The sequence below is a fragment of the Saccostrea cucullata genome, unplaced genomic scaffold (genome assembly GCF_032062105.1).
Source record: "Saccostrea cucullata isolate Sc308-1 unplaced genomic scaffold, CSIRO_AGI_Scuc_v1 ctg9063, whole genome shotgun sequence".
Classification (NCBI taxonomy): Eukaryota; Metazoa; Mollusca; class Bivalvia; order Ostreida; family Ostreidae; genus Saccostrea; species Saccostrea cuccullata.
The window spans coordinates 1-53,064 of record NW_026932490.1 but is presented as its reverse complement, the minus strand read 5'-3'; the positions used below and the strand labels follow the sequence as shown (position 1 = coordinate 53,064).

General features: G+C 33.6%; 4 protein-coding genes across 4 annotated transcripts; 3 read left to right on the top strand and 1 right to left on the bottom strand.

The window, feature by feature from the left end:
- Positions 1-230: 230 nt before the first annotated feature.
- LOC134235250 (uncharacterized) lies at positions 231-784 on the bottom strand (the record flags this gene model as incomplete). Its single annotated transcript, XM_062717381.1, has 2 exons — positions 698-784; positions 231-516 (listed from the first exon to the last, which is right to left on the bottom strand). Coding segments are annotated over exons 1-2 (373 nt in total), but the record flags the coding sequence as incomplete, so codon positions are not given.
- A 3,360-nt stretch (positions 785-4,144) lies between these two features.
- On the top strand, positions 4,145-12,754 carry LOC134235248 (nose resistant to fluoxetine protein 6-like). The gene is made up of 8 exons (XM_062717380.1): positions 4,145-4,516; positions 4,649-4,808; positions 5,061-5,233; positions 5,598-5,682; positions 6,421-6,529; positions 6,852-7,063; positions 9,115-9,256; positions 12,574-12,754. Exons 1-8 carry the CDS (start codon positions 4,334-4,336, stop codon positions 12,752-12,754), a joined length of 1,245 nt encoding a protein of 414 aa, XP_062573364.1. The 5' UTR covers positions 4,145-4,333.
- A 7,488-nt stretch (positions 12,755-20,242) lies between these two features.
- LOC134235247 (nose resistant to fluoxetine protein 6-like) lies at positions 20,243-43,679 on the top strand. The gene is given in 19 exon segments (XM_062717379.1): positions 20,243-20,401; positions 21,399-21,638; positions 25,132-25,333; positions 25,455-25,527; positions 25,596-25,682; positions 26,697-26,869; positions 27,235-27,319; positions 29,175-29,283; positions 29,665-29,876; positions 30,735-30,905; positions 34,744-34,840; positions 35,175-35,267; positions 36,368-36,533; positions 38,659-38,738; positions 38,837-38,944; positions 39,397-39,517; positions 40,549-40,735; positions 41,267-41,409; positions 43,064-43,679. Coding segments are annotated over 17 exon segments (2,202 nt in total). The 5' UTR covers positions 20,243-20,401; positions 21,399-21,638; positions 25,132-25,150; the 3' UTR covers positions 43,178-43,679.
- A 5,322-nt stretch (positions 43,680-49,001) lies between these two features.
- LOC134235251 (uncharacterized) lies at positions 49,002-51,763 on the top strand. Its single transcript, XM_062717382.1, has 5 exons — positions 49,002-49,147; positions 49,297-49,422; positions 50,794-50,993; positions 51,125-51,284; positions 51,552-51,763. The coding sequence occupies exons 3-5, from the start codon at positions 50,811-50,813 to the stop codon at positions 51,761-51,763; spliced, it is 555 nt and encodes a 184-aa protein (XP_062573366.1). The 5' UTR covers positions 49,002-49,147; positions 49,297-49,422; positions 50,794-50,810.
- Positions 51,764-53,064: the final 1,301 nt, after the last annotated feature.

Below are 53,064 nucleotides of genomic sequence, written 5' to 3'. Positions count from 1 at the left end.
CTGCTGACTGATTAAGCATTACACTTATCAGGATGGAATTTCTTTTTCGACATCCTTTTACCTAAACCCAAATGCCCAGTTTATCTAGGTCTGCCTGGAGTACCCAGTTCTGATGTAACAGTAAGATACACAAAAGTGTAATCAGCAAAAATCTTACTGTAGCATTGAGACCTACTGGCATGTCAATAATGTAGTCTAAGAATAGGACTAAGCATGACTCAAGGACTGACCCTTGTGCACTCCAGAGTCAACACTTACATAATTTGACATCTCTCCATCAACAACTGCGGCTTGTGTTCTCTTGGTAAGGAAGCTAGCAATCCAGTTGTTCACGTTTCCCTGGATCCAATAATGTCGGAGCTTATGGATGAGGAGAATATGACTAACTTTGTCAAAAGCCTCAGTAAAATCAATGATCAATGCATCTGTCTGCTTTCCGGCAGCCATGTAGGTGGTTATGTCATCTATAAACTCAATGAGTTGGGATTCACAGGATCTTTTGCTACGAAAACCATGCTGAAGTGGGTATATTATGTTGTTAAGATCACCATGTTGCATGATATGGCTTAACAATGTGTTCCATGAACATGCAGCAGATACATGTAAAGGAGATGTGTCGATAGTTCTCAGCCTTTAATATATCTATCACCTTTTTGAAGATCGAAATGACATGCACTTTACGCCACTCCGATAGTACCTCTCCACTTTGTAAAGATTTTATAAAGATCATGGGGAGGATAGGGGTCAAGCTTTCAGCCAACTCCTTCAGTTCTCTTGGTTTCATCCCGTCTGGGCCTGCTGCTTTATATGAATTCAGATTTTTTAATAGTCTTAGAATTCCATTATGAGTAATGTGCAGTACTTGTGCAACTGGGTATTTTCCACTCATAGGACAGTCACGAATAAATTCTTCAGTACTGGTACATGTATGTGTCTTCTCTGACAATACGGACTGGAACTGTTTAATCAGCACACCTGCCTGGTCAGTCGAAAGGCATGTAGCACTCCTTCACTGCGGATTAGTAAGATTCCATTGTTGTTCGTTCTCTTATGCTTTTTATAAGTCAAGAAACGCTTTCAGCCGCTTTAATTTATGGGTCGTCCTCAACTGTAGGTGTTACTATTCCCTCGATGAAGTTCCAGTAGGCTCTTCTTAACTCTCTTTAATTTGTACTTTCCCTTAATTTCTTTGTTCTTTATCTCCAGATTTCTTCTTTTTGTATTGTCTGTTTCTCTTATGGATGAGTTTCTTGAGTTCTGGTGTTATCCATGGTAAGCCATCTTTGGATCTGGCATCTTTGTGTGGTGTATTTTGCTTTATGCTGGTTTCCAGCTTAACTTTAAAGCAGTCCAACATTTTATCTACACTATGATTATCAACAACTGAACTGGTAAGTTCACATAGTTTTTATTAATTAACAGCAATGAACACCCATCCTCCAGTAGAGACACGGTCTTTACGGTACAATTTATACTCGGTTTGAAAAATTTGGTTGTCTGTAATTAATGGATCTTTCCAAGTCTCCAAGGTACCACTGATTGTAGGTTTCGCACATAATACCCTTTAATATCGTCCCAAGTAACTGGAAGATCACAAGTTCCACATGGGTAGGAAGAATCAGCAGGTCCGGGGTTACTTTCAACTTCATTTGATCTTGCAATAAGGATGTGAATAAGGAACACTTACAAGAACTTTGTGTTCTCTTGGTCATTTAATATGCTCTTTTTACTCACTTGTCTGAGGATGGTAAAATTTAAAGTATGCACTTTCACTGTTAAGTCATGATTTTGATTAGACAGAGGAAATTCGGATTGTGAATGGAATAGATATCACAAATAAGATGGATAGAGGGAACATTATTTTTGGTACAGATACATACAGTTATCACGGTCAGTCGAAGATTGAATGGCTGAATCTGTCGGTGCAGGGTCTTTTAGGTTCGGGGGTATTTTTTGACTTTCTTTGTATTGAATGTATATATCTTGTTAAAAGTTTTAGTTCTTTAAACTCGAAAATGTTTTGACGGTTTGTCGATTGTGATACAATTTCTTTCTGAGGCAACGTAATTTTTTAATATTCCTCATTAATAGATTGAATGCAATGGCAATTTTATATGCAAAGAATTCTGAATTACTGCGATTCACTTTGAAAAAAAAATAGAAATAATTTGAACAGTGCATTTCCTAACATAAAGAAAACTCTTCATTTACTCATGTCAATCAATGATCCATCCTTTATTTTTTTTATTATATACATGTATATATAGATTATTTTACAGATCAAACAAGCTTTTTTGTACGTTTAACTTTTTTTACTGCATAATTCTGAAGATATTTTTGCTTGTTTATACTATAGTTTGCTATGGCAAACGCGGTAAAAGTTTTACGCCAAATTCTTTGTGACGTCAGCAAACCCGCGATCTACCTTAAATCTGGCAATAGTAGGACATAGAATAGGCCTAGATCTATTGAAAGATTTCATTATCAGGTAAAAAAAGGTCTTCCGTATACCTAATCACGCTATTATGAACTGATGATGTAACATGGTTACACATATTTATAGATTAAGGTTAATACGTTGAACCCACTTTGACATGTGCAATGGATATTTTTGTCACCTGAAAAAGTGATAATGAGATTAGCAGTTAAACTACTAGTTGATCCACGGTTTCAGTCTAGCAGCCAGAGAGTTCTTTTAATAACAAAATTGTGTTAAGGCAATTTCACCCTAACAATTCCTATGGATCAAAGTACAAAACTACATTTATTTTCATTTAATATACTTGAAATTTTCTAATTATTACAATAAATGTATAGGTCACCAAATCTTTAATGATGGAAAATATAAATAAGCAGAAGTATAGGTCAACAACAAAAAATTGCACATTTTTTGTAAACAGTACCGTGAAAAATATGTAAGAACTGGTTAAAATGCATATTCTGATGCTGAATGTTCATAAATACTTCCTACTTATAAGATACTTTTGAATTGTGAATATCAAGGAAACTATTTTATATTAGAACTACAAAACAGCAAATGCCTGAATGAAGATACCTCAGAAGGAGTTATGGCCATTGTAAACATTTTAAAGATTGAATAATTAGATAAATAAAAAAAATATGCATTTTTTTAAAATTCTTTTATTTACAATGTAACAATATTTATAAGTACACCTATTGTAAAGTATTTCTCCAAAAAATATTGTTCCATTAGGTATGAATTTAAACTAAAACAGTTTTTGCAAAAACCTGTGACATCATAGGAGGGTGGAATAACCTTAACATATGCATTTTTACAATATATTTTTATTACCCCTAATAAATTTCTGTCTGATAAAAATGTATGAAAATAGTACAAATTACACACCGAACTGTGAATTGCTGAGTCAATTTGCATCAATTAATTATCACGTGATGTGTGCCCCCCCCCCCCCCCACTGCATAATGATGCTATTTTATATCCATAAGTGGTATTATCAAATTCACTGCAAATGACCATGTTCAGATTGCAGGAGATTTGAAGGTAATTAATGTCATATAATACATAAATTAAAATTTAAAAGGTTACTACATTAAGTCTGACCAAGGCAATTTTTGTGATTTTATGGCATAGCCTTTGTTTCAAGTTAAAACTACAGTAGTTTTTAAACATTTTTATCGGCTATATGTTTATCAAACATATTGATATACTGACAAAAAAATCTCAACCCCCTTTTCTGTTTGAATTTCATTGCCAATGCATCAAATTCTTTTGATATTATATATTTAGAGATTTAGACAGAAAATGATTTATACCGGTAATAATTTTGATTTACTTGAGCGGAAGAAATGCATGAAATCTGCAGAACACCATAACAAACAGATAAAAGTTACACTCGCAAATACTTTCTATGCAAAATTAATTTAAAATTTAAAATAAAAAAAATTCCTTAAACAAGCAAATTTCAAATCAACACAAGGCCAATGATCTTATACATGTATGACAACATAACTTTCCTGACAGATTTTTCTGAATGGTACATAGACAAGATTGTATATCGTATGCAGAAGAAGAAATGATTATATTTTTTCACTGTAATCATTGTCAAAGCTAAGTGTGAAAGTTACATAATGTAGGTATTAAACATGAAGGCAAGATATTAATAGAATTTGAATTAATGGGAGGGGAGAAAGATTATTTCAGGATGAGACAGTGAGTGTGGCAAAGATAGGGGAAATATAAATCTTGCTTTGTAATCCTTTTAATTGTTTTATTTTCGTAGTCTTTATATTAAAAACTGTATTTAGAATAAAACCAAGTATGTCTTTTAACAGATGTGCTAAATCCATTTGAATGGCTCTCCAGAAAACTGTATTGCTGAGCTCTGTTCTCCTCTCAGTGTGTTGGGGTGCCCTACAGGGCCAGAGGAACGTTCCTCAGTACCATGAGCTGATGAGACAGGGTCATGTCAAGCTAAATCAGGGGGAGTCTGAACCCGATTTTATCCACAGATTCAATGGTACCACTATGCTTCAGGTATGACAAATTTATAAATCAAAATCATTTTTTTAATTGGATTAAACGTTATATCTAAAACTCTGTTGCTCTCTATACAGATGCTTTCTCTTTTATGAAATTTCCAAAACTGAGAGGTTTTTAATTTTGTAGAAAATGCTATCACTGGACTCAATGTATGACCAGTTTTTGCTCCTTAAGAAGGAATTTATGACTGATCTCGGGTCTCCGATCAAAATGTCGGGGGGTTGTAGTGTTGGACTTCAGCTATTACTTGATGGTTTGAAGGAAAGAAGTCTCTGGTCTCTAAAAAGTAAAAACATGCTTATCTTTTTCCATATTTATAAACAGCAGTATCTCAGTATTTGAATAAATTTCATTTACTTTAAGAATATTTCAATGGAAAACAACAAACATTGACAAAAAATGTGTACTGCAAATTTTGCAGAAACATTTCTTAGACTAAAGAGAAGAAATATTGCCCTTCATTGCAGAATTATTTGGATTTAAAATTTCATACTCACTAACTGACTGATGTGCTCAAGTAACAGATTTTGTATTTCAGTGCTTGATGCCATAGGAAAAGTTCCCAGTGGTATATTTGACGGTGATTTCATATGGCCCGGTCAGTATGATGGGTGTAACGCAATAAGTCAGGCATTCACAGATAGAATCACTTTCAATGAGACTTTCCTGGTTCGAGGGAAATATTTTGTTGCAGGATTGTTGAATCCTTTGGTAAGATTTTACATGTTTTTTGAAATTGTAAAAAATAAGACAGATGATTCAGTGTTCCAAGAGGGTGGTAACGTCAGTTCAATTTTTTTCATGTTACTCCTCAAAATTTAAGATTATTTGAAACATGTTAAATAGATTAGGAAAAGGTTAGGATTTGTATGGTATCTTCCAAATATATAATTTATTTATTAATATTTATGCATTAAAGCTTAAATCAATGCTTAGACATTTCACATCTCAGATTTAATTGGTAGTGCATTCGACTGCGGGAGTGATATCTAGTTAATTGTAGACAAAAATGCTATGGTAAGAGATTTGTAAAATAAAAACAATTAAATGACCATACATTCTATCTGTTTCACAGGGGTATAACACCACTGATCTTATGATTGGGGTCTGCCTGCCTGATGCATGTACTGCTACTGATGTTAAAGAAGTGTTGGAATTAGGTCTGAACTTAAAATTTAATTAAGACTGGTTAAACTAAATGTCTACCTGTTTTGACTTCAAGGAGAAGTTTGTGACAGTTCTTATAGTGTATCATTACATGTGTCCATCTTTCTGATATTTGTTGTTCAAGTCCAGGTCTGGGGGCCATAAAACTTAGACGAGCTCACTTTTGATCTCAGTCTAACTTTTCACTATATATTCCTTTGGTTAAAGTGAGACTGGGATCAAAAGTGATCTCGTCTAAGTTTTATGACCCTCAGCCCTGGTCTAGGAAAACAGACAGATGCAGATCTTTGGAAGGATGATTAAGACATATTTTGTGTCCTACATAATAAAATGTGGAAATGTTTTCAGTCTGTCTTTCAGCTATTTATCGTATTTATTCTTTATTGTGCCAACAACTCCATACCAATTGACTAAGCTAAATTTTGAATGCGTCAATTTAATATGTACACGTACAGTATTAATGTGAACTATGGTTTCAACAAGAGAAACAACCATTAAATTACTGCAGATTTCATTTGGCTGTTTCCCAACTTTAAAAAGGGCTCTTTGTGTCAAGATTTTTAATGGGAACACATACATAGACATCTTTTTTTCCAAAGATATACTAATAATTTCAAGATAAAGTTCAGACTGACTCTCTTCAACAATTTTTAAGGCTGGGTGAACCTTGCGATTTTTTTTGTTTCAGATGAAAATAATAAAATTAAATCGATCTTTTTTTTCTTCTACAGCATTTTTAGAGCTGTATCAATATACAAACAAAACAATCAAGCTTTCTCTGAAATATGTGTATCATCAAGAAGTAAAATACAAGAGCTCTCCAGAGTTTATTGCTGCCAGGTAATCTGTTATAAAACAAATATTACCGTATTACTTGTGCAGTATATATAGGTAAATTCATAAAATTGGTAGATTAGGTTAGGAGCAATTATGAATGTTTAATGTTAGAACTACAGAATATATTTTCTTCTTTGAGAATATGTAGTCCACTGTACATCTTTAACATCATTTCTTAAAAACTGAAATGTAATTGTATTTTATGTATTTGAAGAGAATAACATCCATAAATACAGTTGAATACACTAACAATCAGCTTCATTGTAATTGTGTTTTTTGGCTTATGAACATGACAAACATGTACAATGTTTAATATATTTTTCAGTGTGATCTGTTCCATCATTGGCTTTCTATTATTGCTGGGCACTCTTTACGACATGTTTATAAATCAAGGTGTCGACTCCTCGGAAATCGGAGATGTGAGGATTGATAAACAGGACAGCAACGCACAGTCCCTTAATTCGGACACTACACATCTGATCTCGGATGGAACTCTAATATCTGTCCTGTCATTCAGAAACAAGGTCTTACACAACAGTAAGTTTTCCTTTTTGTAATACCTTTCCAAATTCGGTCCTCATAAATTTGTACCTAAAAAGTCTAATAGTTCTAATGATTTGCTGAGCCGTAGAAAATAAACTGATGTTTAAACTGCTTATGTCACAAAATGGACTGAATCAGCCACTGTAAACCAACTATTTTTTGTGCCATCTTTTATTATCCATTCGTCACTTTGAAATCAACCTACGAAATTAATTTTCAGGACTGAATAAATATTTCTCTACAAATATAACCAAAATGATTGGTTCTCGATTAATGTTTGTGAGTTAAAGTTGGGCATGGAACCTGTGGATATTTATCAAACACAAATAATAGTTGGTTTACAGTAAATCTCTGTTGTATTTCTTTGGTTTACAGTAAATCTCTGTTGTGTTTGTTTGTGTTCAACAGTGATTTGAATTGACCAGTTAAAACTCTGGTATAGGAAGATATCACTGAAGCCACTACAAAATATATTTTTCTTTAATAAATATGGTATTACAATTAAACATTTGTTGACTGCGATCGCAGACAATATATGTTATTTCAAATTCTCAAATCAAGTAATTTGACTCGTTGATGTGATATATATAGATGCATATTGCTTTTAAACCCAGTCAACAATATGTAAATATAATTATATAATGATCAATATTCAATGGGGAATGCATATGTATCTTTAATAACTGGCATTATGATTAATTTTCATTGCTGCAAAATATGGAGAAAGATAGATTTGGTAAAAGATATCTATCTTTGCTAGATAAGGGTTTTGGTCCATTCTGCTGCTACCAATACATGTACCGCAACCTGATACAGCAGAAAGCATTCTTTCCTACAGAGAATGAATACATTTTCAGACTGTATTTATGCATTATACATATACTGTATGTATATTTTTTAGGTAAATTAAGGAAGTTTTTACTGACTTTTTCAATCAGCACTAATGGCAGTAAGGTTTTCAACACTGATGCGCTCCCTCCTACCTCGGTGCCCGCTCTCAATGGGGTGAGGGTCCTCAGTATGGGCTGGGTCATACTGGGCCACACCTATTACTTCACACAGGGCTTTGCAAGTACGACTGTATTTAACATGTTTAAGGTTATTTGTTTGCTTTTGCTGTCATTTCACATTCTTGCATTAATAGCAAGGCATTGTGTGTATACGTAATTCTATTTCGTCATAATAACCCCCGGAATGATGTGAGATATAGTAGTATGCATGTAAAAGTAACGATGCTACCAAAAAGAACTCTTACGTCGAGATTCAGGGAACAAAGACCAGCAAACATGGTAGTTCTGTTGGTAATACGGTAAGCGTTACAGGTAGAAGGTCCAGCGGAACGAAAAAACCTGTGAACTTTGTGGCCGATGTCCATAACAGCGGTAGTACACAAAACGATAATCAAATATTTACATTTGCAAATGTTTTTCTTTACATAACACTACTGAAAGCAAGTGTTTTTATAACTGTATAAATACAGGTACGGGGTCAAGAAGTCATAGATGTGCGTTTGGATAAACGTTCGACGTAATCTCTGAATGACGTCATAAAGGGTCGACGCGCGTTTAGTGGATTACATACATGCCGTTGGGTTTGAAAAATAACGCATTTCGCACGTTAAAAGTAACAATCAGGCAAATTTAAAGTATGAATAAGTCACAAATGTAAATATAAGTAATAAGGTATCATTTTTTTTAGTTTTATTGAGATGTAAAACGGGTTGGCACATGATCAAATCTTCCATAAAGCCCTTCGGGCTTTATTGGGTTTGATCACTTGACCAACCCGTTTTATATCTCAATAAAACTCAAAAAAATGATACCTTATTTCTTAAATAATGTGTATAACTGAATAAAATTCTTAAAAACCAGAAAAAAAAACAAGATAAACAAATTGCTACATTGAACAATAAGATCAAAATAGAAAACAAATTGCAAGAATCTGACGATTATAAAAGTTACGATGATGATCAAGCATGCGACGAGAGTTGTAGTAATGTTCAGCGTATTGATAATAATGTTGAAAATTTTTACTGATTTTCTCAGTCAGCACAAATGGCAGTAAGGTTCTGAACACCGATGCCCTCCCCCCTACCGCGTTGCTCGCTCTCAATGGGGTTAGGGTACTCAGTATGGGCTGGGTCATTCTAAGCCATTCTTATTCCTTCACACAGAGTATTGCAAGTACGTTTGTACCATATATTAATTTTTGCTTGTGTTGTCATTTTACATTCTTGCATAAATCCTGTCTATAGCCAGGCATTGGGTGCTATTTTTTGGGCGAGGTATTTAAGTACAAGTACTGCTAATTTGTATAGAGTACATCAGGTCAGCTGCATAGTGAACCATTTGTTGAATTGTCATATGGTTTGTTTCATGAAACTGAGGACACACATTGATGTTTTGAGTGTTCCTTTAAAAGATTTTATTTAGAGTGTACTCTATCCCTCAACAGATGTGAAAGCTTGGAGAATTTTAGATGTTTTAACACTTTGTTGAATTACTCTCTTTATTAATATTTTTCTCTCAAGGAATATTGTACCTATTGTACCTAAATGGTCCCACAGATGGACTTTCCAGATCGTGATCAATTTCAATTATGCCGTGGATTCATTCTTTTTGCTCAGGTATGTAAAAAGCAATGTTTTTTATCGTGTCTTGTACGATTTTTCAATCTTTATACCCCCTGCTTGAAAAAGTGGGAGGGTATATAGTAATCGGTATGTCCGTCCGTCCGTCTGTTACGCTTTGGGGTACCCATCTCTTATCCAAAACTCCTCTCATACCACTGAAGGAAATTTAATGAAACTTTTACAGAAGGATATGAAGATAATGAACAGTATTCAATCTCAAAGTCCATAAAACAATACAAATTAATAGCAGAGCAAACACGGACCCCCGAAACATCAGAGGTGGGATCAGGTGCCATGGGGGAGTGAGCATCCCCTGTCGACCGGTCACACCCGCTGTGTGCTCCTTGTCATGATCAGGAATAACGGAAAAATTCGTCTTCAATTCAGTGTATAAATAATGGACTAACAATTGGTCGTCAGTCAGCATTTGACTCAATGATAACCTGTATTTGCTGACAAGGTTATTGTATCTTTATTATTTCATTACATATTGCCATTGTGCACCTCCTATTTTACTTTTTGATCTGACATATATTTTGGAGTTTCCAGAATAAAACATGAATACTGCCATGCTATTCATATGGGAGGCGGCGGGGGTATTATTTAGTGAGCTCATTGCTCACAGTACCTCTAGTTTTATATCTGTCACTAGAATGATAATTTCGATAAAAGAAAATAAGTAATGCACTACAAGAATGTATAATTAGGGCTTATGCATATGCTAGCCTTTTAAGGAGCAGACTGTACCCCAAAATTGTGTTAAGATAGAAGGTCTGCAGTTACACTGATAAATGACTAACTCCACCTGTTTTATACACAACTATACATGTATATCAAAGTACGTCGTAATTAATATCGATATAATACATGTAGATGTCCATGATTTCATTGATTTGATTGAAATAATTCTATTTTCAGTGGTTTTTTATTGAGTTATTTGACTCTTAAAGAATTACAGAAAAGAGACGGAAAGTTGAACTGGTTACTATTCTACTTCCATAGATACTGGAGGTGAGGATAGTCATATTTATAATGACATACTGGTATATATTTAACCCCCGCTTGAAAAGTGGGAGGGTATATAGTAATTGGTATGTCCGTCCGTCTATACGTCCGTCCGTCCGTCTGTTACGCTTTGGGGGTATCCATCTCTTATCTGCAACTCCTCTCACACCACTGAAGCAAATTTAATGAAACTTTCATGGAACCTTTATTACATACGAGGGTTGTCCAAAAAGTTCGTGGACAATGACGATTTAGTGAAAATTAATGGTTCTGTATAAATCTTTTGTATATCAAAATATTTCTTATGAAAAAACAAATCAGAATGATTTAATTTTTATTGATGGAAAGTAATATTTTTGTAAAAATCGGGGTCTTTAAAGGTCGCGGATAGTGCGCACGGACCAAGATTAAAATGACATAATCTCTGATATAAAGTGTTTGGATTAAAATGATTATTTTCTATATAAGACAAGTCCAAAATTAATAAAAATTTTATGTAACACAAATAAAGAGGCTATAATCATTTTATGATATCTTAAGTATCGCATACTATACAGACAGTACAAATACTAAACGAAAACCCTCACAAATATATGTCAAAACTCGACAAAAAAAAGCGACGTCAGCCGTCCGCACGGGGCAGCGTCCGATCAAAAAATAAGTTTTTATGCGGTTGAAATGACTTAAGAGACAAAATATTTGTTAAAATAATTTAAAACTATTGAAATATATTTAGTGTATCAATTTCAGATTGGTATATACGATTTTTCAACTGTGTGTACAAATTTGAAGACACTACAAGAATTTAAAAACACATGTAATTTACTGAAAATGGAGATTTCTGTTTATGACGTTGTTATAAATCTAGCGCAGCGTCGGACTGGGCTGTGTAGTTTGTTTATACAATCTGTTTATTTAGATGACGCTCGTAAATTTTTATGCATTGTTTTGAATCTTAAAAATTAAATAAATTATAATCTATACTTAAAGATTATTGCTAGCTCTAGAAAGTGCGTTGCGCCATAAAAAAAGAAATGAAGTGTGTGTCCATGAACATGTGTTAAGTCAAAATCCAAATGTTTGACGTTATAATGAAATTAGCTTAACGTCAGACTGGTCCGTGCGCGCTATGCGCGACCTTTAAAGACCCCGATTTTTACAAAAATATTACTTTCCATCAATAAGAATTAAATCATTCTGATTTGTTTTTTCATAAGAAATATTTTGATATACAAAAGATTTATATAGAACCATTAATTTTCACAAAAACGTTATTGTCCACGAACTTTTTGGACAACCCTCGTATTGCCATTGTGCACCTCCTATTTTACTTTTCGATCTGACATACATTTTGGATTTTCCAGAGCAAAACATGGATACTGCCATTATATTCGTATGTGAGGCGGGGGTATTATTTAGTGAGCTCATTGCTCACCGTACCTCTAGTTCTATTTCAACTATGTAATATCTATCTAGCTGCATTTACAAAACGATTGATTACTTCAAAAACAGTTGTGTACTGTATAGTATTGGAGAAGAATAGACTTCTCAGCAAACTAGAGTAAATATGATGAAGTGCATAATTATCGGAATATGCCAGATCGATAATTATGTGTTTCAGACATTAAGTACTTGTGCCTGATCTCGTAAGAAGCTGCTTTCGATCAAAGGTGCAAAAAAAACCAGCAATCCATGTAATATATTTATTTTATATTGAATGTGTATTCTTTGTTTATAAAACTTATGAATTAAATATAACTGATTTTATCTTAGCAATCTTAGCAGCTTTTAACAAAAAAATATTATATTACATTGATATCCTGAAAACAAAATTTGCATAAAGAAGAAAACAAGTCCTGTTATTTAGGTTGACCCCTACCTTTATGCTGTTTATCCTGGTGTACACGGCCTACTTCCAGTATAGGGGGTCGGGACCTCTCTGGACCCTGACGTCCCCCGACTACCAGAAGTGTAAGGATTACTGGTGGAGGAATATTCTGTATATCCAGAACTTCTTTACCGTCAGTGAAGAGGTAAACTTGATTTAAGACATCTGATTAGAATTCTCCTAACTGGGGCACAATTTGTGATCTGTTGCTGGCATAGGCACTTGGGGGTATGACCCCCCCCTTTCCATTTTTTTCTTTGTTATCCTTTGGTTCGAGTCACCTTTCGTCCAAGATGGTGCAAATGAACAAAATTTATCCTAGATGGGGGTGATTTCATCGAAATATTTACAAATCGGGGGCACATAAAAATTAAAACGAAATAGGAAAAGGAAGTGGAATGATTTTAATAAGAAATTTATTATTGTATGTATACCCCATCTCTTATTCTGATTTAGATAAATAATCGAGCGAAGTTAAAGCGAGGTGAGGTGGATGACGAGAAAAGAGTTACAAGCCTTCTCTCTTTATATGTACATGTTTCAGTCGAAAACAATATATTTAAAACCAATTTGTAGAGACAAAAGAGTTTCATTTTTGATAAAATATACTGCATATTAGAATTAAAAAATAGGACCCCAAGTGCTTATGGTTGCTAGATGGTATACAGTATAATGTTGATATACATACTAATTGTTAGTCCATTATTTGCCCTGAATTGACGAAGGATTTTTCCGTTATTTACCGATCATGACAAGGAACACATGGCGGGTGTGACCGGTCAGCAGGGGATGCTCACTCTTTCATGGCATCTGATCCCATCTCTGATGTTTCGGAGGTCCATGTTTGCTCTGCTCCTATTTTGTATTGTTTTATAGACTTCGATATTGAATACTGTTCGTTATCTCCATATCCTTCTTCATGTCATTTCTATGATATTTATACCCCCCCCCCCGCTTGAAAAGTAGGAGAGTATACTGTAATCGGTATGTCCGTCCTTCTTTACATCTAGCTGTCTGTACGTCCGTCCGTCAGTCCGTCTGTTACGCTTTGGGGTACCTATCTGTTATCCGCAACTCCTCTTATACCACTCAGTGAAATTTAATGAAACTTTTCACAGAATCTTTTTTACATATTGCCATTGTGCACCTTCTATTTGACTTTTTGATCCGACACATAAATTGGGTTTCCCAGCCACAGCAAAACATAGACTTTTCCATTATAACCATATGGGAGGCGGGGTATGATTTAGTAAGGTTATTGCTCACAGTACCTCTAGTTTGGACCAAATTCGGAATTCATTACACAGTTGTTTAACTTCATGTTGTCCATCTGCTCTACAGCATAACTCGTTTAGTACGGACATGGACATTGCGAATTTACAGAATCTGATATAACGAAGTCATATTGGATCACCAGTTATATAAATATAACGAATCCTTTATATGGATATATCGAATTCCGGATATAGCGAAGTAATTTCACATGTTCTGTGACCTCGTTATAACTGATTTTCACTGTATATTATTATTGTGAAAATTGATAAAAGTCTATTCCATTTTCTAATACATATATAGAATTAATATTTTGTACGAGGGTTGATCCAAAAGTAATGTCACAGTGTCCATATTTTTTATATTTGGTGTCATATTATCAAATACAATATACCAAAAGATGCACAAATACAAATCTAATAAACATTAAAATTTTAATTTAATAATGTTAATTTGAATTTATTTTATAGATGTTTAAAACATAAAGCAGAGGGGGTGTCGCCGCGTCGCAAATGAACATCACATTTTAAAGTGTATTTTTTCTTAGAATGAAAAATACAAACATTGAAAAGATTCTAAAAAAGCACCAAATCTCTCATTTTTTTTTCAAAAAGACACAATTCAAGTCATTTTCTTGTCTTTAATTGAAAATAAAATGACGTCATTGGCACTTGTGATCATAAACATTGTTGTTTTACTCTTGAATTGAACAAAGGGATTGTCGATATGTGGAAAAAACGGCTTGGTGAGTTGTCATGCAATTTTGCTTCAAAATATGGGAATCATCACTAGCGACAGTTACGTTAATTAATTAGACTTAAAGAATAAAGAATGTAAACAAGAGACTTCTATAAAGATGGTTTCAGTAATTTTGAGCGGATGATGGGTCATTGAATGATCAGCAGAGGGCAAAAAGACCGAAAGATAGGAGATCGGACGTAAACGTTAAATGGTGTCTGACATTGTCAAAAAACATCAGACGGATAGAGCGACATTTGAATTTGTAAGTTTGCCTTATGCTACTGTTAAAAAAAATTGACAGAGGGCTTAACTATGAAAAGAGTGAGTGTATAATGGTACTAAGAATTCGTAAAAAGTGAAGTTGGTGAAAGTGTTTGCGAATCACAAATATTTTTTAATGAAACGAAGGGGAAACGCTTCAAAGTATGATGGAGCGTATCCATCATATGACGTTCTATTTAGGTGCGGCGAGTACCATAAACACAAATTGTTTAAAATCCGATATTTTGGAAAGTAAACATCACATTCTTTTGAATTTTCCAGATCTGATTTGAAATAAGTAAAGCTTTCATCAAGTATAATGTTGTTTTACGTCGATTTATAGCAATTTTATCAAAGTTGTGACATTACTTTTGGATCAACCCTCGTATATTCTTTTTACTGTACATAAACAATAAATTTTCTGCAATAATTGCTTTAACAAAATATGACCCCATGCATATATGTTGCTATCTTAATTTTTAGTGCATTGGTTGGGGTTGGTACCTTGCAACTGACATGCCTTTTTTTTGTAATTTCACCATTTATAATATACCCTTTGTACAGGTAAGTGTTGTACTGTTATTTTTCTCGTGAACCTTAGCAGAAAAAACATGTTTATAGCAAAGATGCTTATAATGAATTAATCTACGCTTATTAAGAAATGATTTTTATACCCCATGACTCAATTTAAATTAATATATACATGAATTGTATAATTTTTTGTAGTATAATTGAATATACATAGGATCTCCCATAATTTGTAGTTAGTTTTGATTTTTATCCAACGAGTTGTGTGTTGTTTATAAAAACACAAAACAAATTGGATAAAAATCATATCCAACTACAAATCATGGGATATTCTTATTATCTCAGGTTTGATACTTATTATACCCCCCGCTTGAAAAGCGGGAGGGTATATAGTGATCGGGATTTCCGTCCGTCCAGCTGTCCGTCCGTCCGTCTGTTACGCTTTGGGGTACCCATCTCTTATCCGCAACTCCTCTCATACCACTGAAGGAAATTTAATGAAACTTTCACAGAGTCTTTATTACACATTGCCATTATGCACCTCCTATTTTACTTTTTGATCTGACATATATTTTGGATTTTTCAGAGCAAAACATGGACACTGCCATTATTTTCATATGGGAGGCGGGGTATCATTTAGTGAGCTCATTGCTCACAGTACCTCTAGTTTGATTAGATTTTTCTATGTACTGGTATATAGAAACTAAAAATATACTTGATAAAGAAGACTTTTAATATCAGGAGCCAACATCGTTAAAAAAATGACATTTTTTGTGTATTAACGAAAAATAATAAAACTATTATCCAGAAAAGTCAGATTAGAAATGCGAGAACAAAGCCAACACATCAGTTTTGTCAGTCCGTGCTCAGTGGTGTGTGCAGAGTTTAACAATAGAACACACCCAGTGAAACGTAAAACAACTAGAGGTGCTGTGAGCAATAAGCTCACTAAATGATACCCACCGCCTCCCATATGAATAAAACGGCAGTGTCCATGTTTTGCTCTGAAAAATCCTAAATATATGTCAGATCAAAAAGTAAAATAGGAGGTGCACAATGGCAATATGTAATAAAGATTCTGTGAAAGTTTCATCAAATTTCCTTTAGTGGTATGAGAGGAGTTGCGGATAAGAGATGGGTACCCCAAAGCTTAACAGACGGACGGACGGACGGAATTAACGATTACTATATACCCTCCCGCTTTTCAAGCGGGGGGTATAATAACTAGAGGTACCGTGAGCAATGAGCTCACTAAATGATACCCCCCGCCTCCCATAATGTCGATGTTTTGCTTTATATTGTTTTACGGTAATGTGTAAAGAAGAATAAATCGTCCTATCAAATGTTATCCAGAAGCTTTTATTATGTGACGTCATAGGTAAACAAAAAATGGCAATGTCCATGGTTTGCTCTGGGAAACCTAAAATACGTTTGCTCTCACACTATACCACTCTGAATTTTTATGCCCCCGTAAAGGAAGTTTCGGGGGTATATAGTTTTTGTCGTGTCCATCTGTCTCTCTGTCTGTTTGTCCGCAAAAACTTTAACCTTGTCCATAACTTTTGATTTAGTAGAGCTGTGACTTTCATATTTTACATGTGTATTCCTTGTGACAAGACCTTTCTTTGGTTACCACCAAATTTGACCTTATGATCTTGAACTTGGAATTTGACCCACTTTTACACAAAAAATTCAAATTTTTACTTTGACCATAACTTTTGAACAGTAGATACCAGGACATTCATACTTCACATATGTATTTTCTGTGGCAAGATCTTTTACTTGATACCACCAACCTGGACCTTTTGACCTTGACCTTGGAGAATTACGTAATATCGAAAAAACTTTAACCTTGGAAATAACTTTTGAACGATAAGGGCTAGAGCTTTCATACTTCACATATGTAATCCTTGTAAGAAACGCTTCATTGGATACTAAGAGCGTAGACCTTTGACCTTGAAGTTTGACCTACTTTTAAAAAATAAACTTTGATCATATCTTTTAAAGGGTAAGAGCTAGTGCTTTCATACTTTACATATTTAATCCTTGTGACAAAACCTCTCATTTGATATCAAGATTTTTGACCCTTTGACCTTGTCCTTACAGTTTGACCTACTTTTAAAAAATCTTAACCTTGGCCATAACTGTTGAACGGTTAGGGCTAGAGCTTCCATACTTCACATATATATTCTTTGGAGCAAGAGCATTTATTGGATACCAATAATCTTGACCTTTTGACCTTGACCTTGGAGATTTCCGTATTTATGAAAAAACATTAACATTGGCAATAATTTTTAAAGAGTAAGGGCTAGGGCTTTCATACTTCATATATGTAATTCTTGTGATAAGGCCTTTCATTCAATACCAAAAACCTTGACCTTCTGACCTTGATCTTGGAGACATGGGATTTAGACAAACCCTTCAGAAGATTATAAAGTTGGGCCATCTATTTCCCTGTATGACCAAATTTGCTGCTATTGGACTTGTGCTACCTGTTTCTACAGCAGACTGTAAGAGATGTTTTTCCTGCTTGAAAAGACTTAAGACTCCATTAAGAAACAGAATGGGACAGAAAGTGTTGAACTGCTTAGTGAACATTTCATGTGAAGGATAGCCTCTTGAAAAGTTTGATTTTGAGAAAAGTGCAGTAATTTTTGCCAAAGGAAAGAACAGAAAAATTTCTGTATAAATACTAGTCATAATTAAAATGTACTTAGACTCTCTTGTGGTGTATTTTATGAGAATGCATGCATTATATAGTATAAAATGGTTAAAGTATTATAACACGCGGCGCGCATGCCTCGTCCGGGGATGCGTTTCGCTGCACCGCGCTCTGATTCAGGCAAACTTCCCCCCATGCATAAAAAAAATTTCTGGGGAAAACACTGGAAGTATAACGTACTAGTATAATCTTTTTAACCTTGACCATAACTTTTGAATGGTTAGGGCTAGGGTTTCCATACTTCAGACATGTGATCTTTTTGTCCTTAGATACCAATAACCTTGACCTTCTGACCTTGATCTTTAAGATTTCTGTACATATGAAAAAACTTTAGCCTTGCCATAACTTGGGAAAAGATGGTGATAGGGCTTTCATGTTTTACAATTGTATTTCCAGTTAGGAGACTCTACTTTGGGTACCAATATATTACATTTGCATCTAAGAAAAGTTCCATCTTCACAATGTTGCCATACGGGGGCATCAGTGTTTCACAAACACATATTGTTTTCATTAATACACAAAAGAATTGCCATTTCTTTTTAGCTATTAAGGATAAAGTTAAATTAAGGGACAAGGTGACGAGATAAAAATATAAAGTAAATAGAAAAGTCTTGTCACGAGCAACACACATGCAAGTTTAATATGAAAACCCCATCTCTTTCTATTCAAAAGTCATGACCAGGGTTAATATTTTTAAAAAGTAAGTCAAATTTCAAGTTCAAGGTCACAAGGTAAAATAAAATAGTGTATTTAGAAAAGTCTTGTCACATGTAATATACACATGTTTAGTATGAAAGCTCTATCTCTTCTCACTCAAAAGTTACAGCCAATTTAAAGAAGTGTTTTAATTTTTCTAAGAGTAGGTGAAATGTCAAGGTCAAGATCACGGGGTAAAAGATTATTGTGTATTTAGAAACCTCTTGTCATAGGCAATACACAGCTTAGATATGAAAGCTCCACCTCCTCTCATTGAAAAGTAAGTACAGAGTTCATTTAAGTTATTGAAAAGTAGGTCAAACTTCAAAATCAATGTCACAAGGTTAAAAATCGTAGTGTATTTAAAACAATCTTGTCTCATTTAATACACATACACAATATGATAGCCTTAGCTCTTCTCATTCCAAAATTATGACCCGTGCAAAGTAATGTTTAAATTTTGAAAGTAGGTCAAACCTTAAGGTCAAGGTCAGGGGGTGAAAAAATCATAATGTATTTAGAAAGGTTTTGCCGTAGGCAATAAACATGTAATATGACAGCCCTATCTCTTCTTATTCAAAAGATATGACCAAGGTTAAATTTTTATGATGGACGGACAAAAATGCATCTCTCCCAACATACGAATGAGATTTAAATGTCCCCCTCGCTTTCGCGAAAGCGTGGGACAGTTCATCAATTCAGCAAAAACACATGGTTCAAATGTCTTCCTCGCTGTTTTATTATGCTAGGTACCGTGCTAGCTCATCAATCTTTTTTTTAAAGATAAGCTTGTACAGTTGTAATGGTCAACGACACTACTCGCCCTCAAATTTTAAGCATTCTGAGTAGGGTGCACAGCTGGGTAAAAGATATAAAAAGTAGAGAAAAATGAATTTCATTGCGGTGAAAAGGGACTAGTTTTAAGTTATAAATGAAGATAAAAGTTGAGAAAAACAGTATTCACAGTTAAAAGATGTAAAAACACCATTATATAATTAAGGTCTAGGGTGATTCAGTTTGCTAACTCCAGTTTGAAATGTTTAACATCTGGAAGTCAGAAAACACTGCCATCAATCTTTTCCACTGCACTATTGTAAGAGGGTAAAAAGAGTACTGTAAACAAACTTTGATTCGCGAAGACTTCATTTTGCAATTTTCCCGGGGGTTAAACTAGTTCGCAACGATTGCAAGGCTCTCGCGAACTTCGCGAAAATTTCTCGCACGCACATAAAAGTTGATCTACAGTATTTATAAACATTTTTTAGTTTATATATGTCGACAGGTGAGGGAATGAGATGTACGAGTAGTCCTACTGGGGGAAATGAAATGAAGTGAGGGGATTCAGACCATGTATGATCTTGTACATACATTGTTAGTACAAGCCTTGCATCCGTCCTCCTTTGTTGTAATCTTCGCCAACCTAAGGTGTCACTGTTTAATAAACAGGATACACTTGATGTTCCTAAATGTACACCAGGATCCGTGTTTATAGCATCAATGACAAGTCTTACGTGTTTATATTGTAAACATCGTCAAATTTTTTGAAAGAAATTGCATGGACTCATGAATAGAAATTTAAAGTAGAAGGTAAATTGTGGTATTGTACGGCACATTATTTAATTTTATTGCATTTTTTCTTTAACGACGATCGCCGGTTTACCGTCTGCCTGAAAACATACTCTGAAAGTAAAGTAGAAGGTAAATTGTGGTATTGTACGGCACATTATTTAATTTTATTGCATTTTTTCTTTAACGACGATACATGTAGCCGGTTTACCGTCTGTCTGAGAACATACTATGAAAATTTGTCAGCTAAATCCTCTCGTTTCGAATTGTTCTTTCTGCATTTTTTTCAGATTCGTCTGCATGCGTGGTTATATTGTAATTATATTTCAAGTGCACTGATGTTTATGAGAACAGGTGACGCTATTTCAATGAAATATATAATAAAATCCCCCCCCCCAGGTACGCCGTTCACACCAGCATTCGCATTTCAAAATCACGCTTGTAAAATTAAAATGAAGCAGACAAATTATATACCGTATATCCGTTTTTTTCAGGTGTTTGAAATTTTGCGAATAAGGGGTAGATTAGCACAGTTTTTATTCTGCGGAAGTTATTTTTCACGATTAATAATTTTTTTGTTTCAAATGGTAATGTTTTTCTGTCACATTATAGCTGACATAATTTCTGCGTGTTTTAAATTTTGCGAATTAAAATGATCGCAAAAAATGCGAAAAATTGATAAACGCAAAAAAACCCTCAACACAATGAAAATGAAGAAAATTTAGAATCGATCTATAAAGAAAAAATATGTGTTCTCTCTCAATTTCTTGCAAAAATATTGAAAAATTTGCAATCTTCATACAAAAAGAAACATTTTCAATAATGACGTTATACATGTATATATCGTTAGTCTAGGCGATCACTTGGTAACGGCAACTTCGTCATGAACAATTTTATAAAATAGGAAGAGTCTGGAGATTCGCCAACACTCTTCCAGTGCATGTCTGCCAATGTAGATGTTGAATCATGCAGTCCACACTTAATTTGTTACCTTCCCTGTTGCTTACGTATCGTACAGCACGTCGTTGGACCATTTCAAGATTACGGATGTCTTCTTGTATGTGGGGGTCCCAGACAAGCGCTGCATACTCCATTTGAGGTCTGACTAGTAATGATTTGTGTGCACTCTCGTTTATGGAAGTTGAGCTGATGTTAAAGTTTCGGCGGAGAAATCCCAAGGTCTTGTTACCGTTTCAGCGGATGTTACTACTGTGGTCCCTCCATTTCAAGACTGATGTTATGAGACAGCTCACTTGAGGTATTTTGCTCTCTCTACATGTTCAAGAATATGGTCATGTAATGTATATTGTTGATTTATTGGGTTGGACTTCCTGCCGACCAATAATACATTACACTTATCAGGAAAGAATTCCATTTTCCACATTTATTCACCTAAACTCAAATGCCCAGTTTATCTAGGTCTGCCTGGATTGTCTGAGTATCCAGTTCTGATGTAACAGTAAGAAACACAATAATGTCTTTAGCAAAAAGTCTTTCTGTAGCATTGAGACCTTCTGGCATGTCATTTATGTAGTCTACGAATAGGACTAAGCATGGCCCAAGATCTGACCCTTGTGCACTTCAGAGTCAACACTTACATTACTGGACATTCCTCCATCAACAGCTACAGCTTGTGTTCTGTTGGCCAGGAAGCTAGCAATCGAGTTGTTCACATTCTCCTGGATCCAATAATGTTGGAGCTTATGGATGAGGAGACTATGGCTAACTTTGTCAAAAGCCTCAGTAAAATCAATGATCAATACATCTGTCTGCTTTCCGGCAGCCATGTAGGAGGTTATGTCATCTATAAACTCAATGAGTTTGGATTCACAGGATCTTTTGCTACGAAAACCATGCTGAAGTGGGTATAGTATGTTGTTAAGATTAGCATGTAGCATAACATGGCTGGTGACAAAATGTTCCATAAGCTTGCAGCAGATACACGTGTCGATAGTTCTCAGTTTTTTAAGATATCTATCACCGGTACCTTTTTTGAAGATAGGGCTGACATGCTCTTTACACCACTCCGATGATATCTCTCCACTTTGTAAAGAGTATAGGGGTCGCGCTGTCAGCCAACTCCTTCAGCACTCTTGGTTTAATCCCGTCTGGGCCTGCTGCTTTATATGGATTCAGATTTTTCATTAGTCTTAGAATTCCATTATGGGTGATGTGCAGTTCTAGTGCAACTGGGTATTTTCTACTCATAGGACAGTTACATTTTAATTCTGCAGTACTGATATTGAGTGTGTGTTTTCTCTGAGAATACTGACTGGGATGTTTGATCAGCACGTCTGCCTGGTCAGTCGGATTGGCATGTAACACTCCTTTACTGTGGATTAGTGAGGTTCCTTTGTTCTCGATTCTTTTTTGTTTTATATAAGTCCAGAAGCGCTTTCGGCCGCTTTATTGACCGTCTTCTACTTTAGGTGTTACTATTCCCTCGATGTAGTTCCAGTATGCCCTTCTATACTCTCTTTCTACTTTCCACTTATTTTCTTTGAAATGTTCTTTTTCTCTGTTGTCTCTAAATTTCTTCTTCTTTTTACATAGTCTGTTTTTCATCTTTGTTTGGTATATTTTGCTTTATGCTCTTTTCCATGTTGGTTGTTAAGCACTCCCACATCTCATCTACACTATGATTATCAACGTCCATCTTTGATATTGTGTTTAGGGTTGATGTCATATTTTCTTTCATTGTATCCCAGCTGGCTTTGCAATATAAGAGGATTCTTCTAGGGGTTTAATGTTTCTTTAGGCTTTTGGTGTTTATTTCTGAAAAAACCATGTCATGATCTGAGATGCCTATAATAGTTTCTACTCTGATAAATTCTGATGGGCTGTTGGTCAGTATCAAATCCAGGGTATTTTAACCTCTTGTTGGGCATTCCACTAGCTGAACTAAGCCATTGTCATCCAGGATGTCTACAAATTTGTATTGGTTACCTGACCAGAGGGTATTTGGCTTTAGTGTCTTATTTGCCTAGTTCCATCCCAGTGGGTTGAAATCACCCGCAACAATTACACTTGCATTTCTTACCTGGTATACACGATTTAAGCTTTCATGTAGTGCATCTATCTAAAGATTCCCAATTAGCTGGTTTAGGGTTATAATATGTTGGAATGTATAGATCTTCCGTCCAACTAGACTGATCTTCGTCCAGAGCTAGTACGCACTTTCACAGTTAAGTAACGATTTTGATTAGACAAAGACAATTCTGGATGTAAATGGAAAATTTCTGGAGGTATCATATCATAAATAAGATGGGTAGAAGGAACATTAATGTTTGGTACAGATACATACATACAGTTATGATGGAATGCATATTCACATTTTCAATGTTTTCAACAATTTTCAATAAATCAATACCCAACAAGATTGCCATTTTTCCTAAGTATTAAGAATAAAATTAAAATTTGCAAGAGTGCAAGGATGTGTCAATCAACCCCATAAAATTTGAAGTTTTAATAACTTTAAGATGAAAAAAAGAAATTTAATATATTTTAGTGTGAAATGCTAATGCTATTAAAATATATAAGTTGTGATATTATACAGAAAATATTAACTTCACACATGTTTCTATGCACCTTTAAACATGAAAACAAGATATGATGGGTTTTCCACTCTCATAGTTTTAAAGGTTCAAAGTACAAAAACTGCATTTATTATACCCCCGCTTGAAAAGTGGGAGGGTATATAGTGATCGGGATTTCCGTCCGTCCGTCTGTACGTATGTCCGTCCGTCCGTCCGTCTGTTACGCTTTATCTCTTATCCGCAATTCCTCTTATACTACTGAGTGAAATTCAATGAAACTTTCACAGAATCTTTATTACATATTGCCATTGTGCACCTCCTATTTTACTTTTTTATTCGACAAGTGTTTTAGGTTTCCCATAGCAAAACATGTCCGGACATTGCCATTATATGTTTACCTATGACGTCACGTATATAATCTTCTGGATAACATTTGATAGGACGAGTTATTCCTCTTTACACATTACCGTAAAACAATATATAGCAACACATGGACATTATGGGAGGCGGGGGTATCATTTAATGAGCTCATTGCTCACAGTACCTCTAGTTTTCATTTAAATTTGACAATTATTGCAAAAAATTAATAGGTCGCCATATTTGTTTTCAAATGGGAGAAATAAATAACAGAAATATATGTCAACAGCATGAAAATCTTACATTTTTTATCAGTGCTATAATAAGTATGTAAAAACTGGTTCAAACGCATAATTTTGATGCTGAAAGTTCCAAAATACTTACTACTTATATGATATTTTTGAATTGTGAATATTAGGGAAACTATTTAACGTAAGAAGTACAAAAGAGAAAATGCCCAAATGAAGATACCAAGGAAGGAGTTATTTCCCTTGTCACATTTTTAAGATATTGATCAATTGACTAAATAAAGAAAATATACATTTTAAAAAATCTTTTATTTAACAATATTTATCATTACACCTATTGAAAAACATTCTGCCAAGATATATTGTTTTACTTGGTATGAATGTGAAATGACAACAGTTTTTGCAAAAACCTATGACACAAGAGGGTGGAAAGACCTTAAGGATTTGCATTATTAAAGCCTGAGAGACAGGTTCTTTCAGTTAGAGACAGTGAGTGTGTCAAGGATGGGGAAAATATAAATCTTGCTTTGTAATCCTTTTAGTTGTTTCTTCTTCATGATCTTTATATTTAAACTGTATTTAGAATGAAACCCAACATATCTTTTAACAGATGTACTAAATCCACCTGAATGGCTCTCCAGAAAACTGTATTGCTGAGCTCCGTTCTCCTCTCAGTGTGTTGGGGTGCCCTACAGGGCCAGAGGAACGTTCCTCAGTACCATGACCTGATAAATCAAGGTCATGTCAAGCTAACTCAGGGGGAGTCGGAACCGAATTTTATCTACAGATTCAATGGTACCACTATGCTACAGGTTTGTAATATTGATGATCTCGAACTATTTGTTTCATTTTGATATCTAATTCTCTGTTGCTTAATACAGATACTTTCTCTTTTATAAAATTTCCAAAACTGAGAAATTTTTCATTTTGTAGAAAATGCTATCATTGGACTCAATGTATAACCAGGCTTTGCTCCTAAAGAAGGAATTTATGACTGATATTGGGTTTCCACTAATCAAGATTTTGGATCATGGTTTAATATTTGTTATTATGAATTTATGACTGATATTGGGTCTCGAATTAAAATGTCGGCGGATTGTGTTGTTGGACTTCAGCTATTACTTGATGGTTTGAAGGAAAGAAATCTCTGGTCTCTTAAAAGTAAAAACATCTTTTTCGATATTTATGATTAGTATAAAAAAAAGTATATCAGTCTTTAAAGGTACTTGGACACAGATTTGAAGTTAATATTTTCTAATTTGTTCTGTATAATATCACGAAGTATATATTTTAATAGCATTTCACACAAAAATTAATTAAAAATCTTATTTCATTTAAAAGTTATTAAAACTTTAAATTTTTGGCGGGTTTGATTGACACATCCTTGCACTTTCACAAATTTTAACTTTATTCTTAATCCTTAGGAAAAGTGGCAATTTTGATGTGTTTTAATGAGAAATATTAAAACTTTTATCAAGAAAAATAATTTTATTCAGAGTAGAATTGTTAGAAAGCAAAACACCTTCACAAGTATCGTCATTCCGAACTAAGAGATGCGTACAGAGTTTAGCAAATCGAGCACACTCGTGTTATGTACACAGTTTTTGTAAACAGGACTCGAGTTCTGTTATTGTTTATATTTAGAATTCACCGGGTGCGTTCAATCGTCACAGTCTGCTTACCACAACTGCACGGACTGACAATATATTGTGTGTTTGTTTTGCTTTCGAACGTGTCTACTCTGAATTTTCTGGATTATAGTATTAATATTTTTCATTTATACAAAACGAGATTGCCACTTTTCCTAAGGATTAAGAATAAAATTAAATTTGTGAGAGTGCAAGGATATGTCAATCAAACCCGCCGAAAAATTTGAAATTTCAATATCTTTTAAACGAAAAAAGATTTTTAATTAATTTTTGTGTGAAATGCTATTAAAATATATAAGTCGTAATATTATAGAGAAAATAATAACTTCAAATCTGTGTCCAGGTACCTTTAAAGAAATATCATCTACTTTAAGAATAAATGGGTACTGCTAATGTTGCAGGGACATTTCTTATGCAAAAAAATAGAGTGATTGCCCTTCATTGCAGAATAAAATGTTTATTTGGATTAAAAATTTCATACTTACTACCTAACTAATGTGCTCAAGTGACAGATTTTGTATTTCAGTGCTTGATGCCATAGGAAAAGTTCCTAGTGGTATATTTGACGGTGCTATCATGTGGCCCGGTCAGTATGATGAGTGTAACGCAATAAGTCAGGCATTCACAGATAGAATCACTAATTACAAGACGATCGTGGTTCGAGGGAAATATTTTGTTGCAGGATTGAGGAATCCTTTGGTAAAATTTTGCATGTTTTTTTTGAAATTGTTTAAAATAAGACAGATGATTCAGTGTTCCCAGAGGGTGGTTAGGTAAACTATATAGCTTCAATTTAAATTTTTCATGTATAAGATTATTAAACATGCTAAATAGATTAGGAAAAAGGCTAGGATTTGTATGGTATCTTCCAAATATATCGTTTATTTATTAATATTTATGCATTAAGGCTTAAATCAATTCTTAGACAAGTCACTTCTCAGATTTAACTGTAAATGCAAGTTATTGAGGCATTTAAATCTAGCTAATTGTAGACATGAATGCTTTGGTCAGAGATTTGTATAATACAAAATTAAATGACCATAAATGGTAATTCTTTTCAACAGGGCTATAACACCACTGATCTTAAGATGGGGGTGTGCCTGCCTGATGCATGTACTGCGACTGATGTTAAAGAAGTGATGGAATTAGGTCTGAACTTAACATTTATTTAAGAACTTAATAAACTAAATATCTACCTTTTTTGACTTCATGGAGAAGTTTTTGACAGTTCTAATAGTGTATCATTACATGTGTCCATCTTTCTGATATTTGTTCAAGTCCAGGCCTGGGGGCCATAAAACTTATATCACTTTTTACTATATAATCCTTTGGTTCAAGTGAGATTGAGATCAAAAGTGATCTCTTCTAAATTTTATGACCCCCAGTCCTGGTCTAGGAAAACAGACAGATGCAGATTTTAGAAGGATGATTAACGTAGAACCTACGTCGTATGACATCATAACTGGTGAATGTGTTTAGCCTGTGGTAGATTCAATATGACGTCATAATTAATTCAATGTCACTTTTTCCCGTACTTTACACTTCAATAGACAGCTTCACAGAATTTAATTCAAATTCATGCCGAAATAATCTTAATTCAATTTGTATGCTTAATGACAATATATTTCTGGAAGAGAGAAACCTGTAAGCACTTTTCATTTATTAAATCTTGACCTTAACTAAGTTGACAAATCCAAGACTATTTTTTTGCAATGAAATTACAATGTATACAACTTACTGTAATGATGTGAATGGTATGTAGCCCTGTTAAAGGAATGCAAAAATCCTACGAAATCATTAGTAGCCAACTAATAGTGTTTTATATTCAAGTTGATAAAATGTGTCTACGTCAAAGATGTACGTGTTGTAGATCGAGTGATCGTTTGTATATTTTTGTGATATCTATCATTAATTGATGTGCCTTTTCATAATTATTTGTTACTTATTCATATTCTTGGTGTTTGATTACAATTTTTCTATCAAATATGACATTTTTAAATAAAAAGTACAAATTTTGGTAACCCCAAACAGACATTTAATAATTAAATCCCGTGTAAGTGCAAAAAGGTCAATAATATTAGCATTGGTAATTAACCTATCTCTCATTAGTTAGAGGCGAAAGGTATATATTTTAATCAGTTTTTGTAATCATTTGGGTATGTTCTTCATCATATTAAAGGTTGAGAACGTTGTGACGAAGACTTCTGAAAAATATTTACAAATAAAGGGTGGAAAATTGACTAAAAATAGACTTCATTTGCCTATTTGTTTTAATGTGGAGTTATCTTTTATGTCAATTGAATAAAAAAGAAATTATTCTTGAGGAATATTGCTTAATATTGTTCAGTTATAAAGTCTATAAACGACGATATTTGAAGAGGTATTTTTGTGATTTTTCATTTTCTCTTCTTTACAAGTACTCCTAAAAATGTGTAGTTTCACAGGCTGTAATAGATTTAAAAACACGGAAACATATCATGAGCTTTTAACTGATTGATAAGCAAGTACTAATTTATCATTTTGAAAAGTTTGAAAATCTAGTGACAAACACCTTTCCGACATAGGTTCTACCTTAAGCCATATTTTGTGTCCTATATCATGAAATGGAGAGATGATTTCAGTCTGTCTTTCAACTATTTATCGTACTTTTTCTTGATTGTGCCAACAACTCCATACCAAATGACTAAACTAAATTTTAAATGCATCAATTTAATATATACATGTACAGTATTTATGTGATATATGGTTTCAACAAGAGAAACAACCATTAAGTTGCTGCAGAATTCATATAACTGTTTCCCAACTTTAAATAGGGGTTCTTTGTATCAAGATTTCGTCATGGGAACACATAGATAGCCATCTTTTTTTCCAATATGTACTCATACTTTTAAGATAAAGTTCAAACTGACACTCTTTCAAAAAATTTCAAGCCTTGGTGAACTTTTGATTTTTTTTATTCAGATGAAGAGAATAAAATTTAATTGAACATTTTTTTCTTCCACAGCATTTTTGGAACTGTACCAATATACAAACAAAACAATCAAGCTTTCTCTGAAATATGTATATCATCAAGAAGTAGAGTACAAGAGCACTCCAGAGTTTATTGCTGCCAGGTAATCTTCTGTTATAAGATAATTAATGTTACAGTATTACTTGTACAGTATATATTGGTAAATTTATAATTTATAAAATTGGTAGATTAAGTTGGGAGCAATTATACTTTCTAGAATTATTATGTTTAAGGTTAGAACTATAGAATATCTTTTTTTCTTTGAGAATATGTAGTCCACTGTCCAACTTTAACATTATTTCTTAAAAACTGAAATGTAATTGGTATTTTTTTGTGTTTGAAGATAATAAGTTTCGATAGATTTTGGCAAAATTATCCATAAATACAGTTGAATATCCTAACACGCAGTTTCAATGAAATTGTACGTGTTTTATTTTGGCTTATGAACATGACAAACATGTACAATGTTTAATATATATTTCAGTGTGATCTGTTCCATCATTGGCTTTCTGTTGTTGCTGGGCACTCTTTACGACATGTTTATAAATCAAGATGTCGACTCCTCGGAAATCGGAGATGTGAGGGTTGATAAACAGGACAGCGACAAACAGTCTGTTAATTCGGACACCACACATCTGATGTCGGACGGAACTGGCGTATCTGTCCTGTCATTCAGAAACAAGGTCTTACACAACAGTAAGTTTTACGTTTGTTATACCTTTCAAAATTCGGTTCTCTTTATAAACTGGTACTTTAAAAAGTCTAATATTTGTAACGTTTTACTGAACGGTTATAGAAGATAAACCGATATTTGACCACAGAGTGAGATACCCAGGACTGCTCATGTCACACCATGGACAGAATCAGCTTCTGTAAACCACCTATTATTTGTGTCATTTTTTATTGGCTATTAGTCAGTTTGAAATGGACCCACGATAACTAATTTTTAAGACTGTGTAAACAGGTATAAGAAGAATGATCGGATCACGATTAATATTTGTTAGTTAAAGTAGGGCATGGAACTAGCGTATATTTATCACACACGAAAAATAGTTGGTTTACAGTAAATCTCTGTTGTATTTTGTTTGTGTTCAACAGTGATTTGAATTGACCAGTTCAAACTCAGTGCTGGTATAGGAAAATATCACTGAAGCCAGTACGAAATACTCTTTTCTTTGAAAAATATGGTATTACACTTAAACATTTATTGACTGTGATCGCAGACAAAATATGTTTTGTCAAACTCTCAAATCAAGCAGTTTGATTCGTTGGTGTGATAGATGCATATAATGATCAATATTACATGGGGAATGCATGTATCCTTAATAACTGGCATTATGATGAATTTTTATGGCTCCAAAATATGGAGAAAGATAGATTTGGTTAAAAAATATTTATCTATCTTTGCTAGATAAGAGCTTTTGGTCTATTCTGCTGCAACCAATACATGAACCGCAACCTGATACAGCAGAAAGCATTCTTTCCTACAGAGAGTGATTACATTTTCAGACTTAACTGTATTCATGCATTATACATATACTGTTTATTTTTTAGGTAAACTACGGAAGTTTCTACTGAATTTTTCAATCAGCACTAATGGCAGTAAGGTTCTCAACACTGATGCCCTCCCTCATACCGCGGTGCCCGCTCTCAATGGGATGAAGGTCCTGAGTATGGGCTGGATCATTCTGGGTCACTCCTATTACTTCACACGGGGCATGGCAAGTACGTCTGTATCTAAGATTATTTGTTTGCTGTCAATTCACATTCTTGCATTAATAGCCAGGCAATGTGTGTAATTCTATTTCGTCATAATTACGTAATTATGATGTGAGATAGGAATACGCATGTGCAACCTCAGTGTGTTACGAGTTATGAATGAGGAAGGATGTGGTCCTCCAATTAGCAACTTCAGTTTGTGTCTAAGTTAACGTGGTTAACGGCTTTTACGTTTGAGACAATGATAAGATTTCTTTCTTTACAAAACTCGAGGAGTTTCGTGTTTACGACTACCACAAAGTGGTGGTTCGACTACTTTATGATAAAGTCGTAAAAATGGCGGAACAGATGAATCAAAAGAAATAATGACGGAGTACTATTTGCTTTGAAGAAGAAGTAGACACAGAAAAGACAGACAAAATATGTAAAATTAACGATGTTACCAAACCAAAAATCATACGTCGAGGTCCAGGGAACAAAGACCAGGAAACCAGGTAGTTCTGTTGGTAGTACGGTAAGCACTACAGGTACAAGACCCAGCGGAACGAAAAAATCTGTGGAAGTTGTGACCGATGTCCATAAAAACGGTAGTACACAAAACGATAATCAAATTATGTGTATGACTGAATACAATTCTTGAAAACCAGAAAAAACAAGATAAACAAATTGGTACATTGAACAATAAGATCAAAATAGAGAACGAATTTCAAGAATGTGACGATTATGAAAGTTACAATGATGATCAAGCATTCGACTAGAGTTGTAATAATGTTCAGCGTACTGATGATAATGTTGAAAATTCAGATGCTTCTGGGAAAAGGAAAAATGATTATTTGGACACAGAGTTGTTTAAGAAAATATAGGTCATTTTAAGAACATGTATATGAGTCAAAGATTTAAAAGTAGAGGAGTGTGTGACGTGAAAATAGATGAAAGTTTGGCTACAAATATAACAGATTTGTATAGAAATGGAATGAATGAAGATCAATATTCAGATATGATTAAAGATGAAAACAATGCAAGACCAGAAAACTGTGAAGCTCTGAAAGTTATGACGACAAACCAACTCCTATGGGATTTTATATCTCAAGAAGTTAAAACCATTGATAGAAAAATGCAAATTAAAACATAGAAGCTTCTGTTATTAGAGGTTTTATCATCTTGGCCAAAGTCGTGAACAAATCGGCAAATGTGGATAATGAATTGGATGATATGTTGTATATATAAAACGAAATTGGGAAAAATAATAGATGAATGCAATGACAGTTTAACACTTTTTGGACATGTAAACAAACAAGAAAACATGATAAGACGTGAGCTTATTAAACCAGAATTAAGATACAAATACTTATATTTGTGTGCACAGACTGTACTTTACACGTCATGGTTATTTGGTGACGATATTTCAAAAACGCAAAAGAAATAAGAGATTGTAGTAAGGTTGGTCATAAGCTGAACAGAAGAGGTTCATTCCATGGGAGAATTGGAGGAAGTTTCAGGGGTCGAAGACCTACAGGACGTGGAAATTATTATAATAACAACATTGTATACAATCCAAATTATTTATACAGAAACAGTGGTTGAAGTAGTGGCCATTTCTATTCAAAAAACTTCAAGAAGAGCAATTCACTGCCACAACAGAAAAACACTCAATAAATGATCAGGTTAGTGGGAAAAAGATGGCAGTTCTCTTCAATTTTTAAAAAGTTTTATTATACAATTAAATACGTTGACCAAAATTAAATTTTTAAAGATATAAATCAGCAATTTTAAATTGTTATAAATTTCTTTTTTTCCAAAAGATATTATTAAAAACTTATATTTATTCCTTTTACGAAACATTTCATATATATACTTCTCAACACACTATATAAGTGTAGTAGAGATTGTACTACACGAGTGCGAAAGAGCAATTGCGCTCATAGCAGGAGCAGTTGCGTCTATCGTGCTATGAACGCAGTTAAAGCCTGTAGGTTCATAGTGGGAGAGAGCAGTGGATATGCAAATATAAGAGAATATCTTGAGAAATTTGGTTTTGTGATTCATATAGAAAGAAAAGTAAATTTGAACCCCAAAAAGTATCTCGTTTTTTGGAAACAGAATAAATTATTAGAGAATGATTAGTGAATTGACCGAGGAGAAGAAAGACATTATTTATGATGAATGTATGTGTTTAATGCACGAGCTCAGTTGATTCATCTTATGTCTGTAAATAATATGAAAGTGTTTTAATGAATATATATTGGAATACTCTGCATTGTTATAGCAATGTAGACCGGGGTATAAAATGCCTGTTGTACATATGAAAGCACATCCTCCAGATAGGAGCCTTTGTATATATGTTGTGGTGAAGGAATATTAATCAAAGACAGCACCTATTAGAAATAAAGAACGATCACTTTTGTTAAGTTGTGTTAAACCTCATAAGGCGGTTACAAAAGACACAGTGTCTAGATGGATAAAAATGGTGATGAAACTTTCTGGAGTTAATACAGATGTATTTGGATCGCTCAGTGTAAAATCTGCTTCGGTGTCAAAAGCAAAATCAGCAGCTGTGCATGTAGATGAAATTTTAAGGAAGGCTGGATGAACCAATGCTATAATATTTTCCAAATTTTACAATGTACGAAAAAAGACATCATTGTTGTAAATGAAAGTTTTGCGTCAGAGTTAGAGTGGGAGACTTCTCAGTAAGTAGAATAGTATAATGATCATGTGATTTTTTTTTGTGTTTTGAAACATTTGATCATTATGGGCTTTGAAGTCTCACATAATTCCGGAAGTATTTATGACGAAGTAGAATTGAAAAATCAACGAAATCTATCTTAGTTAAGTGGAACTCAGATTGTAATTCTATGAGTCATTATAATTACTGTAGGGATTATGTACCTCATATCACTCCCTACACAATTATTCAGATATTTAAGGAATCACTGTCTAGTTAGTATAGTATGCCAGGGCATCAACGAAAGCGGGAAACATGGAATAATTTGAATAACGGGCGAAGCCAGTTATGCATAAATTATCCTATGTTTCCCACTGTCGTTGATGTCCCTGGCATACTATACTAACAAGACAGTGATTCCTTATATTTCCATTTCATTGTGAAATAATGTTGAAGATTTAGATTTTTTAAAATGTTGATATAGATTTTAATCACACGAGGACTCCCATGCCAATTTGAATAGTCCGGGCCCACTGAGGTCAAACACAAAGGCAGTCGCACGAGATTTACATGCATATTTGGCCTCCTTGGCTCCTGACCTATCGACCTGCCTGATTTACATTCTGGTAGAATTATCAAGAAATCAACTCCGCTAACTTTCAAAGAGTTATCACAGAGATAAAATTAGAAATGGAAATATACATAGATATCAAACCAATAATGCACAGAGTAATATTAAGTAAGGTAATTATATAATACTGGTATGATTACATTATGACCAAATGTTTTAGTTTGAAAACTGAGGTTGCACATGCGTAGTGGTCTACTATCTCACATAATCCCTACAGTAATTATAATGACTCATAGAATTACAATCTGACTTCGACTTAACCAAGGTAAGTCTCGTCAATTTTTTAAATTTTTGGGTGAGGTATTAAAATACAGGTACTGGTAATTTGTATAGTGTATATCATGTCAGCTTCAGAGTGAACTATTTGTTAAAGTGTTCTATGGTTTGTTTGATGAAATTAAGGGCACACATTGATGTTTGAGAGTTCCTTAAAAAGGCTAGATTCTATTTTAGAGTGCACTCTAGAACTCAACAGATGAAACAGCCTGAAGAAATTGAGATTTTTTTTTAACTTTAACTTTCCTTCTTTAATGATATTTTTCTCTCAGGGAATATTGTACCAGTAACTCTGAATTGGTCACAAAGATGGACCTTCCAGATCGTGAACAATACAAATTATGCCGTTGATTCATTCTTTCTGCTCAGGTATTTCAAAAGCAATCAAACCTTTTTTCAAAGATTTTTCATTTTTTTTTATATCTGTCACAAAAAATATAATTCCGATGAAAAAAGATAAGTACTACAATATAAGTACATATGTATTATTTGGGCTTGTGCACATGGTAGCCTTTTCAGGGGCAGTTGTACCCCACTACTGTGTTAAGATAGAAGGTCTGCAGTTACACTGACATATGACGTACTCTACCTGTTTTATATATAACTACACATGCATGTCAAACGAGGTCTTGATTAATTTTGATATGATACAGGTAGATGGTCCATGGTTTTATTGATTTGATGGAATGGATTCTATTTTTAGCGGTTTTTTGGTGAGTTATTTGACCCTCAAGGAGTTACAGAAAAGAGACGGAAAGCTGAACTGGTTACTATTCTACTTCCATAGGTTCTGGAGGTGAGCATAAAGTCATATTTATAATGAAATAAACATATATATATATATATATATATATATATATATATATATATATATATATATATATATATATATATATATATATATATATATATATATATATATATATATATATATAAGCACTAAAAATGACCAACGACACGATCAATAAAAATTGTCAAATTTTCGGGACGCCCTGTCCCTTCCTCAGGACAAAGAAAAAAGTTAAAAAGTCATAAGAACAAAGGAAAAAGAGAAACAAAAACAACTAGCACTACTACTAAACACTAGATATTTACATACTTAATTACATGTTGAATTGGAAATTTTTAATAACACTAATAAAGAAAGAAATCCGGACCGCTATGAAATGCGTCCGGTCTATCGGGTATACTCGGGTGAAGTGCGATTTACATAATTGAACAATCCTTTGTTCTTATGACTTTTTAACTTTTTTCTTTGTCCTGAGGAAGGGACAGGGCGTCCCGAAAATTTGACAATTTTTATTGTTCGTGTCGTTGGTCATTTTTAGTGCTTTATATAAATTTCCATCCGTGACCTTGTATCTACTTGGTAGATACACTTAGGATATACAGTGTTGTTGGTTTTTTAGTGCTTTATATATATATATATATATATATATATATATATATATATATATATATATATATATATATATATATATATATATATATATATATATATATATATATATATATATATATATATATATATATATATATATATATATTTTTCAACTTTGTAATATTTATCTAGCTGCATTTACAAAATGATCGAGTACTGCAAAAAATGTACAGAATAGTAAAGAGTTTTCAGCAAACTAGAGTAAATTTGATGAAGTGCATAATTATCTGAATGCCAGATCTATACTTATGTGCTTCAGTTATTTGTGCCTGATCTGGTGTCTGATAATGTGTTTATTTTATATTAAAGATGTAGTCTTAGTTTATAAAACTTTTGAATTAAATATGATAACTGATTTTATCCTTGCTGACTTTATAAAAAAAACAACAGTACTTTTGATTCATTTGATTCCCTGAAAAATTTGCATAAGGAAAAAATAATTCACTATTACGTAGGTTGACCCCTGCCATGATGCTGTTTATCCTGGTGTACACGGCCTACTTCCAGTACTGGGGCTCGGGACCTCTCTGGCCCCTGACGTCCCCTGACTACCAGAACTGTAAGGAGTACTGGTGGAGGAATCTTCTGTATATCCAGAACTTCTTCCCGTTCAGTGAAGAGGTAAACATGATTTAAGACGAGAATGCACTAGAGCTCATCTGGGACACATGTGAGCTGTTGCTGAAAGGTATTATGTAAATATTGCATGACTGTAGTTGAGTGTTCCATGAAAATTTTCACCCTCTGAAAACTATTGTCAACCGAGGCTGCGCCTAGGTTGATTATGGTTTTCTTGGTGTGTCTCAGTTGAGAATGGTTTTCTTAGGGTGAAGGTTTTCAATGTTACACTCAAGTACATACAATTTTTATTATACTGAGTGTTTTAACAGTGTACTGTGCGAGCATAAATTCTGCACAGTCACGTTTTTTAATAACACCCGTCGTCAAGAATTGTTCACTGTTGTTATGCTGAAAGGTGTGACTTCATTTATCTGTGAGTAATGTTGTTTTTTTTAAAGATTTTAACGTTGAATCATGTTCAACTAATTTACTTGAAAACATACATACAAACTATAGTGTTGATGTGCCATGTCTTTGATATTTTGGCCCAAATTCGAAATTTATTACACAGTTGCTTCTCTTCATGCTTTCTATCTTCTCTTACTAATAATGTTTGTGAAAATCAAATGAAAAAAATGTATTTTATCATTTAAATATTTATTCAACAAAAAAATGCATATTGTTTTACTCATCAAAGAAATTTTGAAAATAGTATATTGACAACTACCTTTTTTTTTTATCCATCTGGGCATCTCAGGATTTGCTCACATGACCAACCAAGTTCATTTCCCAGTGAACTTCTTAACATTTTTAGCTCACCTGAGCCTTAGGCTCAAGTGAGCGTTTCTGATCACATTTTGTCCGTCGTCCGTCCGTCTGTCTAGCTGTCCATCCGTCTGTAAACTTTTCACATTTTCGACGTCTTCTCAAGACCAATGAGCCAATTTTAACCAAACTTAATTCAAAGCATTCTTAGGTAAAGATGAGTTTAAATTGTTAAAAAAAGGACCAAGTCCCCTCACAAGGGGAGATAATCAAGAAAAGACAAAATGGAGTGGGGTCATTAAAAAATCTTCTTCTCAAGAAACACTGGGCCAGGAAAGCTGAAACTTATGTGGAAGCAACCTTGGGTAGTGTAAATATGAAATTGTCAAAATCATGACACCCAGGGGTAGGGCGGGGCCACAATAGGGAATCAAATTTTTACTTAAAAATATATAGAACAAATCTTTAAAAATCTTCTTCTCAAGAACCACTGGGCCAGAAAAAACTGAAACTTATGTGGAAGCATCTTTGAATAGTGTAGATATCAAATTGTCAAAATCATGACCCCCGGGGGTAGGGCGAGGCCACAATAGGGAATCCAAGTTTTACATATAAATATATAGAACAAATCTTTGAAAATCTTCCTCTCAAGAACCACTGGGCCATGAAAACTGAAACTTATGTGGAAGCAACCTTGAGAAGTGTAAATATTAAATTGTTAAAAACATGACCACCAGGGGTAGGGTGGGCCACAATAGGGAAGCCAAGTTTTACATAGAAATATATAGAACAAATCTTTAAAAATCTTCCTCTCAAGAACAACTGGGCCAGGCAAACTGAAATTTATGTGGAAGCGTCCCTGGGTAGTGTAGGTATTAAATTGTTAAAATCATAACCCCCGGGGGTAGGGCAGGGCCACAATAAGAAATCCAAGTTTTACATAGAAATATATAGAACAAATCTTTAAAAATCTTCTTCTCAAGAACCACTGGGCCATGAAAGCTGAAACTTATGTGGTAGCAACCTTGGGTAGTGTAAATATTAAAATTCTTAAAATCACGACCCCCAGGGGTAGGAACCACAATAGGGAATCCAATTTTTAGATAGAAATTTATAGAACAAATCTTTAAAAATCTTCTTCTCAAAAACTTCTGGACCAGGAAATCTGAAACTTATGTAGAAGCATCCTTGGTAGTGTAGAATTTAAATTGTTAAAATCATGACACCCGGGGGTAGGGGAAATGTAGTAAAGAACTATATCACCCAAGTTACTCAGGTGAACGATGTGGCCCATGGGCCTCTTGTTTATTTATTATGTAATTAATATTTTGTAAATTCCTCTTACTGTACATAAAAATGTAGATTCTATAATAATTGCTTTAAAAAAATATGAACCCATGTTTGCTATCTTATTTTTCAGTGCATGGTTTGGGGTTGGTACCTTGCAGTTGACATGCAGTTTTTTGTACTTTCACCATTTATAATATACCCCCTGTACAGGTATGTGTTATGTTGATTAATGTTATTATTCTCATGAACTGTATATCACATTTACTAAAGACATATATACTTTATTTTCAAGTTATTTTTTTATTCAGGAAATCTTTGATAGGACACATTATCATACTGGCTCTTATGGTGGGGCAGATGATCTACAGAGGAATAATATCAGTACAGCTGGATATGACCTTGAACGCAGCACCTGAGTAAGTTAATGATGACAACATACAGTGTAGTACAGTATGATATGTTGGTTTACATATGTATTGGCAGCTGTTTGTCAGATAGGATATTTATATTTTTGGCATATAATTTGTTAAGATTAGAGGCACATATTCTTGCTTTTCCTTCGACTCTTTACCAAATATTTAATATATTGTCTTCGTTAGTAATTAAAAGAAATAGATGAAAATTAAAATAAACTTGTCAATTATACATTTTCGAAAAAAAAATATTGCATCACTCAAATTATTCCAAATCATGTATATTACATGCACATGTGTAATAAGTATAATTCCTCGTGATGCTTGAGTTTCTGATTGACTGTCTGTTTCAGAATTCCAATGGTTACTAATTGTGCCATTAGAATGTTCATATGAAGCAGAAATAATTTTAGAAAACACAGCTGATGTTACTTACGAATTTCTTTTCTTCAAAGCCAGGAAGAATTGTTTGACAAGATGTACCAGAGGCCGTATGCCAAAATAGCCCCCTACCTTATTGGCGTACTAACAGGGTACTTCATGTGGAAATCAGAAAGACGGGTCAATCTGCCAAAAGTAGGTATTTTTTATGTCAATAATGAACATCTGCAGAATTAAAACAAGATATGTTTGTGAAACAAAGATGCCCTCGAAAGACACATTATGGCGCGGGTTGAATTCTCTGAAATGCATGTCAAACTCTAAACCTCAAGGTCAAAAGTGTGAGTGTGGATACCCAAAGAAAGGTTTGTTACAAGAAAAACACCTATGAAATATGAAAGTCCTAGGTTTAACTGTTCAAAAGTTATGACTAAGGTAAAAGTTTTAAAAAGTGGGTAAAACTCTTATGTCAAGGTAAAAATATTGATACAAGCTGAAAGGACTTGTCACAATAAATACACATGTGAAGTATGAAATTAAAAACCCTAGTTTCACCTGTTTAAAAATTATATATCCAAAGTTAAATTGTGGTATTTTTTGTAAAAGTAGGTCAAACTCCAAGGTCAAGAGGTCATATTTGATGGTACCCAAAGAAAGGACTTGCCACAAGGAATACATCTGTGAAATATGAAAGCCCTAGCCCTACCAACTCAATAGTTATGGCAAGATTAAAGTTGACAACAAACAGAAAAAACAGATACTAGACTAGCAGACAGACAAGACAAAAACAATGAACACCCGGGATCTTTTGATCCAAGGGCAAATAAAGAGTAGTTTGTCATTATGCTAGTTTTTTTATGCTGATAATTGAAATTAGGACAAAGCTTTATTACTACATGCTCCTCAGAGTATGATGTTTTGAAAATTAGCCATCATACTTTCTTGTAAACTTATAATAACAGCATAATTTCTGTAAACTTATACATGAGCATATCAGTCCTTTAATATTTGAAAGAGCACAAAGGAAATGAATAAAATGCATTTTTAAAAACTTTAAAAAAAATGAAAAACTTGCAGCATCGTTTAACTGTCGGACTGATTTTCAACAGATACATGTATGTTGCTGCAAGTGTTAAAGTTTTTTTAAAGGAAATGGATTGAATTCTGCTTAGCTGCATGTATATGCTTCAGAAAACACTTTTTATATTAGTTTTATATATAACCAGGTGATCATAGTGTTGGGATAGATTATTTCCCTTGTTTGTGTGTCTTCTTTGGTGTTTGGGACCACTGAACAGTACAGGGGCCATAAATCCTCCACAGCAGTTACTGCCCTTTACAACTCTTTGTCCAAAACAACATGGAGCTTGGGCTTAGCATGGATTATTTTTGCATGTAGCTTAGGATATGGAGGTAAAAAATAAAAGAATAAATTGTAAAGAAATGGTGTTAATAATATTTCAAATTGTTGTTGTAATGCTGTGCCTTTGTATTAGATGAACAAAAATATTGTACCTTGGTATGTGTATTTAAATTTCAGCTAATGTTTCAAGTCAAAGGTATTATTGAGCTTAGTAGAAGAGTGACTAGTACCATTTAAAATGATGATTATCCCTCTGTTTTTGTAATGTTGTTACTTTCTGTAGATTTTTACATACTGTATAATGATACATTTTCACCCCCATTTTATTTTTGCCCCTTTCGCCTTTGTCACACTTTTAATAAACATAACTGTGACTGGGAGAATTTAAAACGGGACATAATTGTTAATAAGTGTAAAAGGGCAAAATAACATGGGGTGAAAATAACTCTGTATACAGTATCTGTTTTCTTTTCCAGAATCACTGAGCCAACTGTAATTACTATATTTTATGCATGAAAGTGGTTAAGATGGACAGTGTCTGATTCTTGTTTAATGGACACATTGTAACATTTGACCTGTAGGTTTTATTAACACGTTCCTGTCGGCCCGTCTGTGGTCCCCCCTCAGTCGCCTGACCTGCTGTGCCTACCTGGTCCATCCCGTCATCATGTATGTCTACACTTACAGCCAAAGATACACAATGTACTGCACTGACATCAATATGGTGAGTATAATTTATACTTTAAATTCAAACTACTGTATACAGTAAATAGTATATCCAGTGAGAAATTTAAATCAACAAAAAATATTATAGTTTCAAAGTACATGACTGTATGTTATAGACAATTTAAATTTTCATGACGTATGTCACAAACTATTTGGATTTTGTATAAATTTTCAGAAAGAGGAAATAAGGTACAAAATTTCCTCAATTTCTACTTTAAAATTTAAAGAGTGCAGGTCTACTCAAGAATGATATTTACATATTTCATTGATATCATCATTCTACACATTATATAGAGAATAATACATACCCTTTTCCATATCACATCCTGTATCAGCCCGAGACACCAATATCAGCCCGAGGGCCGAAGGCTGATATTGGTCGAGGGCTGATACAGGATGTGATGTGGAAAAGGGTATGTATTAATATGTTTATTACATACTTAGTAATAAAATACAGCATACATTAAGTTTGGAAGAAAATAAGTAAATAATCATGCATGGACTTCTTACATACATGTACATGGTCTATTGTCTCATACGATTTGGATTTGTTTCTACTTCTATTTCAATGCACTCGATCCGTAATTTGAAAATCGTCTATTACATGTATTTGTTAATTCAGATTAACCTTACTTTCAAAAAGCTAAAATTAAGAGAATAACCCACCAAAAATTGTGTATGATCACAAGTACTGTTTTTGTGGTTTAATTTACTAAGGGTGTGATATTGACGTCACAATAGCCGTATCAGCCCTGCAGGGCTGATATAGGTTATCAGCCCTGCAAATCCATATCAGCCCTGCAGGGCTGATACGGCTATTGTGAAGTCAGCCATATCGCATATGCAAAAAACCTGTATTTATTATTAAGTGTGTAATAAATCAAAATATTGAGCTTTAAATGACCTTCATTTAGTGACTTTTGCTCAAATAATGATGTAGTGGTAGGAGAGTATACCCAGGCTTTTGTTGAGAAAATAATGGGGAAAAGGACAACATTATGTAGAATTACGTATTCGAATCGGACATTAGACTGAGATGCTACTATAACGTGACGTGACATACTTACATGTAACTTGACGTTACTTCGTAGTTTCCCCAGGGTTTAACAACTATCCATTTTCAGAAAGCTGATATGACCTAATTGGTAATAGGAACGTGGTGAAATTTTCCAATATTGTTGCATTAATTTTGACTCTATATTATAAATATGCCTATTGTTTGTATTCATCAATTCACGATAAAATTTCAGAAAGAAATTCCACGAACTTTTGGATCAACCCTCGTACATCATTTTCTGTGAAAATCATGGAAATTTTAAACTTGCATCATTTTCCTGACATCATAGAAAACATATGACGTCATGGCTTATGAAAATATTCAGTGCTTTGAAGTCTATCCGATATCCCCCTGTTTTAAGACATATATAATTCTTTGTCAAAGTTTGATTTTGGGGGCAAATATTGGTCATTACCGAGAAAAGTCTTTTAGTAATACACACATAAAAAGGAACAGAAAATCACTCAAGATCAAGAACCACAGACTGTTTTCTAGTGACTTTCAGTCTATGATAATGACATTTCATATATTTTTCAAAAATATTTCCTGCCGTGGGGTGTCAGGTCCTTTCACATTATAATTTTGTTTGTTCTAGGTCTTCCTCTTCTTGGGATTTTGGATGGCTGCGTACGGAGTAGCTTTCTTTGTTTCCATGGCGTTTGAAGCACCAATGATAGGACTAGAAAGACTTCTTCTGAGAAGAAACTAAGATTAATTGTTAAGATCTAGTTGTTATCTTTTTCTATTTAAAAATGTTTATTTCTTAAAATCAGTTTTACAGATTTACAGGTGACTTTGTATATTATGAATAAATCAATCAAGGTTTTTTTAACGAACTGAAGTGATAACATGACTGTACAAAAGCTGTACACAACAAACATATGGGAAAATATATATATTTTCAGTTGGTAACATTTAAAATGACCAACTTTGTAGATCTGATAAATATGGCTATGTTTGGCATATTACATGTACATGTATAATGTTCATTTTCTTTGTTTATTTTTCTTATTTCATTTTAATACCTGTTAAGAATTCTGCTTTGTACACTGATAGAATTTTTTAGTATTATATATAAACTTTTCTATTTACAGTAATAATCCTGTTTTACATTAAAAGGAAAAAATACATATATATGCCATTTCTAAATAGGGCTGTTATTAAGGAATTAGTGTCTTGTTAGGAGGGAATGCCAGGGCATCATCAATAGTGGGACAATTTTTCAATGATCCAAAGACTATACATAATCAGGTAGTCTGAATCTCTGGAATGTTTAATGTTTTATTCAAATCAAGAAATAATTGTTAAAAGAAAAGCATTTCATAAAAAAAAACATATTGTTTTTTATTGATTCACAGACACTTGATCCATGTAAAGCTTCAGTATGCTTATTATAACACAAACTGTAGAAAACCACCATATACGGTTCTGTTTGTATAATTATAACTTTATCTTTGTGATGAGTCTACAAAATTTATAAACTAAATATTCATACATGTACATGTATATTGCAATATTTCAGGCTTTAAACGAGTTATAGCTTAAATTTTTCTATTTCCAATTGTTTTCCCTACGATAAACACTACAAAAGTGAATCTTGTTAATTTCTCCGTGATTCCTGTGGCATGTAAATTTCTCTATTGAAATACTACTGAAAGGTCAAATGTCAAACTTGCATGTATATGAGTGGCGTATAAATACACTGAAGAAAAAAAAAGATGTTTTGTTTAATTGTTTACTAAGTAATTAGATATGATATATCTTTTTACAAACAAAATAAATAATGAATTATCTTCGGATCAAAAGCACGTCACTAGCGCAACGCTGTCCATTTTCACCGAGGCCTTGCGAGACCATGAACTTCACATCGGCAAGCATGGTAAACAGCTCATCTGAACTACGTGGAGAATCGGCATTCCCACATAGATCTGCACTCCATCATCCGATACAAACATCGTCCCTCAGTCATTAACATCCAACTTCTTACGCAATTCAACGTCCTCTAGCTGTTATTTTAACACACACAGTTCTGTTTCCTGACCATGCTAACCGACTCTCGTTTCATCAACTGCAACACTGCATTCAATATGGCGGCGGAGAAGTGACCTAGGGCCTATACACGTGCTTCCGACAACCTTAACCTAGGTCACATAAATAATTAAAGTTAGCAAGATTGCTTTGATCATAACATGAAATTCTTTGTTGTTTATTTTATAAATGTTGATATTTGACTGCAGTGTAACTAAATAATCATTAAATTTGTGTCTTGTTTGTATTGGGCTATTTTTATAGTAAAATTTGACGTCATGGGGCGGGGCAATGGAAAATAACATGGAATGCCTCGTACATTTCAAATCTACTAAATAAGACAATATTTCGACTTAATGGAAATATAAAGAATAACTGTCTAGTTAGGAGAGTATGCCAGGGACATCAACAATAGTGGGAAACATGGGATAATTTGTATAACGGGCGAAGGTGTAAGGATTTGACACTTACAGTATGGAAAGCCAAACTGTAAATCATAACTTCATAATTTGTCGATTGTTCTACAAAATTGTGTATAATTTAAAAATCACGAAAGTACAATTTACATTTTACAAGTTGACAAATCGCAAGTCTACGAATTGCAAGTGATCATTGACATAACTTGCATTTATATTTTACAAGTTATGTTGGATACTTCACAAATAACACATTATGATAGAACACTTGACAAATTATGAAATTATGATTTACAGTTTACAAATTAAGGTTTCATTGTGTACATTTTATGAATTGCAGAACTGGAATTTTGAATCCGTTGGCTTTCCATATTACATGTGCAGCGAATTGATTTTTCATTTCCCCATGACTTTAGATTATATTGTAATCTTTAAGGTGCTCAGTCGAGACACAGATTTGAGGTAAATATTTACTCAATTTTTCTGTACAATTTCCTAAGTTAGATGTTGCTGTGGCATCTGAAACGAAAATAAAATAAACAATCTTATGCAGAAGTAATTGAAACCAGGGGCGTAGTATCCGGGGGGGGGGGGGGGGGGGGGGGCCTGGCCCCCCCCCCACTTTTTTTCCAAACCTTACTTACACTATAGGAAATGTTAATTGAAAGCCTGGTTGGCCCCCCCCCCCACTTTTAGAAATGTACCGGAAATGTAGTATAAGAATTGGTACTAAAAATAGTTGACACTGAGAAAAAGTTTACCTACACGCCTACCCCCTCCCCCCCCCCCCCCCCCCCCCCCCCCCCCCCCCAGGAAATAGGATTTTCGAATTTGGGCAACTTTTTCCCTTTTTTTTTTTTTTTTTTTTTTGCCTTGTCAACTTTTTCAGGTAAGTAAAATATTTTTTTCTCTGCCTGGCCCCCCCCCCCCACTTTCAAAAACAAAAACGATGCTACGCCACTGGAAACTTCGAATTTCTAGACGCATTTGCTTTACACTTCCTTTCACCTTCACATACGTGTACTTTAACGTTTATTTCTAAAATTTTGCATCATTTTTTAGTCCTAACATTAAATCTTGATTTTACAATGCAAATTGAACAATATTTAATGAAAAACTGCGATTTAATTCCATTCAAGTAGGATTTAGGACATACGCAAATTACCTTACCTACTGATAATTCTATCAAGATATTCTTAATCTAAGATTGTAGTGCCATCAGATGCTCATAGACAAAAAAAAATCAGAATATATTTCCAGGGGGTTTAGGAAGATATCAAACTATGAAAAAGCATAATCCAAAGAAAAGTACATGTATACAAAAATTACAAAACAGAAATTCCAGAATTTTTTTCATGAAACTTTGTTTTAAGAAGAGGTGTGAAAACCATATACAAACATAAAAAAAAAATGCCCAGATGTTCCTTATTTAATGTAACTCTTCAACTCCAGCGAAGAGTCTACTAAAGTTTAAACTAAGTCTAAGTTGCATATGACCTTAAGCCAGTTTTTTTTTTTTTAGAAGAAAATGATCATTTTTTTCCTTTTGAACCATATACAATATTGTTAATTCTATATTCGTATTTTTCCATGCTGGTTGCATGCATATCTGTTTTTTTACTGTGAAATGTGTTATGTTGGTTCTGAAATATCCATTAAATCATTTTTTTAAATGAATTCTTTCAACGAATTGTGAGAAATTTAATAAATATACGGAAAGTATAGGAAAAAATTGAGCCAATTTTAAATTGACACTTTTTAGTTATATCTATAGATTTACATCATACAACACCGTGATTACTGTTCTTTTCTGAATATTTAAATTAAATTTGACCTATCTGCTTCAATTCAGCAAACGTTTAGGACCTTAAAATAATTTTAATGCAAGATAAATCACATTTTGTAGTGCAGAAAGGTCAAAAAATTAATTATGCGACGAAATTTTAAACGTATTCTTAGTCACAGTTTGAAAGTGTCTTATTCAAATAAACTTTTAGTTTTTCCATGCTTTATTTGGTTAAAAATATTAGAGGGAAAACTTGGAAGATGTAATGTTTGATTAAGACACAAATTTCAGTGCAAAAAAAATCATATTAAATGTACTGTAGCCAAAAGAAGCATATCAATCCCCATTTTTTGATTACATTTTCTTTGTACTAGTTTATTGAAACTAAAAATATACTTCATAAAAAAGGCTTTAAATATCAGGAGCCAACATCGGTAAAAAAGTGGCATTTTTGGTGTATTTATGAAAAATACTAAAACTATAATCCAGAAAAGTCAGATTAGAAATATGCAGAAACGAAGCCAACACATCAGTTTTGTCAGTGGTGTGTGAAGAGCTCAAGAATTGAACACACCCTGTGAAAAGTAAACATTAACAACATCAGAGGGCATGCCTGAGTACGTTTCAGGGGTCTATTTCGTTTGTTGAACCATGTACACTACTTTGTGCACAGAATGACGTTAATAGGAATTAATGGGTTTGCTCTCACACTATACCATTTTCTGTAAAATAATTTAAAATTTTTTTCATTAATACACAACAAAATTGCTATTTTTTTAAGTATTAAAGATAAAGTTACCTTCAGGGTCAATGTGACGAAATAAAAATATAGTGTAAATAGAAAAGTCTTGTCACGAGGAACACACATGCAAGTTTTAATATGAAACCATATTTCTTCCTATTCAAAAGTTATGACCAAGGTTAATATTTTTGAAAAGTGGGTCGAACTTCAAGTTCAAGGTCACAAGGTAGAAAAGTCTTGTCACATATAATATACACATGTTTAATACGAAAGCTCATTCAAAACTTATAGCCAATTTAAAGAAGTGTTTTAATTTTTCTAAAAGAAAGTGAAATTTCAAGGTCAAGATCATGGGGTAAAAAACCATTGTGTATTTAGAAATCTCTTGTCATAGGCAATACTCTGGTTTAATATGAAAGCTCCATCTCCTCTCACTAAAAAGATCCTACCTAGTTTATTTAAATTATTGAAAAGTAGGTCAAACTTTAAGATCAAGGTCACAAGGTTAACAATCATAGTGTATTTAAAAAAATTCTTGTCACAGTTAATACAAATGTTTAATATGATAGCCTTATATCTTTTTATTATGGCCCGTTGAAACTAATGTTTAAATTTTGAAAGTAGGTCAAACTTCAAGGTGAAGGTCAGGGGGATAAAAATCATAGTGAATTTAGAAAGGTTTTTGTCGCAAGCAATAACCATGTAATATGACAGCCCTATCTCTTCTCATTCATAAGATATGACCAAGGTCAAATTTTTATGATGAACAGACAGAAATACAGACCAACAGATAAATGAAATTTATATGTCCCCCTCGCTTTCGCAAAGAAACACAAATGGTTCAATGTCTTTCTCGGTGATTTATTATGCCACCGTGCTAGCTCATCAATCTTTTTTAAAGATAAGCTTGTGCTGTTCTAAGGGTCAACGACACTACTCACCCTCAAATTTTGAGTATTCTGAGTAGGGTACACAGCTGGGTAAGAGATATTAAAAAAGTAGAGAAAAGTAAATTCAATGCGGTAAAAAGGGACTACTTTTAAGTTAGTGAATATTAAAGTTTAGAAATACAGTATTCACAGTTAAAAGATGTAAAAACACCATTATATAATCGAGGTCTAGGGTGATTCAGTTTGCTCACTTCCAGTTTCAAATGTTTAACATGTGGAAGTCAGAAAACACTGCCCGGCAATCTGTTCCACTGAACTAATGTAAGGGGGAAAAAGGAGTACTGTAAATCAACTTTATGATGACTTCATTTTGTGATTTCTTAGGGTTAAACTAGTTCGCTACGATGACAAGGCTCTCGCGAACTTTGAGAAAATTACTCAGACGCGAATAAAAGTTAATTTACAGTATTTATAAACATTTTTGTAGTTTGTATCTGTCGAAGGTGAGGGAATGAGATGTACAAGTAGTTCTACTGGGGAGAATGAACTGAACTAAGGGGATGGCTACATGTACCAGACCATGTATGATCTTGTACATAAGTACAAGCCTTGCATCCGCCTTTCTTTGTTGTAATCTTCGCCAACCTAAGGTGTCGCTGTGTAGTATATATGAGACACTTGATGTTCATCTAAAATGTACATCCGGATCCGTATTTAGTGCACCAATGATACGTCTTACGTGTTCATAATATAAACATCGTCAACCTTTTTTTGAAAGAAATTGCACAGACCCATGGATATAATATTAAAGTAGAAGGTAAATTGTAGTATTGTACGGCAAATTGTCTAATTTTATTGTTTTTACTTCAACGAAGATCGCGGGTTTACCATGTTTACTGTCTGCGTTAAAACGTACTCTGAAAATTTGCCAGCTAAATCATCTCGTTTCGAATTTTTTTTCTGTAGTCTCAATGAGTTCGGATTCACAGGATCTTTTGCTACAAAACCACTTTGAAGTGATTATAGTATGTTGTTCAGATCAGCATGTTGCATAATTTGGGAACGGGATTCAAGATGGCAAAGGTCATTACGGTACAGTTTTTACTTGGTTGAAAAAATTGGTTGTCTGTAATTCTTGGATCTGTCCAGTCAGGTTTTGTGCTTTCTATGAGGTTTTTGATGCGGCCATTTTATTGCATAGTTTTTGTTAAGAAATGTTTTAGTAGTTTTAATAAATTGATATACTGACTAAAAGATCTCAAGCTCTCTTTTCTATTTGCTTGAATTCCATTACCAATGCATCAGATTCTTTTGATATATATATATATATATATATATATATATATATATATATATATATATATATATATATATATATATATATATATATAGAGAGAGAGAGAGAGAGAGAGAGAGAGAGAGAGAGAGAGAGAGAGAGAGAGAGAGAGAGAGAGATGAATGAAATATCTGTTCTAATTTTTATTTACTGGAGCGGATAAAATGCACGAAACCTGCAAAACACCATAACAAACAGATAAAAATAACTCTTGCAAATACTGTCCATGAAAGAATTATTTAAAAATAAAAAATTCTTAAACAGGCAAAAGTCAAATCACGAAAAGACCAATGATCTTATACATGTATACATATCAACATAACTTTTCTGACTGATTTTTCTGAACGGTATACATAGACATGATTGTACATGAATATATAAAAAAAGGAAATGGTTATTTTTGTTCACTGTAATCACTGTCAAAACTAATTGTGAAAGTCAAATAATGGAGTTATAAACAGGAAGACAAGATAATAAGGATTTGAATTAATATCCGGAGAGACATTTTACTTGAGGATGAGATAACTTGAATGTGCCAAGGATGGGGGAAATATAAAGCTTGCTTTGTGACCCTTTTAATTGTTTCATCTTCAAGGTCTTTATATTTAGCAAGCATTCTGAGAGTATTGCATAAGCAATACATGTCCCCTACCGGGTTCCCCTTTGTCTTTAGGATGTCAATTATAATATGCAAAAGTTATGACCAATGCAAGGTGAAAGGGCTAAAGTTTGAGGTTGTAAAAGCCTCTAACCTCATACAAAAAATCCACATAAAGACGAAAATTAAACTAATTTTTACAACGTCTTTTTCTCGCTTCATATTTACGATGCCGACCATCCTAAACCATTTTGAAAAAATAAAATGCCATAATTCTGTCAATAAATCAATGAAGCACAAGGACATTTCAACTTGATCTGTAACACATCAAGATACACCCGCGTACCAAAATTCAGCTCAATATCTGCAAGCGTTTAGAAAAAAGTGCGGAAAACAAAGTACATGTAGGACAGACTGACGGAAAGACGGACGGACGGACAGACGCAGAGGAAACCTAAAGTCCCCTCCGGTTTCACCGGAAGGGGACAAAAATCGTATTTAGAATGACACCCAACATATCTTTTAACAGGTGCTAAATTCACATAGATGGCTCTCCAGAAAACTGTATTGCTGAGCTCTGTTCTCCTCTCGTTGTGTTTGGGTGCCCTACAGGGCCAGACGAACGTTCCTCAGTACCATGAGCTGATGAGACAGGGTCATGCCAGGTTAACTCAGAAGGAGTCTGAGCCGGATTTTATTCATAGATTCAATGGCACTACTATGTTACAGGTAAGAAAATTAATGAACCAGAACTATTTGTTTCATTGTATCAAATGTTATTTATAAAACTATGTTGCTCACTATACAGATGTTTTCTCTTTTATGAAATTTCCAAAACTGAGAGATTTTTAATTTTGTAGAAAATACTATCACTGGACTCGATGTATGACCAGATTTTGCTCCTAAAGGAGGAATTTATGACTGATCTTGGGTCTCGGATCAAAATGTCGGCGGGTTGTGGTGTTGGACTTCAACTATTATTTGATGGTTTGAAGGAAAGAAATCGCTGGTCTCTTAAAAGTAAAAACATGCTATCTTTTTCGATATTTATGATAAGTATAAAAAAGCATCTCAGTCTTTAAAGAAATTTCATTTACTTTAAGAATATTTCAATAGAAAATAACAAACATTAACAAATAAATGGGTACTGCAAATTTTGCAGGAACATTTCTTAGACGAGAAAGAAGAGTGATTGCCCTTCATTGCAGAATAAAATGTTTATTTGGATTAAAAATTTCATACTCACTACCTGACTAATGTGCTCAAGTAACAGATATTTTATTTCAGTGCTTGATGCCATAGGAAAAGTTCCCAGTAATATATTTGATGGTGATTTCATGTGGCTCGGTCAGTATGATGAGTGTAATACAATCAGTCAGGCATTCACAGACAGAATCACCTATAACGAGACTTTCCTGGTTCGAGGGAAATATTTTCTTGCAGGATTGTGGAATCCTTTGGTAAGAATAGGCATGTTTTTATTAAATTGCAAAAAATAAGAGAGATGATTTAGTGCACCAATGGGGTGGTGATGTTAACTGTATAGCTTCAGTTAAAATTTGTTCGTTACTCTTCATGGTATAAGATTATTTGAAACATTGTTAAATAGATTAGGAAAAAGGTTAGGATTTGTATGGTATCTTCCAAATATATCATTTATTTATGAATATTTACGAGGGCTGTTCGGAAATTATTGAGACAATTTCATTTACTCCATAAAGGACGGAGATAATTTCATGAAAATTCACCAACATCTTATAAAGAACGTTTAAAACACTTGAGCAAATTTTCTAATTCCTGCGATAATTATATAAGTTTCTGTGAAGTAATAAATATGCATATGTCTATCGACCCGTAGCAGCCTCGCTACGTCTTTTAACGTTACGTTAGCCGTAGGTTGTTTCACATGTGAAACGATCGGGAAGCGTTTATTACTTTTCCTTCTTTATTATTATATATAACATTACAAAAATCAAAGTTTCTTAAAACTATTCTTTAAAAATGTTTGCTGTTGCTACCTCAGTCAAAAATTTTCATTTATGGGAAAGGACAACTTAGAATCATGCGGTGCCAATTTATGTAACGTGGGTTAAATACCCTAACGATATCAATACTGTATGTAATAACTCATTGTCGTCCAGATCGTTTAATTTTACTTTTGTTTATATTTAATCGCTAAAAAATGTATACCAAGGAAATAACAAACTCTAACACATAATTTTTTTCTCGTTGTTATTGTTTTAGTAGGTCGTTCAGTCTTCAAAGAGTTCTGCATTGCGCTACACAAAATTTTAGGCATACTGGCTGCTCCGCCCTTGACGTCAAAATCCATTTTTTCGTTGTTAGCAGATTTCTCTACCGCGCTTAATTTTTTTATGATCTCCGTATTTCTGATCAAAATTCTATCAAAGTTGCACAACAGGAATTTGAACCAAAGCTGAAAAATTATACACTTAAACTGAATTATTTTCGCTCTTATTATTGATCCACGAAGAGTTAGAATTTTGGGGTTACATACTTTGAATGTCTGATTCCGCGACTGCTCCGGGTACCCCTACTATTGACACATTTATATACAATTATAGAGAAAATATTTGATATTTGTAAAATATTTCTTGCTCTTATTAATTTTTATTGTATGTCAAACGTATATGCCAATTTTCACTGAAAGACGTTTATTAGAAAGCAAAAGATACACATTGTCTCAATAATTTTCGAACAACCCTCGTATGCATTAAAGCTTAAATCAATGCTTAGACATGTCACATCTCAGATTTAATTGATAATGCATATTAATAAT

What these genes read in the sequence shown, in the direction of transcription:
- LOC134235248 (XM_062717380.1), top strand. Translation starts at nt 4,334, where the DNA reads ATGGCTCTCCAGAAAACTGTATTGCTGAGCTCTGTTCTCCTCTCAGTG. An exon ending in CAGGATTGTTGAATCCTTTG is followed by an intron (nt 5,234 to 5,597) that starts GTAAGATTTTAC and finishes TCTGTTTCACAG; the next exon opens with GGGTATAACACCACTGATCT. An exon ending in CCAGAGTTTATTGCTGCCAG is followed by an intron (nt 6,530 to 6,851) that starts GTAATCTGTTAT and finishes TATATTTTTCAG; the next exon opens with TGTGATCTGTTCCATCATTG.
- LOC134235251 (XM_062717382.1), top strand. Translation starts at nt 50,811, where the DNA reads ATGGCTCTCCAGAAAACTGTATTGCTGAGCTCTGTTCTCCTCTCGTTG. An exon ending in ATGGCACTACTATGTTACAG is followed by an intron (nt 50,994 to 51,124) that starts GTAAGAAAATTA and finishes TTAATTTTGTAG; the next exon opens with AAAATACTATCACTGGACTC. An exon ending in AAATCGCTGGTCTCTTAAAA is followed by an intron (nt 51,285 to 51,551) that starts GTAAAAACATGC and finishes ATTTTATTTCAG; the next exon opens with TGCTTGATGCCATAGGAAAA.